Raw genomic sequence first — 70,760 nt, 5'->3', positions numbered from 1 at the left:
CAGAGGAAATTGCTTTAAGGAAATAAAGATAAGTAGGTAAGTAGGAGAAAGCAATGGCACCCCACTCCAGTACTTCTGCCTGGAAAATCCCATGGATGGAGGAGCCTGGTAGGCTGCAGTCCATCGGGTCGCTGAGAGTCGGACATGACTGAGCGACTTCACTTTCACTTTTCACTTTCATGCATTGGAGAAGGAAATGGCAACCCACTCCAGCGTTCTTGCCTGGAGAATCCCAGGGACAGGGGAGCCTGGTGGGCTGCCGTCTGTGGGGTCGCACAGAGTCGGACACGACTGAAGCGACTTAGCAGCAGCAGCAGCAGGGAAGTAGGAGAACTGGCCTCTCCATTTTGGATCCCTGTGCAGGTCCACTCTCATACGGCCTCTGAGCCATGTGTGTTCAGGTGTCTGTCAGGCTGAAGAGTCTGGGTGGGGAGTGAGGATAGCTTAGTTTCTACAGACCCCTGCGGGTTCTCTGGTCAAAAGAACTCAGAGGATACCCACCTCCTAGGGAGTGCCTGTGCAGACAAGGGCAAGAGCACAAAATGTGGCAAGACATCCCCAGATCCACATCCAAAGGTGGGCATTTTTCTTGGTGGGGCTTTGGATAGGGATGAGGGCCAAGGGGAGAGGCTTTGGAGAGAGAGACTTCTCCCCTCTGCCTGGAACTGCCCAAGAGCAGGCCAACAGGCTGCTTTGGGGCCCTCAGTCAGATCTGCGGAGCTGAAGTTGTGCTGCAGCAACCGTGATGAATAGATCTGCAGACACAGGTATGACAAGCTACTGTATCCCCACTCATTAACCCAATCACAGTCACCCCCAACACGCTAACCCTCCACTCATGCATCCTTCAGGCATCCCTTCCTCCTCCCTCCCTCAGGCATTCCTCTACTGTACTCAGTAATTTCTTTCTTTCTTTCAACAAGGGTCTGGGACACTTGTCAGGCATCTCTAGGATTTTGCCAGGATCCAAGAAGCCTTCATCATGGTGCAGAAAACATGAGACCCAAACCTTGACAGATGAGCCGGAACTTTGGCAGGAAGAAGTGGGTTAAAACAAAGAACAGTTCAGATGGAAGGGATGGTGTGAGCAAAGACAGAGAATTTGTAAAATCTGGGAGAAGGGTTAAGCAGTGATCTGTCATCCGCACTGGCAGAGCAGCATTTCCCAAGAATATTTGACCATGGAGCATCTTGTGAGATCAGTGACCTAAAGAATGCCCTTGAGGAAATTCTTTGGTATCCTGTGTTTGCATGTGTGTGTGAGAGAGAGAGAGGGAGAGAGGGAGGGCGGGCAGGAGGGAGGGAGAGAATATAGTGAGGGTGAAGGCATTTGTGCTTGCTCCTAGAGATGGGGATTCCCAGCATCTAGTCACAGAATACTAGCCCCCAGAGATGCTCTGTGGAAACACTGTCCTGCAATTAGCGTAGGAAGCTACACGTGCAGAGTCTTCCTCAGGAACCACAAGGCACAGTAGTATTTAAAGGGCACCTCACCCCCAAATCCTGCACAAAGACACTTTAACTTTGCTTAACCCTACATGGACCAAACTTATTTCACCACAAATCCATTTGTTTCTGGGGACATCTTTATTTGGGGGACTAGGGGGTTAATTTTGTTTTTTAAGTTAGTGTCTGTTTACAGTTCAAACAGAGCAATGGGGTATGCTTTGAAAAGTTCTGCTCCCACCCTTGCTCTCCTGGTGTCGCAAATTCCTCCTTCCAGAGGAAGTGCAGTGTAACTTTTCCTTGTTTTCCTAGGAATGGTTAAGAATCTTGCAGTACAATTGACACTGGTTTGATCACTGGTCTGAGAAGATCCCACATGCCTCGGGGGAACTGAGCCCATGTATCACAGCTACTGAGCCCATGTGCCCTAGAACCTGTGCTCCACAACAAGAGAAGCTTGCGCACTGCAACTAGAGGGTAGCCCCCGCTTGCCACAGCTAGAGAAAGCCTGGGTGCGGCAACAAAGACCCAGCACAGCCAAAAATAAATGAATGAGTTTTAAAAAATATTAAGGGAATTAGCATTTCGTCTGTTGGGTATGTTTTCTCCATTTGTCATTTGTCTTTTTTTGTTTTTTAATATGGAAACGCTCACTTCTCAGTAAAGTGAAGTTGCATTTGAGTGCTGGCAGCAAAAGGAGTGGGGGGTCCTAAGTCAGGTAGATAGTTCTCTTCATTGAGCCCCTACCTTGTTCCAGGCCCTGGGAATCCAGTGGTGAAGGAGACAAGCAGTGATGGCAGTGATGGGCGTTGGGCGTTAGGCAGTGTTCAGCGAGAATGTCACTGGGGCACCTCCGTGGCTCTATTTGATGAATGAGGAGGGACAACCAGGGTCCAGGCTGCAGGGGAAAAGTTCTGAGCAGTGACTCACACAAGTCTAAATCCCAAAGAGACAGGTTTCAGAGGCAGGCTCCTGGAGCCCAGTCTGTCCTTGGGTGGGTGATGAGGCACCTGGCACAGCTATGCCTGTGTGGATCTGGGAGCCAAGGAACGGCGTCCAGGGAGTCTCTTCGAGCTGCTGAGTAGACTGAAAGCTGCTCCACTAGGGCCTGCTCTAGGCAGGGGTTTCCTCTCTGTGTATAAGGGAAGAAAGTGAGTCTTGGGCCTGAAGTCATCTGGCCAGTGGAGACTCAAACCGAGGTGTGAGTGGTCAGGACTGGCCAGGGTGGTGATGAAGTGTTGCTCTCTGGTGGGAAGACAATGCTGACCTCTCCTGGAGGGAAGTCCTCTTCCTGCCTCTCCATAACCCTGTCCCTGTTCACACCTGTCCAGAGACTCAAAGACCAGGTGGTAGGCAGGTAGGGGAGGAAGGACCCTGGAGGGAGAGGGGGTTGAGACCAGAACCTTGGGCCTTGAATGTCAGGCTCAGGCGGTTAGAGATTCCTGGAGGTGAAGGGGGCCAGGGAGCCTGGGAACTGCTTCCCTGCCTCGAGCCCCACCCCAGGGCTCCTTGTAGGTGATGACAGGATGACGGCGGGGAGCTGCAGGGAGAGCCAAGAGCTCACAAAGATTCTGCTGTGCTTGGCCAGGGCCTCCGCCAGGGCCTGCTTGCTTGCTCACTTGCTCAGAGGGAAGGATATGATTTAGAAAGGTGATTGCCGGGGGCTCAAGGCCAGGCCTGCTGGCTGCCAGCCGAGCACAGCACCCCCACTCCAAGCTCCCCATCTTGGGGCCTCTTCATTTTCCTACATTTTGGTGCCCCTGGCTAGACCCAAGTAGGATTCCACAGCCTTAAGTTGGAGACTTAGGAAACACTAGGGGCCAGGGCTTACCTGTGGACCTGGGGGTGACGGCTGGGAGTTGGAGTGTAGCACCGGCCCAGGGGGCACTTCATGGAGAAAGAAATGCATGAAGGCTGCCCTTCACTGAGCACCTAGCATATGTCAAGCACTGAGCATTTATAGGTTTCACATTTAACCCTCTCAACAATCCAACAAGGTAGGTATTATTATCTACATTTAATAGGTGAGAAGAGAGTCCTAGAAAGGCTGCGTGTCTTGCCAGGGTCACATAGTGAATCGGGTAGGTAGGGCCAGAATTCTACCTCAGGTTAGTCCTGCCTGTGAATCTAATGTCTCCTTAACCTCTGCACTGCTTTGTGCAAAAAATGACCCTGTGTCTCCCATGTGTTCGGCAAAGAGTAAGGAAGGGTGTCCCACAAATGTTGACTTTGTCATGTACTCTCTCTCCTAGAGCTTGTGAAGCTCACAGCAACCCTTCAAGGTCAGTACTGTGTCTCTCAATGTAATGATGCAAGATCAGAGAAGTTGAGCAACTTGCTCAAGGTCACACAGCAGGGGTTCAGGAACTTGGGAAAAATTCAAAAGAAGGAGGGTGTAGAGTGGAGCAAGGTAGCCCAAGGAATGACAGGGGATTTTCAAGAAGCTCGGTACCAACTGGGAGTGTCTCTGGAAATTACAAATTTGAGGGTGAAGTAGTGAGGCTGTCATTCAGCCCTGACCCTCGATGGGCTCTCACCCATCAGAAAAGCGGCAGTCTAAGAGCTGGGCTCAGGACACCTGCCTGGCCCTGAGTGTTTCATGTGTGACCTTCAGCAAGGAAAGGCCTTCATCAGGCATGTTTCCTCTTTGTCATATGAGCACAGCTGGACTAGGTCTTTGATTGTCTTTTTTTAAAGCAGTGGTGACTTTCTTAAAAATAACCTTTTAAGCTAAACCTTAATATTTTTTCATCCATTCAACAAAGTATTGAGACCTTCCAGGTGCCTGGAACATATGGTTCACTGGATTTTCTTCCTGCTTTGAGGCACTCTGACATGGCAGAAAAATTAAGGGTCCCTACCTCTCTACTCAGGCCAGGAATCAGCCACCTGGGCTGCCAGGAGTCCATGTCCTCATCTGGGAGCCCACCCAACACAGAGCTGACCCGAGAGGCTCAATGTCTATGCTGAAAGGATCCTTAGAGACATTCCCATGCTCACAACTGTCCATTTCACAGATAGGTGATGAAGGCCCCAAGTGTAGAACAGGTCTCGGGTCCCTAGTCAAAGAGGCTTTGTGGAAGCAGGCGTGTCTGAGAGGAAAGAGAAGCAGGAAAAAGGCATGGCCTAAGCAAAGCCCTCGAGGAGGGAAAGAAGTTTTGCAGAGGCCAGGCCTTCCCACCCCCTTCCTTCCCCTACCTGGCAGAGCCTTTTGAACACCACCCCACCATGCTCCACCCCCCCCCCACCCCCGTAGTGGCCCCCACCATCCTCTGCCTGGAGCCAGGGTGTCAGCTTGGGTTTGGTGACAGCAGCCTCAAAGGAGGTGTTGGATCGCTGAAGCCCTCCATTGTAGAAACTCTGGCATCTTCCATGAACCCAGCCTCGCCAAGTTGTCCTCCAGCCAAGCTGGAGAGCGGCTGGCTCCTGGGGGAGACCCACTCCAAGCAGGAAACTTGATCCTCTGCAGCCCAGGACCAGCCTATCTCTGGCCACCAGAGCTGAAGCCTTGAAAAGTTTATGGCAACACGGCAAGACCTGTGAGCCCCTTTCAGAATTAGGAAAGGAGACTGCCAGGAGCCCCAGAGCCAAGAGGGGTGGGGAGAATATGGGGCTGACAGGACAGAAACCCAGGTTCTAGCCCCAAGTCTTCACTAATTTGCTGTGTGACTTTAGGTAAACCACCTCCTCTCTCTGGGCCTCAATCTAATAGAGGGGTGAAGTCCAAAAGCTTGCAGATGCACTTATTGACCAAGGTCTCCAGAAAGTCTCTGCAGCATCCCTTTAGGTGAATGTCTTACTACTATGTGCTGGGTGATCAGGGTGCCTGTTGGCTCTGAGTCCCACACCACCTGGCCACCTGCTCCCTCAAGCAGTAGAGGGAGCAGGGGCTGGTGGTTGCTGTCCTGGTCCTCAGCCTCTCTCAGCTCTAGTGGAACATTCCAAATTCAGTGGAAGTACATTCCATTTCCCTCAAGATAAACAAATGAAACAAGAACTGTGATAAAGCTTAAGTACAGCCTGGAAATAGAGTCCTAAATAGACAAAACTGATGTATGAGTAATCTTGTAAAATAAAGCTTTGTTTCATCCCTGATGAGATTTTTTTACTCTCATACATGCAAACTATGCTATTGTGAATTTACTACTAACCCTTTTTAGAAGGACTGACTGTCCTTAGATTATGCCTTTCCCATTTTATAGCATTAAAATGTCTTTTAAGATGAAATGATGGTGTGATAGTACATGATAGTTCTACGAGTGAGCTTTTTACAAATTCTAACACATAGTCACACTTACATGTGTCCAGCTTGATGCATTTCCACTAAGTGAACACACTCCATCACCACCTCCCAGATTAAGAAATAGAACGTTGTGATAATTCTTAAAAAAACTTTTTTTTTTTACCAAGAAAAATAAAAAGTTGGCAACTTTAGGCTGGTCTCCCCTCTCTTTATTTAAGATTTACTCATCTGTAAGACTTAAAATGTGGCTAGATGACCTCATGTCCTGTGCACGGTGAGCACCCTGCAGTTCAAACTGAGTCCTTGGAACTGGCATCTTCAGAGATGCACCAACCAGAGGGAAGCAGTCCTGGCTTGGGATTCCGCCGCCCAGTCCTGGGGGATAGATAGGGAGGATCTGGACAAATGTCCCTCCGGATGTGGGACGAAGCACTGCTGGCTGCTGGAAGCCAGGGCCAAGAGACAGTGAGGAGGAGTGGCTTTTGGGCAGGCGATGCCGGGGATGAATCATTGCTCCCACTGAGGCTGCTGCTAGCTGCTTTTCATTAGCTGTAACTCTTTCTTCCACCCACTCGGCCCCCAGCCCCGACACCAAGACACACAATAATCCCTGGAGGTTCTTTTGTGCACCATCATCACCACCTCCTCTCCCTGCTACTCAATTCCCAGGTCAACCCTCCTAGATGCAGAAAATCATTCTTTACCTCTTTTTTTCTCTTCATTGATATATGAGGAAATCCTGGCACCTTTCTGAAAGGTTAAGGAATTTGATAAAATCATACAGCAGGCTGGGAATCCAGGAAGCTGTATGCGCTCCACTGAGGCAATGCACATTTACCAAGGACTTGACTTGTCCCAAGGACTTGGGCAAGAGTGATTCTAGGAAAGACGATCCCTGTTCAAATAAGTATAATTGTGTTCGATAAGTATGTGCCCAGGCCTCACTAGGTGCTGACCACTCAGGCTTTCAGCAAGCTAAGTATTGAGCAGCTTCTCCATGTCACTTGGCTGAAGTCACTGTCCTTATAGAGTTCACAGCTTGGTGGGACAAACAGAATATCTCCCGTTGAAGCCAGACAACACAATAATGACAGTGGGCTAAGGGGCGAGGGGACAGGAAGTATCCACGAGGTTGCAGGAACCACAGAAAGTGGCTTCTGGAAGGCATGGTATTTGAATTTGCCCTTGACAGATGAATTGCATTCCATTTACTCAGTTCCCCAGAGTCTTCCAGGATGTTCCTCTCCTGCTAGCATTTCAGAGTTGGTCAGTGTCAGAGTAAGCCTTGGGCTGAAAACAAACTGCCCTTCTGGCACTAGTGACCTTTGCTTAGGAGCTTTTTGCCATTCACTCAGTTTTTACAGGCTTTAGTTGTCCATGTACGTAGTTTAGAAAATCTATAAGGCTGGTAATAAAAAATAGTAGTCCCCTACTCAATGCATACACACAGGCCACTTGGCACTCTGCAGAGGCAATTGCTTTCAATTCTAAATTTCTTTCTTTATGTTGCTACTTCTTGATTTATGTTGGTGTTGAGTACCTTTCTCTCCCCACCCACCCCGTCTATCCTTGCTCTCTCCACACCCACATGTCCACTTGGTGTTCCCTGTCACCCTCCCAGTATAATTACCTCACAGGTTTGGTCGGAACAGTATTCACTGTGTGCATTATTAGGCAGTATAAATGGCACTGACAAGGGAGCCATGTAATAGGCAATGATCACTTTTCCTTTCCTTTCCAGCATGACAATTACGGTTATGTAATCTCCTCTCAATATGTTTAAATGCACTGGATAGTCTACCAATTTCACCTTCTTGAAGGAATCTCTGATTTCAGAGTCTTCCATCCTGTTCCAGTCAGGATCAGCTACTTTCGACCATACAACCACTGACCTGGGCATTCCTCTGCCTCCTCCTTTGTGTTATCTTCTCCTTCAATGCCATGTCCTCCTTTCTCTTGGTTTGCTCACTCATTGCTGTTGCAGCACATCCTCCAGTAGCTTCCTGAGAAGATGCGCAAAGAGACCTTACATGACTGTTTTTAATCTTTATTATCATTTGGCTGGTATAATCTGGGGATGGAGATAATTTCCCTCAGCATTTTGAAGGGACATTTTAGTGTTAAGTACGTTTCTCTTGCCACTGTCTCTCAGTTCTCACCTTGCTATTTAGAAATCCAATGTCACTATGATTCTTTTCTTTAAAAAAATATTTATTTGGCTGCACTAGAGCAGCCATGTGGGGTGTGGATCTTATTTGCGGCATGTGGGATCTTTTCGTTGTGGCATGAGAACTTAGTTGTAGCATCTATTTCCATGACCAGGAATCACACCCTGGCCCCTTTGCATTGGGAGTGCAGAGTCTTAGCCACTGGATCACCAGGGAAGTCCCCATTGTGATACTTACGCCTTTATATGAAGCCTGCTTATTTTTTTTTTTACTGGAAGCTTTTGTGACTTCTTTGTTCTCAGGGTTCTGAAATTTTGCTGTCTTGGTGTCAATCTACTTTCATCAGTTGTGCTGAATCCTCAACTGGGCATTTGAATCTGAAATTGATGTATTTCAATTCTAGGATATTTTCTCTAATCCCTCTTTCTAGAATTCCTGTTATTCAGATGTTGAGTTCGCTTGACTAGTCCGCAAACTATCATATCTTTTCTGTTTTCCATCTCTTGGCCCTTTTGCTCTATTTTCTCAAATTTATATTCCAATCATTTTTTTAAAGTTTTTTTTTTTTTTTGCTTTTGTAGTTTTAATTTCCAAGAGTTCTGTTTTTCTTTTCTTTTTTTTTTTCCATAGCATCCTATTTTTGTTCATGGATGCAATATCTTGTCTCTTAAGACCATTAATGACAGTGTTCTCTCCTACGTCTCCTTTTTGCATACTCACTATCTTTTAAGTTCCTTTTTTTGTCCCAATATTTAACTTTACTCTTATTAGAGGCCTTCCTCAAATATTTACTCATCCTGTACTGTCTTCTTATAATGAAGAATGGGACACTGAAAGACTTGATACATGATGGTCATGACTGGGGCTGTCTACATGGATCTGTTGGGCCATTCTGTGTCTTATCTGTTGAGCTGGTCAAGAGAAAACTCTTCCAGTCTCCTGCCTGGAGGGTACTCTGCTGGCAGCCAGAGTCTGGGTAGCTGAGTGGGGAAAGAAGGCTAGAGGCCTCAATATTGCATACAAAGTGTTGGCTTTATTCCTGTTGTCAGTGTGCTCCCAGAAGAGAAATCCTCTGTTACCTCTCCTGAGAAGAGACCTTCACTTTTCAACCAGCTGGGGAGAGAGTCTGGAGTCTGACTGCTTCTTAAATAGATTTTCAAACAATTTTCCTGTTTTTAAGCCTCCCCACCCACCCAATTTCCAGAAATACCTGGGACAGCCAATTCCTGGACCATTTGGGGGTTTCACGTGTAAACTGGGCTGCTCTTCAACTTTCTTTATTGCCTGTTTAGGAGTCAGTCAGTTACCATTCTTTGTTGGCTAAATCTGGTTTCCAATATTTTGATTAAATTCCTTTACTGTTGTTTTAGTTGGTTTCAGGAAAGACCACAGTGTGTGTTCAACTTGCTATCTTTATCCCATTTCAATTTTTAAATGAACAGCGACACATTTCAGAGCTGGAATTCTCTCCTTCCAATTTACAGAAGTAAATAGAGTGTAACTAGAATATGAAGAGGGCCTGTAGGGGCACTCCCCACCAGTTCTTTACCTGTTACAGTCTCTCCTAGCTTTAAAAGCGCAGGTCAAAAGCCACCCCTTGTGATGCCTTCCTCAGTCTCCCAAGCTTATATCTTATTTTACCCAAGTTGGACTTACTGAGTGATAGACATTACAGAAACTTACAGACATCATTCCACTTAATCTTTCATAGGTTATAGCTACAGAGGCTCAGAGAGGTGGATCCACAGACCAAGATCCCACAACTAATGAGTGACAGGACTGAACTCCTGTCTCTACTATCCAGCCTCTCTGACATTATCCTTAACTCAGAGGCTCCTCAAAGCATCTCACATTCTGGTGAAAAAATGGCACATGTACTGCAGAGTCAGCCAGCCCCAGGCAGAGAAGGAGCATCGAATGCGGTGAAGAAGTCAAGTGCTGTGCAGTCCAGGGGAAGGAGGGCTTCATCCCAAGTGACTGAATCCCTGTGGGCTTTACAGAGGAGGTGGCATCTGACCTCCTCACCACCACCACTTCAGCCTGGCTTCTCTCCTTGCCTAGAGGACTGGCAGTGACAGCAAATAATAATGATGGTGGTGGGTCAGTGTGCAAAGCATTTTTACAGAGATCTCTTTGATATCATAGAACTTAGTGGGCGGAAGGTTATTTCCATTTTAGGCAAGAAAAAAATGAAGGCACAGAGAAGTTTATCACTAGCTCCTGGTAACCCAGAAGAAAATGTTGGTTTCAGACTTCAAATCCATCCTTTCTAATTCCAGGTTCCCTGCATCTCCTACCCTCTTCACTCTAGCTTTATCCTGGCCATCAGTTGAGGGGAGCCTTCCCATTCCAAAATATCTCTTCACCAATGTTTCACAATGCGTGGTGTATGGCCCGCTTGCTTATTTTATTATTACTTTTTTTTTTAGAGGGGGTTTCAACTTTTCAAATTCAGCTTTTGTGAAATATTTCCATACAATAAAATTCACAAGCTTTAAATGTACAGTTCAATGGGCTTTGACAAATGTGTATAGTTGCATTAAATCCAATAGAACTGTTTTCATATTTGACTCTTGCTTATTTAAAAAATCTGGTTATTGGCTCCCACCCTAGACCTACCTAATCAATGGGAGGAGGGACCCTAGAATCCGCATTTTAACAACTGTCCCCTTGATTCTTGTGCTCACCAAAGAATGAACCGCCCTAGGCCTGCACTGATGCCAAACGGCGCAGTGGGCAGAGCGGGGACCCTGGAGTCAGCACCGCCCTTCTTGGCTTTGTTTTGGGACCGCCTCATTTTCCTGCCTGCGAAGTGGGAGAGTCACGCGAGGATCCGAAGGCCGAAGTGCCGCGGGCACTTTCCACACCTGCCTGCCTCCCCAGGACCCTTGCCGCAGTCACCCGCCCCCGCCCGGAGATGGGAGGAAACAGCTGGGGGCTCTTTGGTTCCAGGCTGCGGTCGCCTCCCTAATAGGCTGCGGACGGGCCCTGAGGTTGGGGGCTCAGGATCCCCTTTCCGCACGCGCCGGCCCCCCGCCGGGGACCGCAGGGGACCCGAGTGCACGGCGCTCCCCGCCTGCCGGGCAGCCGAGGCCCCCGCCTCCCTCCGACCAGCCTCCAGCAGCCCATAAATATTCCCTGGGTCAGAGCGGGCGGAAACGGACTTTCCAGCGCGCCTTCCGGACCTGGACCATCTCCTCCGCGCGCGAACTGTGGAGGAGAAGCCTGGACTCGAGTCAGCGCGTTTCCGCCTGGCAAGCCTGAGGACGCATGCGCAGTCCCGGATAGGGTAAATGCTACGGCGCCCGAGCTCCAGCCCCGCGCTGCCCAAGTGCCGGGCCCTGGCAGCGGAGGCAAACAGACCCATGAGGGAAATCTGCAGGAGGGTTCTGCACTCGACCCAAGGGTCAGGGAAGGCTTCCTGGGGATCTTTAAGCTAAGCTCTGAAAGATGAACGCATCCGGACCGAAGGAACAGAATATGAAAAGGCCAAGAGGGTGGCAGTTGGGGAAATTACAGGTATTTTGTGTTAATGAAGTATTGAGTTCAAGGTGAAGTGTCACAGGATGGCTCTGGAGAAAGTGGCAAAGTGTGAAAATGTTAGCTGCTCGGTCGTTTCCAACTCATTGCGACCCCATGTATGTAGCCTCTGTCCGTGGAAGTAATTCTCCAGGCAAGAATACTGGAGTGGTAGCCATTCCCTTCTCCAGGGGATCTTCCGAACCCGGGGATGGAGCCCAGGTCTCTCACGTTGCAGGCAGATTCTTTACCATCTGAGCCATCCCCTGTGGGGCAGGCATTGTAGCCTTGTAAGCAGGACATGTGTTTTGACCAGTTTATTTGCTTTTAGGAAAGAGCACTCTGGCATGGTGTGGGAGGTGGAATAGAGGGGTGGCAGGACATGAGTGAGGAGACTGTAGACAGAGGTCATGGTGCCTGGGCCAAGGTGGCTACAGTGGGAATGCAGGAAAGGAGGTGGCCTGGAAAACTTGTGAGGGCTATGGATAGGACTCAGTGCTAGACAGGATGACGGGTGCGTGGCCCGCCCTTTCCCAAGCAGGAAGCAAGGGGGAAGATGATGCGTTCCTCCCATGATGTGCACCTCCTTTCCTAGCCATCCAGCTTAGATCTAAGGCCTTAGATCTAAGTGTGTGCCTCACCCCACCACTTCCAGGAAGCCTTCCCTGCTCCTTTATGGATTTCAGAACATCAGAACTTGTGTTTGGTTATTTGCTGTCTTGCATTGTTGTAGAATTAATTTTGCAGCAGCCTTCAAGGGAGCCCAGCTTGGTGGTTAAGATCACAGAATCCTAGCAGGCCTGCTCTGTGACCTGGAAAAGTCATTCATTCTCTCCAGCCTTGCTTTCCTCATCCATAAATGGGGATAATAATCCTCCTTTGAAGGGTTCTGTATGCCAGGCATGAGGGGTGTGCTCAATGAGTGAGCTTTCTTCCCCCCAACTAAAGTTGGTCAGCCGTGAGCCAACCAAAGGTCTCTAAGAGTGTCTCCTAAAACTTCTTTTCTGGAACTTTCAGAAGGAAGTCACAGAGTGGGTTAGCAGAATGATTTTAAGGCTGGGATTGGAAGGCACAAGGCTCTGCTTTGGACCTCCCAAAAGGCAGATCAGGGCCCTTTTGCCCACCTTGGACTACAGGGGTGGGTAACAGAGCTCCTGGAGTCCCCACTGTTGACCCTTCAGTCATCCAGTTTCCAGTGGAGTTCCATAGCTCCCAGAAAGCCCTGAGCACTGCAGGCTTAGCCGTACTCTTTCCCAGGCTGCCATGAGCTCCTCCTCCAGCTTGTGAATCTGGTTTCCGCCTATAGCCATCCTCATGGGGAAGCAAAAGTACCCCCTCCTTCAGACCTCTAGAGGCCAGACCTGGGCCTAGTCCCCCAGGAGGGCTTGGAGTCTCATGGGATTAGGCCAGGGGTTCCTTGGGAGGCAGAGGCATCTGGAGCACAAGCCCCGAGCTGCAGTTCCAAGAGGACTAACTGGCAAGGGCCTGGCTTGGAATGGCTGCAGCAGGTATCAGGGCATGGGACATGGGCATCTTGGGAACAGCAGGATGAGACATATGTTAGCAGAGCCATGGGAGAGCCCAGCCAAAGGAACCATTACTGTGGTGTTATCACACCCTTCTCTTCTCTTTGCTCCAATGAAAATTAAGCGAGCCACCCATGGTCATGCAGCAGGCTACTGGTGGGAACAAAATGGTAAAGGCTTCTTTGTTCAACACGTGTAAATTGAGTTACTGAAATGGGGTAAGGCATGGGAAAGATTCTAATCCAATGACACTGAGTAGATGATTAATAAATGCTGCTTAATTGAACACCAGACCTTTTGTGGGGAAGCAATGGTTCACACCCACACTCTCTTTCCTCAAGGAGCTCAGAGCCTGAGAAGAGCAAGAGATGAACACAGAAACATTCCTGGTTTATGCAGAAATAAAGGGCAGCCCAGGGACTGGCAGGAGTACCCAGAAGAAGATTGGCTTGAATCCCTGCAGTGGGGCAGGCTTGGGGCTCAGTGTTGAACTTCGGATATAAGGCGTGTTAAGGAAGGCTTCACCAAAGAGGTGGCATTTGCATTGGACTTTTATGTCTGTGTGGGCTTCACTGATAGCTCAGTTGATAAAGAATCTGCCTTGCAATGCAAGAGACCCTGGTTTGATCCCTGGTTGGGAAGATCCCCTGGAGAAGGGCTAGGCTACCCACTCCAGTATTCTTGGGCTTCCCTTGTGGCTCAGTGGGTAAAGAATCTATCTGCAAAGCGGGAGACCTGGGTTTGATCCCTGGGTTGGGAAGATCCCCTGGAGAAGGGAAAGGCTACCTACTGCAGTATTCTGGCCTGGAGAATTCCATGGACTGTACAGTCCATGGGGTTGAAAAGAGTTGGACACGACTGAGCGGCTTTCACCTGATGGCCATGCAGAAGTTTTCTAAGCCAAGAAGGCAGAGAAGGATATTTTCTACAAAGGCAAAGTCATGGGGGTTGGGAAAATGTGGAGGGTTTAGGGGGCTGTTGCATGCTTTGCTGTTTAGGAATTGAGGCTGGGGGCTCTGGAATGGTGTAGGGCCTTGACTGTTAAGCTGAGTGTGCATGGAACCCCAGGGCAATGGGGAGCCATGAAATATTTCTGAGCAAGAGAATGATGTGGTCAGAATCCACTAGAGAAGGAAATGTATTTGGTAAGCCACCTGGAGAGACCCAGGGGAGAGGGAACCAGGGAAGAGGGCCCAGTAGGAACCCTTGCATAGGCTTCAGTCCCTGGGGACTTGTTAAGGTTGGAGCCAGGCTCCTGGGAATGGTGACCTCTTCCCAGCTCGACAGTAGGTGGCGCTGCCTCCCTGTGCATCCAGCCCCGTGGGCAGCGCTACCTGCCCCTCACCTGGGCAGGGAGACCCCCAGTCCTGCTTGGGCCCTATCTCTGTTGATGAGGTGTGGAGAAAGGTTGGGTTGGGGTGTATGTGTGTGGGGCAGGGATAGGTGGGCTTTACTCCCCAGGGTGGGTGGGCTTTACTCCCCCTCTTCCAAGAGCAAAGAGGGCCACTTGCTTTGCTTTACAGAATTGCAGAATGTGTAAGGTAACTAAGGTCTAGAGAGGGAGCAGCTTGCTCGAGTTGCTAAGTGGGTAAGTATCTCAGGGGTGCTCCTGAGTGCCTGATGTGGGGAGACCTGCTGTCCCTTCCTCCTCCTGAGTCCCTCTTCCAGTTTGCCTCTGCCTCGCCATCCTCACTGCCTCTTTTCCGCTCAGTCCTCATCCATCTGCCTGGCCTGGACCTTCATCCCCATCTCCTCGAAGGCCCCTGCAGGGTGGTCTCTTCCATGCCTGCCTGCGCCCCTCCCCACCCCACTGCGCCCCCACTCAAGCCAAGGATTTTTCTCATATACAGATCTGACCTTCATCCTCCCTGCTGAAGCACTTCCCTGCCCCACCAACCATGGGGGATGCTCCTGAGCCTGGAATTCAGGCCTTGGAACAAGGCCCATGTCTCTCTCACAGACCTCATCTGCTCTGGGTCCATCAAGCTGATCCTTCCCTGTCCTCTGTCAGACTCCTATTCAGCCTCCGTGACCTGGTGGGGCTTCTGAGGTGTGGGAGTTTAGGTACCCCTTCCTGGGCTCCCAAGGCTGTGACTATACTGTATGACTGGGCAGCCCTGGGCTTGGCTCCTCTGTTGGGTGCCCTGGAGAGCCTCTGGGCGGGGAGTGCCAGCTGGAGCTCAGGGCTGCCTCTCTGGGTGACCGGGTGACCGACAGGAGCACTCAGGGCAGAGCGCTAACCAGGTCAGTGTGTGCTGCCGTGAGACAGGCACCGTGCTAGGCGCTTTTGCACACTCACAGCCTCTCTGATCCCAACAAAGCCTGGGCAGGTAAGAGGCTGCAGTTATTACCTTGGCTTTGCAGAACAGGAAACAGAAGTGCAGAAGGTGAGTGAGTGAGTGGAATGGAGCTCGGCTGGCTGTGGGCAGGGAGGGCAAGGTCTCAGCTGAAGGTTAGCAGGAGCCACAAGTACCCAAGGGTCTGAGTGAGGCCCGTGTGGGGCCGCCAGGGGTACCTGGGGAAGATGGCCCTTAAAAGTGAACTCCCTCCCTGTCTTGGGGCTTGGGAGGCCCTCAGTTGTTCTGAGTCAGGCAAGGCCCTGGGGCCTGAGTACCAGATGGTCACATGGCGGCTGTGAGACAGCGAGCAGCGGCCGAGGCCCGGGAAGAGGCTGACCCGGTGATCTGGGGAGGGGCAGGCCCTGCTGGGCAGGTGGGTGGCTCATGGTCTGAGATCAGAACAGGCCCAAACACCAAGACTTTCCAAGGAGCCCTGTGGTGAGTGGGCCGGATGCTGGGAACAGCCAGAGGTCAGGCTGCCCCCAGGAACCTGGCCGGTAGGAGCAGGACGTGGTAACAAGCTGCCAGTATTTGCTGCAGAGAATCCCAGGGCTGGGGATGGGTGGAAGGAGGGGCCCACAGAGTGTTTTGCACTTCTGGGTCACAGTACAATGATGAGTGTGTCCTCCGCTTGCTGTGTGACCTTGGCCTGGTCTAGGTGCCAGTGAGGAAAATTCTAGCCCATAGTCCACCTTGGGATCCCTGTGTCTGGTGCCCAGTTTTGAAGCCACGCACAAGTCAGAGATAGAAGGGCCCTTGGTGTCGAAACCTGAGCCCTGTGTTGTCTGAAGGAGAAACTGAGGCACAGAGCGGGACTGTGCCTGCCCAGTCCCACAAGCCAGGCCCAGGACCCAGGTCTCCTGACTCCCAGGCTGACTTGGTGATGACTCTAGCACGTTCCCTCCTGTTCTTCTAAGACTTGTGCTCAGATTCTTTGGGGGGAACATTCTGGGGTCACTTAGGGCTGCCCCTATAGCTGGACTTACCCTTACCCTCTAGGAGGTACTGTCCAGAGTGCTTTGCTGGCCTAAATCCACTCTGAGCAGTGCTGGAGAACTTCCTTGGGTCTACCCCTGCCCACCCTAGCTGCAACCAGGCTGCTTGGGGATGTGTGGGGACAGGGCATTGTGTGGAGTTGCTGGTGAGGAGGGGGGTGTCTGCCTAGTGGTGACGCCCAGCTCAGCCTGACGCATGCCCACCCAGTGGCATCACTCAGCTTGGTGAGGTCATCCTCTCTTGGGGAGGCCTGCTCCTGGGGCCTCCCATGGGGTCCTAGTCAGGTCTTCTCCCGGACTCAGCCGAGGGGCCCAGCCACTTCTAGCAGGCAGCTCTTTTCGTGGATCATCAGCCTCAGGATAGGGCACCTCTTCCAGCCATCTGATTCTAGATGACAGGGTTTCTGGTGGAGAATCCCTGCTGGTTTCCTGGTGGGAAAAGTCAGATCAGCCCCTGGGATGGTGCTGCCAGCTCGCCTTGGGGGACTCATGGGGAAAAGCGTCTCCCTTCCCCAAGCAGGGCAATCAGGCAAGTCTTAGCATGCTCCAGAGCCTCTGCCCCTGGCCCCCTGGCTCTTCCTCAGGCCCTGCCCCATCCCTGAAGCATCCTCTCCCTTCCTGGGGAAGGGTGCTCGCCCTGACAGTCAGGGGGAGAGGGGACAAGCCTCTTCTGAGCTCCCGCTGGCGCTTGGTGTGCCTGCCTTCCCCGGGCAGTCCTCATAGTCACTCTGAGTGGTGTGGGTGTCACTACTCCGATGGGCCGCTGAGACCCCAAATTTCCAAGCCACTCAGCAGGGGAACCAGGACTTGAATGTGAGTCTTTCTAAATCTTGCATAGCTTCAGAAGCTGTCCCAGGACTTCCCTGGTGGTCCAGTGGCTGAGACTCTACGCTCCCAGTGCGGGGCCCCCAAGTTCCATACCTGGTCGGGAAATTGGATCCTGTATGCTGCAGCTGGGGAGTCCAGTAGCACGTCACAACTAATGGATCCTGCCTGCCGCAGCTGGAACCTAGCACAGCCAAATAAATACCTTTTAAAAAAAAAAAAAATCTGTCCCCATTCATGTACAGGGAAAGACCAGGATTGCTCCTTCTTAAAATGATTGTGACTGGTGAGAATAACCATACCCTGGTGGCTCAGAAGGTAAAGAATCTGCCTGCAGTGCAGGAGACCCAGGTTCAATCCCTGGGCTGGGAAGATGCCCTGGTGAAAGAAATAGCTACCCATTCCAGTATTCTTGCTTGGAGGATTCCATGGACAGAGGGGACTAGTGGGTTATAGTCCATGGGCTTGCAGAGAGTCTGATATGACTTTTGTGACCCCATGGACCACGTAGTATGGGCCTTAGAAGTGTTTGTTGTGGGAAGGAGTGAGTGAATGAACTAAGTCTCAAGGACAGGCGGCTGGATGAGGGGACCTGCCCTTATTGGTGTTCAGTCCCAGCCCAGGGAAGGAGCTGCCCCTTGGGGCCCTGAGCGCAGAGCCACATTTGTCCCTGGCAACTGGCTGGAGTGTCATTTCCTCTCCACTTTCCCCTCATTGAGGGGTAAGCAATGCCAGTCTGAGGAGGGGGAGAGAACCAGGGTTGGGTGGGCACTGAATTAGCAGTGGGGTGTCCCCTCTGGGCTCCTGTGTCTCGTCCTCTCATGTGGCTCTCCTATCTCTGTGCTCCCCGCTCTGCTAGGAACACGCCCCGGGGGGCCCCTCTTCTCCCACAGTCTCCACGTGCTCCAGAAAGCCACTTCGTACCCCAGCCTGGACTGGGCTTCACTCCCAGCTCTCCAGCCTTGTGAGCTGTTGTCACAATTCCATGCTGTCATTGACTAGTAATGTGGTTGTTTGCCCATCAGACCAGGAGTTCCCTGAGGGCAGGGCTTGTCTGATTCCTCTCTGAGTCTGCAGCTCCCATGACACAGCCAAGAAGGAAGGTTGTTGGATGGGTGAATAAATGAATGAATGAACAAATAAATGTATGAAAGAATCAGGAAGGTCAAATATCCCCAGCTGGCAAATTTGGGACCTCGGTTCTACCAAGAGGCACCTGAAGATGTTGGGTAGAGCCCTGTTCCACTCTGGCTTTAAGTCTCCCATCTGTCCACTGAGGTGACGGGATCCTCCAGCAGCCCCTCAGAAACTGGGAGTGAGGCGTATGCCCAGCATGACGCTGGCCTCCAGCCCCTGCCCTGTTCTTGTCCCTTCAGCCCTGAGCCCCACAAGGCCAGGGTGTGAGAAGGGCCTAGCAAGTTGCTTTAACCCCACGCTGCTTCACATCATCTCATCTCAAAATTGCTCCATCTCAGCTCTGATCTTTCTGCCCTGAGCAAGCCTGCTTGGCCAGCGGATCCACTGACATCAGCCAAGGCTTTGCTGGGGACAGGTCTTAGAATTCATTCCCAGGGTTGGATGGTTCTGCAGTGCTCTGCAGGTCACCAAGCCTGCCTCCCTCCTCACAGCCCGGGGGCCAGCCTCTCAGTGAGGAATCTGGGACCTGCAGAGGGAGGGGTCACGTGGCCCCTTAGCACTGAGTGGATCAGAGACCCAGCTGTGAATCTGAAATCAAGTCCAAACTGGTTAACTTGAACTCCAAACTGGTTAACTTGAACTCCAAACTGGTTAACTTGAACCTCCAGTTCTGCCTGAAGGTGTGAATTTGGGCAAGTGGATGACTTCCTCTGGGCCTCGTTTCTTTATCTGTTTCAAGAAGATAATTATTGCCCAGTATTCCTGAAGGTGCTTGTAAAGATGGAGCGGCTGTTTGTGGGGAAAAAACTCTAGACCAGGAGCTAGGACTGGCTCTGTCTCTCTCTCGACCTCAGCAACATGTCTGTACAAACAGGACCCTGACTATGTCCTGTTCCTCCCCGTTCTCCTCTCTCTCTCTCAGCCTCACACAGAGGGTGGTGAATACAGCAGCATCCTGTGTCCTGGTCGCTTTTCAGGCCTGGGCTGGGTGGTAGGCATCACAGCCTGAGAGATCTTAAAGTTCTCCAAGGGGGAACACATATATCCATTAGTCCATCCATCCACCCAGCAAATATTTACCCAGCAGGGTCGCTGTCCCAAGCCTAGGCTATACTATGATGGCAGAGTAGACCCCCCACTGGGTCCCTGTCCTCAAAGACCCACAGTCCATCTCCCAGCTGTCCCCATATCTCTGTCACTAGCCTGGACTTTATTCTCAAGTATGGATTCTTATTCTCTCACCTGATGTGAAGAGCCAACTCATTGGAAAAGACCTTGATGCTGAGAAAGATTGAAAGTAAAAGAAAAAGAGGGCAGCAGAGAATGAGATGGTTAGACAGCATCACCAACTCAATGGACAGGAACTTGAGCAAACTCTGGGAGATAGTGGAGGACAGGAAAGCCCTGTGTGCTGCAGTCCATGGGGTTGCAAAGCATCAGACACAACTTAGCGACTGAACAATGGGTTCTTGTATCTCATAGATGCCTGAACTTCACTCCTTGGGTGCCCCCAGGCTCCTCAAATCAGACCACTTGAGCATCATTAGCTCCACACTTTTCTCTTCCAGTTTTCCCAGGTCAGTAAATGACCCCTAAAATGTCAGCATCTTTCCAGATTCCTCTCTCTCTTCCACTTGCCTCTGACACCCAACAAGCAAGCAATAAACTCTGAGGCTTGTTGTTGTTCAGTCACGTAGTCGTGTCTGACTCTTTGCAACCCCATGGACTACAGCATGCAGGCTTCCCTGTCCTTACCATCTCCTGGAGCTTGCTCAGACTCACACCCATTGAGTCAATGATGCCATCCAACCATCTCACCCTCTGTCATCCCCTTCTCCCCCTGCCTTCAATTTTTCCCAGCATCAGGATCTTTTCTAATGAGTCAGTTCTTCGCATCATGTGACCAAAGTATTGGAGCTTCAGCTTCAACGTCAGTACTTCCAATGAATATTCATGGTCAATTTCCTTTAGGATTGATTGGTTTAATTGCCTTGCTGACCAAGGAACTCTCAAGAGTCTTCTCCAACACCACAGTTCAAAAGCATCAGTTCTTCGGTGCTCAGTCTTCTTTATGGTCCAACTCTCGCATTCATACATGACTACTGGAAAAGCCATAGCTTTGACTAGATGGACGTTTGTTGACAAAGTAATGTCTCTGCTTTTTAATACACTAAGTTTGTCATAGTTTTTCTAAGGATATCACCTTCAGATATGTTTCTCCTTTTTCCCGTTTTCTCTGTCTCCACCAGCACTACCCTCTTTGAACCCTCGTCACTCAGGTCCAATTACCTGACTGGTCTCTCTCAGCCGTCTTCCACGCGGCAGTGGGATATCTTTCCACAATGCACACCTGACCTTGTCTCTCTCTGCTGAAAACTCTTCCAGGTTCCCAGTGCCTGTAGACTAAAGCCATGTTCTGTGGATCTGTGTCCAGCTGTGCCCACCTTTCCAGGCTCATCTTGTGCCCCTCAGTCATCTATGCCCAGTTTTCTTTCAACTCCCCAGACTCCTGCCTCGGTCTTTGCTTGGGCTGTCGTCTTTGTCTGGAAGAATATGTTTTTCTGCTCCCTCGATCCACCCCTCCGGGCATCCACTACTGGCCACCTTCCACCCTCCATCAGCTCTCAGTTTGAACATCGCTTTCCTGAAGCCGTCTTACCTGCCCTTTCGAGTCCAGTTGGTTTCCGTGTATACTCTCCGACTCCCTCCTCTCTTCCCTCTGTCAAGATTGTTTTACTTCTCCATTTCTTACCTCCCTTCTCTCTGGTGCTCGGTCAGTTCATTCGTGTCTGACTCTGTGACTCTATGGACTGTAGTCCGCCAGGCTCCTCTGTCCATGGAGATTCTCCGGGCAAGAATATCTAGAGTGGGTTGTCATGCCCTCCTTCAGGGGGTCTTCTCGACCCAGGGATTGAACCTGAGCTTCCTGTGTCTCCTGCACTGCAGGTGGATTCTTTAACCACTGAGCCACCTGGGAAGTCCTCCTTCTCTACCCGTCGTCATTAAGCACCTTCTGCATACGAGGCTTAGAAATACACAAGAGTAAGCGTGGTCCTTGCCCTTTTGGAGCTTAGAGTCCAGTGAGAGGCTTAATTAGACAAAGAACGCTCTGTAAATAATGACACACTGGGACAGGCATTTATCCTGTCTCAGCAGCATCTGTCATGGGTTGGCTTCCGTGAGAAGCATTCTCTGAGATGGAGACAGGCTCGCAAGGTGTTTATTAGGTGTGCTCTTGGAACCACCTGCTATGGATGGGAAGGAGGAAGCAGGGTTGGGCAGAGGGAGAAGGTGGCCGTGGCCAGATCCACGGGGAGCTCTGGAGCTGGGACTGCCTCAGACCTGGCCCAGTAGTGGTGGGGAGCTGGGCCCTCCCTCCTGCAAGTTGGTCCATCCTTGACAAAGGCTTCCCCTAGAAGGGGGAGCGATCCTTGTAAGCAGAGCCGTCCAGTCCTCGGGAAGGGCTGACACAGCATTCCCAGCACTTCATTCCATAAGAAGGTCCTGGCCGGCCCAGCACAGTACATGGGAGGTACATGTCACCATGAGTAACGCATGGGGAAAATGAGGCTTGCAGAGGTTCCAAGATTTGCTTTTGTGATTGCTCTATGATGGCATGGCTTCTCAGTCTCACCTCGTCCATCTGCCCCCAACCTTTCTTTCTGCCCTTGGCACCAGCTGTACCCTTTGGGAGCCATGGGGGCAGCAGAGTACCAGCGGGTCTGAGGGGGTGCCACATAATTCAATGATCCAGTGCAGGGGCCGTGAAAGGCTGATCTCTCTGCCAGGGGACCTCACTTGGGGCTTAGAGGGATGCTGCAGAAGCCACGTCTGGGGGACCCAAGAGGGAGGGGATGATCTCACACCTCCTGCTGGTGTTTCACAGCCTCAGGAGTGTCCTCACTTGGCCCTTGGTTCCATCTCTGGTCCCCCAATGCCCTTCAGAGGCACAGCCTGGGTACCGGCAGAGAGCCAGCAGGTGATGTAAGTCGTGTGTTTTAGTGGAAAGACAGGTGAGGCAGAGCTGGGCCCTGCCATTCCCAGGATCATGGGTTAGACAGGATAAACAACAAAGCGAAACAAGCAAAGCAAAACGCCCAACTCCCCAGCCATCCGGAAGTGCTTGTGAGTGCTTTTCCTGCACTCTGTGTCTCTGCGGCAGTTCTCACAATGCTGTGAAGATGTGCAATGTATTATCCCATTTGAAAGATGGAGAAACTGAGGCTTGGGGAGCTGCAATGACTTGCACGGTGGTATCCAATTAATAAATGGTGGACAGAAGGAACATAGATGAGAGGAGGAGAATTCAGAATGGAGAGTCAGGGGGAGCCACCACACTTTCCTGGAGCTCTGGCAGCCTCCCAGGAGGGTGGAGCGGAAGCCCCTCCAAGCACAGGCCTGGCCAGTTCCTCTTGAGTCCATGCCTGGAGGTGAGTTGAAGTGGGACAGGTTCAAGCTGCCTCAGCCACAGAGCCCTGGATGAATCTTGTCTGAATCTTCCTTCTGCTTCTGCTGAGCCCTGGAAAGAAGGAAGAGAATAAATGGGAGTAGACGCCCTCCCCTGACAACACAGTCATTAGCCACAGAACAAGAGAAGTTCCATCCTGGGTGAGGAGGCTGGGGGCCTGACTTCCTACCTTCCAACCCCTTGTAGAGATTCTCCAGCTAAGGCTAGATGTAGGGGTCAAGGATTTACTATCAAGAAGCCTGTTCTTGGGATTTCCCTGGTGGTGTGGTGGATAAGAATCCGCCTGCTGATGCAGGAGACATGGGTTTGATCCCTGGTCTGGGAAGATGCCACAAGCTGTGCAGAGACTAAACCTGTGTGCTACAACTACTGAGCCTGCGCACCTAGAGCCTGTGGTCCACAAGAGACGCCAACACGATGAGCAGCCATGCGCTGCAACAAAGAGCAGTCCTTGCTCTCTCCAGGGAGAGTAAGCCCACGAAAAGCACTGAAGACCCAGTGCAGTAAAAAAGAATAAATAAATAAGACTTGCCAGAGCAATTTGACTGTGGTCCTCTCTTGGCAGCTCTAGGACTGTGTTCACATCTGCTTTATCTTGTGTGCACTTGATGTGTGCATGCCCCTGTGAAGGCTTATAATCAGTGGTCTCACCCAATCCAAACCGGGGCCCAATGGGAGAGAGCTGATCACTCCCATTGCTCTGCTGGGGAGACTGAGGTCCAAAGACATGCAGGGCCTTACCCAGATCTCCTAAAGTTCTCTCGACTTTTCCTAATTACTGCCCCAAACCATAACTCCCACCTCATATAATCCCCAAATTAGGAAGCAAATATCAGTGGGAAAGAACCTCTGGTTTGACTTTATTTTTATTGGGGAGAGATTTTGGCTGGATCTGCCAACCCTCACTTTTCCTATCTGTAAATCAGTGTTAATACTAGGAGTAGTGCTGATATTGGAGAAGGCAATGGCACCCCAGTCCAGTACTCTTGCCTGGAAAATCCCATGGATGGAGGAGCCTGGTAGGCTGCAGTCCATGAGGTCGCTAACAGTCAGATACGACTGAGCGACTTCACTTTCACTTTTCACTTTCATGCATTGGAGAAGGAAATGGCAACCCACTCCAGTATTCTTGCCTGGAGAATCCCAGGGACAGGGGAGCCTGGTGGGCTGTCATCTATGGGGTCGCACAGAGTCAGACACGACTGAAGCAACTTAGCAGCAGCAGCAGTGCTAATATACAGACTCTGCTTTTCTGGACGCTGTGTGGCTCAGGGGTTAGCATAGGCTGAGGGCTTGGTGCACAGGGGCTGGGGTTGGGGGATGGCTGTGGAGGGAGTCCTGTGCCCCAGGTTGGTTGGTATTTCAAGGTGGGCAAGAGAAGGAGCAGGCAGACAGGACATCCCACCCCTTTTAGGGCCTGTGCCCCTTGCCTCTTCACGAGAGGGTCCTTGGCAGGGCCTGGGTCCCCTGTGGGTGTGTGGTATGCACACTTGCATTCACATGTGGGCGTGCTGCTTCTTCCCGCAGACCAGGGCCCCCAGGCCATGTCTCTCCTTCAGATTGGGGCCCAACCCAGGTAGGTTCTGTTCATGGTGCCTGATTGCTTAATGAGCTTGGCATCAGGGTATGAATAATTGCACCATAAAGTATGCAAATCTAAGCATAACAATACCACGCTGCAAAACTCACATTCTCTCAGCTCTCCGGTGCCCTGCTCCCGGGACAAAACTTCCGTGGGAACCACTCCATACAGCTTCCTCCTACTTTTCTGAAGTTATAACTACAATGTGTACCTTGGCCTCACCGATTACAGTAGCGTGAAGGGTTCTCTGCCCCCATCCCATCCGAGTCTCACAACCATAATGGGAGAACACCTGTGGAGCACTAAGTATGCCAGGCAGGGTTCTAATCATTTCACAGATATATACATTTCATCACCCTAATGACCCCATGGGATAAACATTGGATCTCACAGATGAAGAAGCTGAGTTCAGAGGGATTTCATAACTTCCCTAAGGTCACACAGCTGCTAAAGTGAGAGTTCAGGAAACTTGGCAGGATGGGAAACTGAGGCACAGAAGGGCAAGAAAGACTCGTCCAACCTCTTGTTGTCATTTGGGGTGTACTGAGGTCTCCGGGGAACTCTTCAGCCAACTTTGGGTTCTGCGAGGGCCCAAGTGTCACCAGGCGTGTGCCTTTGTGGCCGAGCATGTGCGTACTGGAGGTGTGGACCGGGGCCTCATTCTGGGAAAGTCAGGGGACGCAGCCAAAGCAAAGAACTATTTTAAGGCCTCCCCTGCCCGCCCTGCTCCTCACACAGCCCCTCTGCTGAGCCAGGCTGCAGCGGCCTGGGGCCCAGGCCAAACGTGGAGAGTTCTGTTCCGAGAGCAGAGGGAAGTCTTGGCTCCAGACCATTCACACTCAATGAATTACTTCAACGCTAGATTAGACTTGCAGGCTTGGAGCAAAGCGATAATAGGGCCCAATTAAATTAATTTATATGGACTCTATGCTTCGGGCCCCTCCCTCGATGGTGGGGCAGGCCTGACCCATCACGCCTTGACCCCTGGGAGTTCTGAAAGGCAGCAGTGAGCTGGGTGTGGGGCTTCCTCCTTCCTTGGTGGGAAAGCAGAGCTGCAGAGGGAGAGGTCAGGATTGTTGTTTTGTTTTCAGCCTGATGTGCAAGCTGGGAGAAAATGACCCTCATTAAACAAAGACTCTAGGAAGCAAATTCCTGGTTAGGGATGGTAAGGACTGGCAGATCTAGCTAAGGCCCGATTCCCAAGGTCTGGGTGGGTGCGGGGCTTGAAGGGATCACTTGGGGAGGTCCTCACCCATGGCCAAACCTCTGTCCCTCACGATCCCAGGCAAGGGGACATGTGGGTCTTTGTGGTGAGTGGGTGGGTGCAAGAGAGAGCTGGGTATCTGGGCCGCTGTCTGGGCTCTGCCTGCAGCTTGCTGTGTGAAGGATGTATTTGAACCCCTCTGGGCTGACAGTGAAGCCCATTTCCTTAACAGGCTCCTAGAGCCCTCCCCCGATCCAGCCCCTGCCCTGTCCCCCTCCTTCTGTCCCACCTACTCCCACCAGACACTGGAGATGCTCTGTATCTGCCTATGGTTCTCTGACTGGCGAGCTTTGCCTGCACCCCGTTCCCATCTCCCTGGGCCTTTGCCCTTGTGATTTCCTGGTTCAGGCTGTCCTTCTCCCCTAGTTTCCCTACAGAGCACCTGATCCTTGCCTCATCCCTGCCTTTAACACCCTAAGTGCAATCCCCTGTCTCTCCAGGAAATGGGGCACAGGGCAGATCCGACTTCCCCCACCTTCCTATGCCCCCAGGGCCAGGACAGAACCTGGTGCTGAGGCAGTGCCAAAGAAGTTTCTATTGTGTCGAGTGTCTCCCACAGCGCTAATACTGTGACCCTGTCAAGGCCCCAGCCCAGGCCCGGGTGATCATTCAGCTGCACAGGCCACACTTGGTGAAGAACCAGGTGCCTCGTTCATGACTCAGCTCAGCCGCTGACCTGAGACCAGTTACTTCCTTCCCTTTGGTTTCCTATTCTGCAGAGTGTGGCACTCGGTGCCCTGTACCTGGGGAAACTGCTCGGGGATTCCAGCAGTTTCTGGTGTAGGTCTGGCTGCAGAGAGTAGAGGCCGGTGCTGATGCTATGTGGTGAGGGGTGGCAGAGGTGGGCCCTGGGGCTCAGCCCCAGCCTGCAGACTGCGTGAGGGGTTTCCCAGGAACTGGGCCTCTTTGCTGCCTTCTCCTGGGCAGGCAGGGCTCTTTCTACAGATCTTTATCAAATGCTCAGTGTGCTGGGTCCCTGCTGCCACTTCTGCCAGGGGTACTTCACTTTGGGGTCCTGGCTGCCCTCTGCAGGGCTGGGAACTTCAGGCAGGCCCGCATGGCTCTGAGCCCCAGAGAGACCCCTGAAGAGTCTAGGGGTATGGAGTCAACTTCCCCCTCTCCCTCAATTTGACCCTCTGTTTTTTGAATCCAGATAAGGAAGCATGAACATCACCTAAGAAACGTGGGAGTCCCTGCAAGACAGGAAATGGCCTGGTCAGATTGGGGCTCAGGCAATAAACTTGCCTAAAGATTCCTATACGTGGGGTCCCTTTGGGTAGGCCCTGCCTCCGCCACCCCCCAGCCCCGTGTGGAAAGTATACTTTATCTCCATCAGACTTTCCAACAAGCCGTTGACTCTGTAGGGCCATGGGGCCAACCACTGAAAAACTCACCCTCCCCACCTCCGTCCAAAAACACTGGACCTTTTCGGGGTTATAAATTTATGGCAGAAGAGGAGGGCCAGCGCTTGCTACAGGCAGCCTTTGAATCTCAGCCCCACACTCAGAGCCCACCAGGGTCCTTTCCTCCAGCCAGCGGGAGCAGGCGCTTGGCTGGGAAAACGAAAGGCATCCGTGAGGAGGCAGGAGCCTTTGTAACCCCCCTGACCCCCGGCTCACCCCTCCAAGGCCCCAGAGGCAGGCCTTGCTGGCTGAGCTGCAGGAAAGGCTGACTTGCAGGAAGCCTGGGGCCAGCTCTGGCCCTGTGCTGCCACAGGCCTCCTCTTCACATTTCTCTGATCAGGACTGCCTTTTCTGGGCCTCAGTTTCTTTTTCTGTAGCAATCAGAGGTTGGATAAAGCCATCTACAAGTTTTATTAGGGGTCTCATTTTCCACTGCAACTCACATTCCTTTCTGAGCTCGTTCTTCTGCCAGTGCTGGGGTCTAGAGAGTTGCTGGGGGCCTGTTGGTATGCGTGTGGGAGGGTGGGGACAGGGAAGCGCACTGGGGGGGGGCCCAAAACCAGGTCACTCAGCTGGGGACAAAAGGCAGGAAAGAGTTTTCACAGTGAGGGAGAGTTTTGTTGAGGATGGAATTGCTGATGCATTTATATATTGATTAGGTAAACATGGAGTGAGTACCTACTTTATGTCCGAAAACATACTAGATGAAGATGATGATGCTGTGTGTAAAACAGAGACGAAGAAAGACAACCCTGAGAAAAGAAGTCTTCAAACTGGTGTGGAGGGAAGGCATTCCCGGCAGAAGAAGCTCTAGGCAAGGCAGTGACTCATGAAAGGGCATCGTGGGTTTGGACAGGAGTGCAAAGTTCTATGTTGCTGAATCAAGAAAGTGGTGACTGCTTCCTGATGTAAATGGTTCTGGAACCAAAGAGACCCAAGATCAAATCCTAGCACTGCTCTTCCTAGCTGTAGGACTCTGAGGGTTGCTGGGTTGTCTGCACCTCAGAGTTTGTAGAGAATGGGATATAATTCTAACATCTGGGAACTGTGAGAATTAAATAAAAGAAGGTCAGTAAACACCCCACCTGGGTTCTGGCAGAGGTTGGCACAGAGGTACCCAGTGGGGGCACCACCAATAACATAGCTTTCTATTTGCCAAAGTCTTCTTACTATGGGAGCAGATGCCAGGTAGGGGTTTATCAGTCAAGGAGGCTGTGGGAAGAGAGCTTGAACCAGACATCTCTGCTGTCTTCTAGTTCTCGGGTCTGTTATTCCACCAAACACACAGGGCCACCTAACCCAGCATCCTTGTAGAGGTTTGGAACAGGCATCTCTATCCCCCAAGTCTGCTCTTCTCCAGCTTCCAGAGTTCTCACCTCCCTAGTCACCTCCTCTGGTCACACAGTTCCACACTGATCACTGCTCTCTAGGAATCGTGTCAGTGTGGATTAGGTTGAGAAAATCACCTCCTTGGACTCGGACACAATCTCTATTGATATGGCCAAAGAAGTCAATGGCTGGCCACTTGCCTTTTACTCAGCGGCAGCAGGGAGACCCACCCACTTAGGCTAGATGCTCTCAGACATTCTCAAGATTTGTAGAAGCACAGAGCATTCCAGGAAGTGATAAATCCTTGTGGGATGAATGAATGAAGTGTCTGACTTTGGGCTCAGGCCAGCCCCGAGGAGGGAAATCCAGAGAATTTAGGGGGGCACAGAAGGATCCCTGCAGCTGGGGGCTGTGTTGCAGTCTTTCCCTGGGAGCTCAAAATGCTTCCTGTCTCCTCATTCATCATCACTCCACCCTGCTGGTCGCTGTCTTCACAATACCCCTCTTTGGGGGATGGAATGGCAGGCTAATAGACTCATAGACTCACAGACTGTCAGCACTGAGGGGCCTCTACAGAGGGTCCAGTCCAGCCTTCTCATCATACAGATGGTAAAACCGAGGCTGGATAGGGAGAGGCTGTCAAGGTTTCCTATAGTCACTTGGTGAGTTGCTGATGGAAGGCGATTCTGCCAGTGGTGAGGACCACGGTGATGTAAGTGCAGGTGGCCCCTGACCTAGGGGAGACAGCTGGCTCACCCTGTTTGCAAGGCTTCTGGGTTAACCCTGTTCACCACCACTACCCAAGAGCCATGCAGAAACTCAAAAAACCATTCGGCTCCATGACCCTGGCAGATTCCCAGAGCCCACTGGAGGACTCTGATAAGGGACCATGGGAAAGCATCCATCCTGGGGTGTGATCACAATGCTGATACTGGGATATGGCCTCTGGCTCAGGTTCTGGTTCTGGCTTTGTTTCTGCTTTCTGTGTGACCTGGGGCAGGACCCACCCCACCTCTGAACCTCAGTTTCCCCATCTGTGAAATGACAGTGCCAAACTGGACCCAGAGGCCTCTGAGCTCTCGCCCACTGTTTATCTGAATGCTTTAGCAGGGAGGAATCTGCACACACCTTCAGCATTTCCTGCCTTGGCACACGCCGAGCCCCCTATCTAATCCTGGGGTCCCAGGCCTGCCCTCTGGGGAGAGATTGCTATGATTTAAGGTTCCAGATTTCCTGAACCATTAGTATCATGATACTTTATATCTGGGCCTCGATTGCTTTTTAATTAAAACCGAATCCATCCAATCCCTGGTTTTACGTGCATCTCCGGGAGCCCACGGAGGCCCTGCTCTGCCTGATGCTTTGTGTAGCCCTGCTTCTGCTTTTCTGTTTCCTTCCCTGAATCCCTAACTCCTCTTGGTTTAGGAAGAGAAGGGCCTGGAATTCTTTATGGACACCTTCTTTGACTTGGATGCTGAGGCCCTAAATTGCATACCACGGGTACCCAGAACCCCACATTTAAAAGCATCTGTGCAGGACAGGATAAAAGAATGACCTCAGACCAGTTCTGTGTCTGACCCTCACTTCCAGCCCAAGGAGGAGTTGTAAGGATAGGCTTGATGTGCAAGGACTGTACCCTCCTCTTGTTGGTCCTGGAGTTTGGGGGCAGAGGGCTATATGTCTGATTCTCTCCTGAAACAGCATCTGAAGCCTTGAGACTGGAGAGAGAAGAGAGCGGGCTGCAGGGTCCAACCCTTCCCTGCTAGGCTTTGCAGACAAAGAACACAAGATTTCTGTGGGCCAAGTGGGGGCTCTGGAATGGAGCGAGGCACGAATCATATAGCAAGGACCAGTCAAGGGTCTGCTGTCTGCCAGGATCAGGTGACCCAACCCAAAAGTGTCTGCCTGGCATCGAAGAGCGAGTGGACATCAACTGGAAGAGGGGGCATCTCCTATGTCAAGACAATTTTCTTAGCAAGGAGTGAGAGTCATTGAAAAATCCACAATACAGCCAAAGAGAGAAAGCTGGCCTGGGACACTGCTCCCGCAAAGGGACTCCCCCCACAACCCCAAGCCAGATTCCAGCACCCCTTAGGCAAGCCTGGCTGTTGTCATTTTAGGTCTGCCCCCCTTTAAGCCCCCCTTTACTCTGTCGCCCGATCCATACCTGACTCTGAAAGCAGTGAGTGACGCAGAGTGGAGGGAAGTGAGGAAATAGAAGCCCCTAAGCTCCTTTCCCCCTCCCAGTGGCTAAATCTGGAAATGGGCCTGAGTAGGGGGAGAAGGAACTTTATATCGTGCGTGAGTGACCTTCTGAGGTCAAACTGAGTGCACCCATTTCCACCTAAAAATGAGACTGTCACTTTATACCTAACCTGGAACAGGAGTGCTGGGGTCCAGCCTAGGTCCTTGTTAGGGCTGGAGAGGGAGAGACCTTAAGGCAGGTTTGAGCGACAGTGATGAAAAAATTCAGTTTTTTTAATCTTTTGCACACTATAGAATGTAGCCTGTTCCACATGCCAGTTACATAACCATTATTCCAAGGAATCTTACACCATTCCTGAAGTCAATTTTATCATCATCGCTTAATTATAGATGAAAAAAAATAGATTCAGAGAAACTCAATGGCTTGCCCAGGGGCCCTTGAATCAGGATTTGAATGGACTTAAGCATCTGGGCAGAACTTTCTACTATAGCACTTCTTTTTTTGGCCTTCAAGCTCAACTCCTCAAAACTCTGATTCAGATCAGGAGTGGGGGCAAGGCCTCTGCATTTCCACGAGCTCCTGTGAAAAGCTCCAGTTCAGATAGGTGGTCCAGAGAGCATGTCCCAGAAACACCACCTCACTTTGCTGTCTGTGTGGTGAGAATAGCACTGCAGGTGACGGGGCAGCCCCAGGTGCCAAGGCCAGACATCGCCCCTCCTCCACGTGCTCTCCACACCCTCCAGCTCCCGCTCAGGTCTCGTGAGTGAACATACAGTGTGTGCCAAGTGCGGGCATCCTGGGGCTCTGGAGCTAGGCTGCGTAAGCTCGAAACGCAGCTCTGCTGCCTTTCATTTGCCTTTGGGCAGGTTACTTCTCTCTCGGCCTCAGTGTCCTCATCTGAAATGTGGGATAATATGGGTACCTATCCCATAAGGTGGTTGTGAGGATTAATTGAGTTTGTTTGTGTAACTCAATGACGTATCGCATGCGATACATGGTGAGTGAGCACGCCATTGTTGTTGTTTAGTTGCCTAGTCGTGTCCAACTCTTTTGTGACCCCGTGGACTGTAGCCCCCCAGGCTCCTCTGTCCATGGGATTTTCCAAGGCAAGAATACTGGAGTGGGTTACCATTTCCTTCTCCGGGGGATATTCCTGACTCAGGGATCAAACCCACGTCTCCTGCATTGCAGGCGGATTCTTTACCACTGAGCCACCTGGGAAGGAAGCCTGAGCACTCCATAAACGCTAGTCATTGTTAGTAGTAGTAATAACATTACCTGTGTGAGTGAAGCACGTTGGGTCCTTCGGGTTGGGGGAGCCAGAGGGCAATAATAGGTCTACGTGGGCTGGGTGGAGGAGGGCACCCTGAAAATCAGGTTAGAGAGTTTGAGGGGGGCTACTGGGTGTGGATAGTGGACACTTGAGCCGAGATCTCTGTTGGAAGATCTTGGCAATCCTGGAATAAGAAGACCGAGTCAAGTGGAGTGGGGTAAATCCCTGAGAGAAACAACTGTGATGAGAGCAAAATGTGCCCATCCACTGAGTCAGGGGTTGACACCAAAGCTGGGATGAGATAATAGCACCTGTTGGGCACATTTATCTTGTTTGACTCCCAAAACAACCGCGTGAGGTAGAAACAGCTGCTCTTACTCTCACTGAAGAGGTGAGAAAGTGCAGAGCTGGCTTGCTGGTGCTGTGCTTAAGGCCACAGGGTTAATGGCAGAAGCAGGATCAATCCCGGGGCTGACTGCAAAGCCTGCGCCTTTGACCAGGGCCCCGCGGGATGGAAGCAGAAGAGCAGCCTCTCTGGCTCCCTTCCTAATACTGCTCTCCAGGAGCCACACAGGCTCAGCCTGGGTTTGGGGACGAGTCCATCCTCAGCTCACCCAGTGCACAGGGGAGTAGTCTCGCAGTGCCTTCTCAGTTGGGTCTGGCTGGCTGAGATGCAGTCCCAAGTCTGTCAGGCCACAGGAGCAGTGAGGCAGGCGGGGGATTCACTTTGGTGGTCCAGTCCCTCAGCCCTGGAGGCCCGTCCTTGGGTTTTGAGGCCCCATCGCTCCCCAGTGAGCTCAGGGCTCCCTGGGTCAGGTGATTCCGGTAGGTCTCGGGGCTTGTAAGCCATCTGAAGTGACTTTATGGGGCTGCCGTGTTCTTGGAGCTCATAAAACACATGGAGTCTGAGGCCCTCAGAGTTTCCATGTCTTCCCGGCTTGGGGCCAAAGTGAGAGGAGCGAGCAGCTTCAGAAGCAGCACGTGGTAGGGCTGCTCCACACGCTGGCCTACTCTCCATGCTGGCACCTGACCTGGGGGCCAACGGGGGCATCCGTGGGAGCCGGGCCCAGGGTGGGCATCTTCTAGGCATCACATCTGCCATTGAAGTCCTGGGGTCAGATAAGAGCCATCCCTTTCTTAAGAACTTTTTCTTTTTTTAGTTTGTTTTGATTTTGTAAAACAGTCTTATACCCTCATTTTAAGGAATATTAAAATGAGGTTTGGAGAGCCAAAGGGACTTGAAGAATGAGGTGGCTCTGGGGAAGATGAGAATGAGAGCGGGCCTGTTCTGGGGGCCATCTCACAGCCCTCCGCCTCCAACTATGGTAAGAAATTCTTGCATCTAAGACATGCATCCAAACTTGAGTTGTGTTGTTTTTTTTCCCCACTGTATATAAGTGGAATAATGTAACTGTGTCTTTAGTTTGCAAACTGTGTGGGAGGATAGGATTTTTTTTTTTTTTTTTTTTGCCTTAGAACAACCCTGAGAGCAGACAGAGCGGGTAAGGGCACTGAGGGGGCCAGACTTACAGGAAGCTGGTGAGCTGGTGGCAGGCTGGCCTGGGCCGTTTAGACCAGGAGGCTGTCTGATGTGGAGGCCTCAAGTCCTCTGCAGGCCCCCGCCTCCTCCAGATCTTCAGAGGGGTCACCTTTCAGCCTGATGGATGTCCAGTCTGCAGGAACTTTCATCTTCCCTGACATGATCAGCTGTGGTCCCCAGCAGCTCCGTGCAAAGAATCTCAGAGACACCAGATCTTCAGGAGCCAGAACTCTGGGTCTAGCAATCCCGACCCGGGGTCCTGCACAGAGTGACCTGTCCAAACCTCTCCCTTCCTGTGCTGCCTTCCTATTGGTCCTCACTTTGCCCAGGGGGACCCAACTCACTCACTTACTCACTTGTTCATTTGTTCAGCAAATACTTGTGAGCCTAGTGTGGCAGTGCCTAGGTCTGCCATCCCTTCTGCCCAGCTGGATGCCTGTGAGGCATGGGAGGCAGAGACATACCACTGCTTTTCCATCCCGTTTCTCGCATTACAACATATTTCCAGAGGAACTCATAAGCAGAACCCCAGTGAATACATCCACCAAAGAGAAAGTGCTCTGGATTGAGGGAGGGGAGGGGGGCCTCAGAAACCCAACCTCTCAGCCTTCCCTCCGCCCTCTTGGCTGCTCCCGGGCCCCTCTGAGGGTCCTGAGGTCTCAGTTTAACACCACCAAACTATACTCTTCTTGGTCCATTGGACGAAAAGTGAAGGAACTAGTGCCAGCTGTGGCTGGCACTGAGCCCGAGACAGATCGCTTCAAGGGTTTGCGGGCCTCACCCACACCAGGCTCGTGTTAGGGACTGGGGACCCAAAGAAGTCAGACACACCTCTGCCTCGGAGCCTTCCTTCTGGTGGGATGGACAGATGTGTGACAGAGACACTGGCTGGCTGAGCCAGCGTTGACCTTGCATCTGCCCTGCTATCTGCTGCCATGTATCTGCCGATAACTGCAACATGGGTGGGGGGCTTTGGGTTCTATGGTGGGAGGAGAGGGAAGGCCTTGATGGGCATCCTGGCTAGAGCAAAAGGACCAACTCAGAAGTTTCCGGCACTACTGAGCATTTACTATGTACTAGGTGGGGCCTGATCCAGTTTTGAGGGACTCGAAAACTACACAGTTCTGGGAGCAATCTTCGAGAGGAAAATACACACAAAAATCTATAAAACCAAGTACAAAAGTAAATAATCAGAATGAGAAAAGAGGTCACAACTAATTACAAATTTTAAGAAGTGGATGAATACCACAAACACCAAAAATTTCAGAAAAATATAATCTTTTAAAAAATTGTCACAAATACCTTTATAACACTTTTTTTCCATGTAATTTTGGGTTACATGCTCTTTCTTTGCCTTCTCATAATAACTTTCGTAATATCGTCTGTAGAAAGATATTTCAGTCTTTCCTCTTGTCTGATCAGTTAAAACTAGTTTACTGTCGGTTGGGATACATGCAATATGCCCCCTGCGACTGAGAGCTACTTACCATTTGTGTACAGCTACAAATGGTGCCCTACAAACACAGAACTTCAGATCAGTTCTATTCCCCATGATTCCCAGCAAGACAAAAAGCTGTATTTATAATTTCTAATTATACAGACTTTGTTATCAGTGCCATTATTGACAGGAGAGAGTTTCTATTTTGATAAGGCCCAAATTCTTTGCCTGTGGTTTGGCACAACTGATGCTTGAAAGAATATTCCACAGACTAACTTCCAGGTGCATTCATTTCAAGACTTGTTTTTCTCCCACTGATACTTCCCGGGGCTGCATGCTGTTTCAAGGCTAAAAGGAGTTGGCGCAGTGGGCGGCAGGGGTCTCCATGCTGGAAACTCTTTCTACTCCAGGACAGCTAACAATATTTGTACCCATAGGTGACTACAAAGGGTATACACACACATCACTAATCCCCCAATGCTGTAGATGTATCCTCAGCTTAACTTCCCTTTAGCCTTTGGGGAAAGTGCCTCAGCCACTCAACACCATTCAATAGGAAAGGAAGATGGAGGGAATTCAGGGAGAAAAAGTGCTACCTTTGTGGCCAAAATAACTTATTTTTTACAAAAGCTTTAAAAAATATGTGGCTGTGAGAACACGTTTTGAGAGTATCTTCCAGAGGACTCATTACCTGCCAGCTGAGTCTGCCTTGGTGCCAGGCACTATTCCCATCAGTTTGCCTGTCTTGTCTCAGGGAATCTCATAACTACCCAGCAAGGCAGGTTTTTTAACTGAGGCCCAGAGAGAGATGGAGAGAGAAGCCAAGGGTCATGCAATATAGGACAGTTCTGACCTTGAAATCATGTGACGCCAAAGCTTTCACTTATAGCTTTGCTTCCCAGAACCTGATGGGACTATTGTCAAGAGATGGATGGAAGGATGGATGGGTAGATGGAGGGATGGACAGTAGGTGGTTAGTTGGATGGATGGATGGATGGATTCCTGACTTACCGTCTGGTGCATTGGGTATCCAGCTATTTTTCCTGCTAGACATAAATGACCCAAAGGAAAGACTGAATCTGATGCTTCTCTGGCTCCAAGAGCTCAGCACAGGGCAGGGCACAAAGGAGGAACTTAGAAGGGCCAGAAGGGGGACAGAAGGGTGAGGAGACTCAAATCCCTGCCCTCAGGAGTGCAGAATCAATATAGGGAAAGAAATCAGACTGGGCAGAGGTGACGTGTCAGAGAGCCATGCCTCCTAGGTACCAGTGCAGGGTTCTGCTGAGAGGTAGCATGCAGGACAAGCTCAAGTCCTCCTCTTAGGCCATTATGCAGCCTGCAGGGGATCCTTACCTGGGACTGGGGGCTGGACAAATTGACCCCTCAGGTCCCCAAGTCTTACAAACCCAACTTTGTCCACTCCTCTGCTCCGAGGCCTTGCCAGGCTTCCCTCTGGAGTTTCCCAAGGTGTCTAGGAATGAGATGCCTATCCAGGTGGTCCATTCCAAGGTTCAAGAGCTGGAACGGACAATGCCAGATCACTAAGCCAAGCACAGTTCCGCTTGAGGCATTTTATGGGCCCGGCCTGGGTAAACACAAGTCCCATTAATGCGCCGGGGGCTCCACCTCTGCTGCTGTTGGTCTCACCTCCCAGAGCCATAGGCACCAGAGCGTGAAACCCAAGGGCAACTTGGAGAAGACACAGCGAGGGCCGAGATGGCTGCCTGCAAGGACCCTCAAGCACTTTCCAGTTTCCAATCACAGAGTGGGGACTGAAATTTGGGGAGCAGAGGGAACAAGGACCCACTGAGGCAGAGTCACAGCTCAAACCCCAACTCAGGCCTCACAGCCCACTACGTACCCCACCCCACCTCCCAGGCCCTGCGCCTGCACAGAGGTGCTTTCTGCCCAGACTGTGCTTTCTGAAACATCAGTAGAGACACATGGTCTGCATGTCTGCTGATAGCTGAGCTCTTACCAGGGCAACTGGAAAGAAACTGTGAAATCACAATCTCCTGGAAAACTCCAGGACTCCGCTCCTTTGGCTCATTTATCACCCCTTTCCTCCACTTACTCCATACGCTTTTTTGGCAGTGTCAAGTGGCATGTGGGATCTTAGTTTCCCCATCAGGTATCGAACTCATGCACCCTGCGGTGGAAGTGCTGAGTCCTAACCACTGGACGGCCAGGGAAGTCCCTCCACACACCTTTCCTGATGCTGGCTCCACTCCAGGCACCAAGCTGGGGCTGGGGACCCCGAGGTGAATCAGACCTGGCCTTTGTCCAGGTTGAGGTCACAGTCTGGAGGGGAGACAGGTGTGAACACGGGCAATGACAATGTCAAACCAGTTGCTCAGTGCTAGGACACAGGGAAGCTCAGGGGCTGCAGGAGACCTGTGGGGAGGCCCCCAACACAGCCGGGGTCAGGGGGTTCCCTGGGAGGGTGGGGATAGGAAGCCTGGCCTGAAATTTGAAGATGAGTTCATCAGGCTGCGAAGCTACGGGAAGGTCCCTGCCTCAGAGGGAAGGTGCAGAATAACAGCCCTTTGGAGAGTGGGGGCAGAGGGCCTGGCACGCGGTCAGCCCTCAGGCACTAGCTTTTGAATGAATGTGAAGAAGCTTGGGGGTATTGTCATTAAAAACTCTACATTGCATATGTGAAAGTTGCTAAGAATAAATCATAAAAGTTCTCATCACAGGGCTTCTCTGCTGGCTGAGTGGGAAAGAATTCACCTGCCAACACAGGAGATGTGGGTTTGATTCCCTGATCTGGGAAGATCCCACAATGAGCATAACTATGGAGCCTGTGCTCTAGAGCCTGGGAGCCGTAATTGCTGAGCCTACACGCTGCAACTGCTGAAGCCTGGGTGCCCTAGAGCCTGTTCTCTGCAACGAGATAAGCCACTGCAGTGAGAAGTCCGCACACGGCAGCTAGAGAGTAGCCCCTGCTCCCCGCAGCTAGAGGAAAGACCATGAAGCAATGAAGACACATCACAGCCAAAAGTAAATAAATTTATTTTATAAAAAGTTCACATCATAAGAAGAAGAATTTTGTACTGATATGTGGTGCCAATGTTAACTAGACTTATTGTGGTGAGAATTTTGCAATATATACAAATATTGAATCGTTATGTGGTACACTTGAAACTACTATTGTATGCCAATTGTGTCTCAGTATAAAAAAGGGGGAAAGTGGATAAAAGCTGTGTCCACTGATATGCCTTGAGAACAAAGAAAAAGAAGTTTGGTAGAGCTAGCGTATGGGTGGTCTGGGGCAGTCAAGAAGGTTGGGTGTTGGTTTGTCTCTCCTTATTGAAGTATACCACAATACAGGAAAGCACACAGATTGTAAACACAGGGCTCAGTAAATTAGCAAAAGTGGACACACCTGGGTAACGGCTTAGCAGGAATAGAGAGAGGACAGCGCTCCGGGCTCTGTCCAGGCAGGACCTCGCCCAGGCTGACAGGGACAGCCTGACCTCTGTCACTGCAGGCTTATTTGCCGGCTCTGGGGCTTCGTAGGGCAGCGGGTCCCCACTTGTGTCCAGCTGCTGTCGCTCAACACAGAACACGTGAAGGTCACCCTTGGGGCTGCTTGGAGCCTCAGCAGCTTGTCCTCTCGCGTAGCCGCATGATGCTTCGCTGTGTGAACAGACCAGAGCTTGCTCGCTGTTTCTGCTGTGGTCGGCATGTGGCAGCATCTAGTTTGGCGCTGTTAGGAACAGAGCTGCTGTGAATATTCTCGTCCTTTGTGTGGGATGTATCTAGCAGTGCCACACTAGGGCCCATGGCGTGCCTCTCTTCCCAACTCTGCATTCTGTGCCATGGCCTGGGTACATAGTTCAAAACTATGGACCCTGGCAGGCAGCTGCACCATAGGCATTGCCAAGTGCTACGAATCGGGGCTTTTTAAAAAGAGCTGGTGGTCTGCCGGGGGCCAGCGTGAGGAACTCCGCCCATGGCAAAGGTCATGAGGAAGGAGGCTTGATGGCAGCGGTCGATTTACCATCACATCACCGGGGCCATTCCTAGCACTGGTTCACGGTAGCTGTAGTGCATATATTCAGCTTGAACCGCAGCACCATCTTCCAAAGTACTTGTGTCGGTCCGCGCTCCTTCAGAAGCGCACGAGAGTTATAGGAGCTCACACCTTCACCATGGAAAGGTTTTCATAAGGCCGGGTTGCCAGGCCTTGTCAGAGGCTCACTGTGGGGAGGAGGAAGAGGCGGGATATTCCAGGAATCGCTGAGCTCTGGCTCGGCTTAGGAGGGTAGGAGCACTCCCGCTGAGAAAGAGAATGCGGGAAGAGCTGGGGTAAGGATGGCTGCCGAGGTTTTGGACAGGTGGGGTCTGCAGGGCATGAGGGATGTCCAGGTGCTGTTAAACTCTTTATCAGTGCCCCGGACTCAACATCTGTGCTCTCCCCTGCCACCGATTCCTCTGCAGACCACATCCCTTCTTTCACATCCTCCTCTTCCCCTTCATTTAGGGTGTGGGGACCCCACAGTGAACCTGGGTTCAGGGCCGCTCCGAGCTACACTCCACAGAGATAAGGTCCTGCTCCTCTCTGGACCTCAGTGTCCCCTTCTGTCCAATGGGAGGCCTGGGCTGGAGGCCCTTCTGGAGGTAGTGAGAGGCAGGCTCCTGGCTCCCACCTCTGGGGGCTCCAGGCAATCTCACCCACTTGAGAATCTCTTCAGCACTTTCAGAGTGAATTGTCCCCTCTGCCCTGAATATCTGTTGCCTTATGGCTGGCTTATAACTAAGGACAGTCCAGGGTTGCCCAGGAGACAGCCCCTCTGGGAACATCTCATGGCATCTGCTCACCACCTCTGGGCCTTTGCACAACCTGTGCCATCTGCACTCAGGGACGAGGTTCTAGGGTTTCCCCTGGTCACACAGCTTTGTGAATGGCCAAGTCAGGATGCAAACTCAGATGTGGGCTTACAGGATCTGGCTTTTCTCCATACCTAGGTCTCCTTATCCAGATGGTCAAGACCAGGGCATGCCCTCCTGTCCTCCCAGTGCCCAATCCAGGCTCTGGCAAGGAAAAGATGCTTGGTGGGAGTCTACTGAATTAAAGAACACTCTGCACCTGCCCCAGTCCTCTGTGCAGGGCTTGGGGTCGAGACTGTGGGTGGGCTGAGCATGTGTGTCTGTGGGGATATATATGAACTGGGATTGGGGATGGGGACGGGGGACATATCCTTGACCAGCTGAGTGGTAGACAGGGGTGTCCAGACTATCCTGAAACCATGGCCCATTTCACCAGGGCAGTTCTCTGTGAAGCCAGGAAGTGGTTTGTATTTTTAGAAGGAAATGAGTGGATTTTGATCATGGGGAGCAGACAGCTCTGGGAAATGGCTCCAAGGGAAACAGGGCAGGGAGGGGCCAGGGCCAGCCCATCTCCCACAAAGCAAGCAGGTGTCGACCAGTGAGCTGACAAATGGGCTGACCAAGCTGACCGTGGCCCTTCCCTGATGCCGATGAGAGATGCCTCCTCTGAGGGAGTTCTCAGCTTCAGAGCCTCCAAGAGGTGCTTGAAGGCCAAGCAGGAAGGGGAAGGGGGCCCAGACCCCTTTCACCACCTCAGGGATCCCGCAAATCAAGACCAGCAAGGGCAGGGTGAGGCCCACTGCTGCCTGGCCTGGGAGGCCCCAGCAGGGATGCCAAAGGGGCTGGGAGGACTGGCTGGCTGGAGGCCTTTTGGAGATGGGTGTGTTCCTTCAGTCACTTCATTCATCTGTCCTCCTCTCCCCGTCCACTCATCAGTCAACACCAAACGCGACGGAGGTCCGCCTGTCTGGGAGTGGGGAACTCAGAGATGGAGGCAGGCTCAGATCTTGCTTTCAGTGGACTCCAGGCCTGGTGTGCAGAGGGGAGACTGACTGGTAGACAGCTAATGAATAACGCAGGGGTGCCCTGAGGCTGGGGTGACCAAGCCTGCCCTGAGGTCAGCAGCAGCTTCAGGGAGAGCTAACATCTGAGTCGAGTCTTGGTGGGAATAGGACGATGTGGGACGGTGTGGTGGAAAGTCTCAGGCCTCAGGGGGCACTAGGAATAGGTGAGGGGCAGGAAAGTGGCCGAATGGCCCTGGGCTGGCCTGAGTTCAGTCCTTTCTCTGTTCAGCTATCCGTGTGAGACCCACCAGAAGGGGGGTCTCACAGCCCCCGTCCAGTCTCTCGGAGGCGGAAAAGGGCTCTGGAAACAGCCCTGAGTGAGGGTCAAGGAGTGTGAGGCTCGCTCTGTGACCCAAGCCACACAGCTCTCTGCCCTGTGGGACTTACACCCTGGAGGGACACCATCATCTAACCTCTCAAGTGGCCACGATGGAGATGACTCTGCCGGGAAAGACGGCAGGAAGGGTGGAAGGCAGCTAGCTCAGTCAGGGTCAGAAAGGACTGTTCTGGGGAAGGGATGGTCTTAGGTGAGAGAAGGGTGGTCCTGGTGGCAGAAAGAGCTTGTGGAGGCTGAGCCGGAAGGAGCAGGCAGTGCGTGTTCAAGGTCAAGCAGCCGGAGAGCGGAGCCTGGGGAGAGGGCCCAACGTGAGGCTGCCATCCTAGGTAGGGTCACAATCCCTGGAGGATTTCCATGACTGAGCATCTTCACTGCCCAAGCCTAGATGGGCACTGGAGTGACAGGTCCATGCGTGTGCCCTGGCCCTGCCCAAAGGAACACCGAGTCTTGGAAAAGAGGCATAAAAAGCCCACCTGGACATCTGAGCATCCTGCAGGGGCAGAGGAACCAGCGAGGGGGCTGTTTTGGGTCCAGGTGAGGGTGGGGAATGAGATTGCTCAGGAAGAGAAGTGCCGAAGAGCATGAAAGAGGCTCAGTCCAGAGCCTGAGAAGCTCCCATGAATTCTTATTCTCTCCCTTGTTTAAGCTCCCTCATTCCCTCCACACCCCTGGGTGGCTGTGTGGTGTGTATGGTGCTAGGCCCACGGTTGGGGCTCGATGAAGAGATGGGATGGTCAACATGGCAAGAGGCACGGGGCAGGACTGCATGGAGAGCCTGTGATGGGGAGCAAAGAGCGGCAGGAGGTGATGCAGGGGAGGGGCACGTTTGGAAGGCCCCTTAGGGATGGCCGTTCCCCTTTGTGCTCATGTGGCCAGGCCCTGAGCTGGGTGGGGGGCGGGAAGGTGTCTATATCGCTCATCTAAACCACACAGTCCCCTGTGAGCTAGGTGCTGGTACTATTGCCATTTGATGGAGGAGAAAACTGAGGCATACAGAGATCTCACGGCCTGTGCAGATCAAAGGCAGGACCAGGGCCTAGAAATCTGAGTCCAAAACTCAAGCATAGGACGACCGAACCCTGTGTCTCTGACCAGCTGTACCTCTGTAGCTCTCAGGGAAACTGAGGTCCCAGGAGGACAGTGGCTTCACCGGGGCCTCCCTGAATTTGGATCTAGGTTGAACTCCTCCATCCCAGCCGGGCCTCCCTAGCTGTACGCTCCACGGCATGAGCCCTTCCTCAGCACCCCTGGAAGAACTTCAGAAGCAGTTAAGCAGTAAAGCCTGAGGGGCCTGGGAGGGGCACACTGCCTGGCACCTCTGTGAAGAGGACCCTAGTTCCAGCGGCCTCTTTGAAGGAGGCTGAGAGCAGAGGTGGGGGCTGTGGAATCCTTGGAATGCATGCTTTCTCCAGAGCTCCAGACTGGGCGCAGAATCTCAGGAGGAAGGACTCTGGGAACAATGAGGGTCTGGGTGGGGGACGGCTTCTGGGACAGACAGGGCAGGGTGGAGCAGGGCCCTTGAGGTGCAGGTGGCTCAGATGAAACCACAGACCAGACAGGGAGCAGCCTCCTCTCTTCTGTCCCAGCGGGTGCCAGGCACAAGTAGCACCTGCATCCCAGAGGATGCTCAGTGATGACACACGGCTCCTTGAGACGGATGCCTAGAACATCTAGAGATACTCTTACCTACACAACTCCACAGGCCCTTGGCTACTTGCAGGATGGCCTGGTGGTGATCATCAGACTTCACAGGCTAAGAAACTAAGGCTCAGGAGGCATGGATTACCCACAGTCATTCAGCATCTTGGGGACACACACCTCTGATTGGGTTACATCCGGGAGTCCCAGACTTCAGACTGATCCTGGGAGCAACAGGCAAAAGACGCAGACTCAGATGTTGCCAACACATCGTGTCGGGCTGGGAAGCCCAGGAATCCCAGGAACCCAGAGTAGGGAAGGCTCAGGGAGACTGCCAGGAAGAGGTATCCTGACCCCAGCCTTGAAGCACAGAGAAACGCTCTGGGGAAATCAGAGGAGGAGGCGCTGGTGGGCAGGAGGCCCTGGGTGTCAGAAGAGAGGTGGGGCAGGGGCTGTGTCCACCTCCAGATGAGGCTGGGGTGGGGTGCTAGATGGGAGCGCCAGCTCCCCAACCCTACACTGGTCAAGTTTGTCTTGGGGCAGGTGGTGACTGCCCTTGTCCCAGGCCTGCCCAGATGGACTGTCCTAGACTAAGGGTCTGCCCCCCACCACCCTGAGGCTGCACTGGGCTCCTGGCACTGTGGCTATTGAATGCTGTGCCACCCCCCTCCCCACTCCCTGCCTCTGCCCTGTGCTGGGAGACCCAGCCCCAGCAAGGTTCCCATCCAGAGAGCTGGGCACCTTCCCCTGTGACCATCCTGGCGCTTCTGCCAAGGCTCTGGAATCTTTCCCAGCCCCACCACACTCTCCAGGCCCACTGTCCCACTATCTTCCTACTTTCTCGGCTCTCTTCATACTGTGAACACAGGGCTCCTTCCTGGAGAAAAAGTGTCCTGTGTGGGGGCCTCTCCAACCCCTCAACCAGCATTCAAGGCCCTCTCAGTCTACCCTCAGTTTGCTCTTCAGGCCCTTCTCCTGCCGCTGCTGTCTCCACCCCTTCTTGGTCCCTGAGCCACACCAGGACATGCCAGGGCCCCAGTGGGCCAGGTCCCCTCCAGCTCTGAGCATTTCTGGTCCGGTTCTCCGTGCCAGGAGATGGTCCTTCAGCAGACATCTCCACGTGCCTCTTCTGTGCCAGGCACTTGCCAGAGACCTGCCTTGAGGAGCCCTTTATGTTGGGTGGGGGTGATGTCTGTGCACCCTGGAGGAGGCGAGGCAGGCGCAGGGAGGCAGGGAGCCTGGGGGACATGTGACGAAGTCCAGATGAGGGATGTGAAGGAACAGGCCACAGATGCAGGGCCAGAGTGATCTGCAGAGGCATGAACGAGTGGCCCTAGCTCTCCCCTTCGGCTTGTTCCCAGCACAGGGCCCTCCAAGCATCAACCCGCAGCCTCTGTCAGGATCACCTGTCTTGGAGAAGTCAAGTCAGAAAGAAATCCCTCCTCTACAGATGGAAACTGTAATGTCCAGAGTGGGCCAGGGACCCCCAAGTTCCCTTGAAAGACAGGGATCTTCCTAGTTCAGCCCAGCTCCATCTAGCCCCCTCCGATGCCCTGGTGCCCATCCTTGGGGGAGGCTGCAGGCACAGTGAGCTGAGACCAGCCCTGGGCTGGGGCGTTCCCCCTGGATATCCACATAGTGAATAGGCGGGCTCAAGGGTAACTGGCCTAACAACACCTCCACCCCCCAGCCTCTCCCCACCATGCCATGCGGCCCCACCCTGCTCTTTCCCATCTGTGATTCTGGCAGCAGGAAGGAGCAGCCGTACTATGATTTTCCTGGCTCCCCTGACTGTTATGATGGCCTCTATTATCACACAGCGGTGCCCCTGCCATCCGGCTCGGGAGCCCGGGGACCCCTTATCTGAGCAGACCATACCTCTGCCCCCCACCTGGAACCCTGCTGGGACAGACACACAGGTGCCCTGAGGGTGCATATCAACAACAATGACAGCTGCCCCCCTGCCCAAGGATGTTCACATGCCCTGTCTCCCTGGACACTTCTGCCCATCAGTCAACAGGGGGAAACTGAGGCCCTGAGATGCTATGGGGCTTGCCAAGGCTGCCTCAGAGATCCCAGGGTCCCAGGCCAGTACGTGACACCTTTTCCTCTGCGCTCGCCCAAGACAGTGAGCAAGGCAGGTTCCAATGCAGGGGCCTCGGCCCCACAGCTGAAGACCTGGCTGGCCTGTCTCCCTGCCTCTCCTTCCCCAGGCGTGGGCAGAAGCTAGCTGTCGGCAAGAGGCCACGTCCTTCTCCAGCCCCCGGACATGGCAAGCTGCGTAAGTTCCTGAATCTTGGACTCTCTGCTGCTCTGAGGACCCCTCCCTAGCCATGGCCTGCCACACTCAGGCCCTCATCTCTCCACCGGGGCATGAGGCTGCCCAGTCTCTTCCAATGGGAGAGACTGTGTTGAGAGAGGGAGACCAGGAGGTAGCAGATAGCATTCCTGCCCACAGGACTGGGGGAAACCCAGGATCCCTCCTGTAAACTGTTCTAAGGTGGTAGGTGGTTCTGGGTCAGACGAGTGACCAGGTGACAAGTTGCAGGGTCGGGGGAACTGCCATAGGATGGACAAGGTCCTGCAGCCTGGCATCAAAGCCCCAAAGTCCCTTGAGGGCCTCATGTTTCTGAGGCTGGCTTTGTACCTTGGGAAGTCCTTCCAGCTCCTAGCCTCAGGATCCTTGTCTCTAAAGGGATGATGGTGGCAGCGTCTACTTCATGACCTTGCCTTGAGGATCCATTGCAAGGGCTTGTAAAGCACGGAACAAGAGCTGGTACTTAGCAGACGCTTAATAAGATGTGGCTACTTATATTCACCACTTATATTATGGACAGTTTTAAACTAGTGGTGAACAGACCAGCTTCACCCAGGTGCAGCCGTGGAGCTGAAGTCTGGGCCTGATTTAGAGACAGGGGTGAGTACCCCTCTACTGAACACCCGCTGCACGGCCATCATCACTTCTGAGGCAATGACCTTGTGGAGGAGGGGCATCTCAGAGAAGAGGAGTGTCCTTGCTGAGGCTGCACAGATTTGGGGGGTGGAGCAGATTCTATGGGACCCTTTGTCCAGAAGGCTCACAGCCACAGCCCTTGCCCAGGCGGACCCTGATAATCCCCCTCCCTCCAGTCCCTCATGCTCAGCAGCCTTGGTGGGTCTCTGGATGTCCGGGCTTTTCCAGGAGCAGCTAGTGCCCTCCCCTCTGTCTTCTCATGCCCAGCTCTTTCCTGCTCAGACCTGTCATCCTGGCCTTCGAGGACATCTTTACATGTACCTGGTTGTTTGAAGGTTTCAGCTGGTCCTGATCTTCTCCCTTAGTCTTTGAACTTGACTGGGGTTGGGGCTGGGTCACACACTGTCTGGGCCTCCCCACAGGTGCGAGGTTTGGGGCAATTGCTTCCCCAGCCACTGCCCCCTGTTTCACCTCCTGCACATGCAGACACCTGCTGAGTGGCTTCAGTGACAATGCATTCCCTCAGTCAGCAAATATTTGCCACCTGTGGCTCAGTGCACCTGCAAGGCCACCCAGGAGGGGTGAAGAGAGGAGGGTGGTCACGAGCCAACAGTGTGAGGCTGAGAGGCTGCCAGTGTCATCTCTGGCTGCATCACCAAGAGGCACAGGGCCAGGACCACAGAGGGGGTGTCCTGCTTTGGAGAACGGTCCCCTCTGGGCCCCACGGATAGACTGGAGCTTTCTCAGGGGAGAAAGAACGTTGGATAGTTCCTCAAGCATGTCCTGTGAAGTGTGGCTGAGATAGCAGTGGTGCCCACCTGGAGAAGGGCAGGCTTGGAGGTGAGGGTGGGAGTCCAGAAGGCCATCCTTGCCAGCTCTCTTTCTCTGGATGAACTGGAATTCACTAGCATGTCATGTCACAGCTCCATGTGATAAATGACGTTCTCCTGGATGGAGCCAGCCCACAGGGGCTGTCCTGGGAGGCCGAGCTCCATGGAAGCAATCCAAAGCGATGGATGTAAATTCCTTCCTCGGGGTATTGAATCTTCATGGTTGGTGAGTCCCAGGGGCAGCTGTTTGTAGGGAAGGCACTGGAAGGGAACCTAACACATGGCCTCCATGTCTGGTGCCATCATGAACAGGGGGATCTGACATAGGTCCCCTGTCCTGCTGAGCCTCAGTTTCCTGATGTATGACGTGTGTATGTGTCTATTCACCTCTCATGGCCATGGGCAGAGGAGAGATGAGGCCCCCCCACACAGCAGTCTACCCCATACAACAGCTGGCACAGGAAAACGTCATCATTCCTGCTTTATCAAACGCTTAGGTGTGGTGATCTGTTCTCAGATGCCCAATGACTGGGCCAGGCTGTCCTCCAGGGAACATTGCTGCTGGTGCTTCTTGGCTGAGGGACATGGGTGCTGTGTACTGCAGTCCAGCGGGGCCTCCCTGGGGATGGGCAGCAATCCTGCACTGGGAGTGCCTGGAAGCTTAAGCTTAGTCTCTCTTCCATGCATTGGAAAAATACATTCTTTTTTTTCTTTGAGGGAGTAGGCTTGTACTGGAGAAGGCAATGGGAACCCACTCCAGTACTCTTGCCTGGAAAATCCCATGGACAGAGGAGACTGGTAGGCTGCAGTCCATGGGGTCGCTAAGAGTTCGGCACTACTGAGCAACTTCACTTTCACTTTTCACTTTCAAGCAGTGGAGAAGGAAATGGCAACCCACTCCAGTATTCTTGCCTGGAGAATCCCAGGGACGGGGGAGCCTAGTGGGCTGCCGTCTATGGGGTCGCACAGAGTTGGACCCGACTGAAGTGACCTAGCAGCAGCATCCTAGCAGCAGTCTTGTACCAGGTGGCTTGCAGAATCTTAGTTCCCCGACTAGGGATTGAAACTTCACCCCCTGCATTGGAAGTGCGGAGTTGTAAACACTGGACCGCCAGGTTTAAACACTGGACCGTGAAGCTTAATCTCTCCTCAGAAGCAAGTTGCAAACTGTCAGCTGAATGCAGAGCAGGTGGTGGATGAGCACCCCTTCCCCACACCTCTTCCCTGATTCCCCACCCCTGCCCTGGCTAATACCCATCTCCCCACTGCTGCCTGTTCCAGAGCCTTCTGTGGCTCCCCAGTGCCCACCGCATTCTTCTAAGCCTATAGAATGCAATTGCCTCCTGGGCCGGCCTGCCTCTCCAGCCTCACACCTACTGCCCGCTGGCCACACCCTGCTCCGTCTGGGCAGGGCCCCTCCCCATCCGGGCTCTCGCTGCTCCGTTAACTTGCCAGGCCCTTTGCACCACATCTCACCCTTTAAAACTCCCATCGCCAGAGACTGAAGAAGGCTTGAAATAGGTGCTATGGGTAGAGGGGAAAGGAGTTAACTAGGCCAGTGCATTTGGAGTTCGAGTCGGTGCTGACTGTTTATAGAGTGCGGTATGGAACTAGTGAAAACAGTTCCTGCTGATCTGTGGTTTCTCTCTTCAGTGGCACTTGGCTGCTTGGGTCAACGCATTAAAAACAGGACTGTTGGGTTCATCCACTGTTGGAGTCTTTTTAGATTTCATGCAAAGAGAAAAGGCAACAGGGCTGGAGGACTAGCAAGAGTGTTATTGATACAATGGACTGTGGGTCAGGAGGGAAAAAAGAAAGGAGAAAGTTTACAGACAGGGAGGAAGTGGAGAGATCAACTCCCGGGAAGAGCCCAGTGAGATCAGAGAACTATCTACTAGGGGACTGATCACACAGACAAAAGGAAAGGTTAGTTGCCTGAGAGTAGTTGGCTGAGAGTTCGGGTTTAATCAGTGCTTTGAAAAGTGGAGCCATAGTGGGTGGTGGCAAGGTCCAAGGTGAGACTGTGGTAGTGAAGGCTGGAGGTGGTGGAGAAAGGGAGTGGAGACAGTGCTGGAAGGACTGAGGGGCCAGGTAGTGGAACGTCATCTTCATGGTCCTAGAAACCACCCAGGATCACCCTAGGGCTAGAAAGCACGATTGCAATCCTGAGAGCAGAGCTGTCCATGAATAATGGAGGATGGATGGGTAGGAGATTAGGACAAGGGTTGGCAAACTTTTGCGTAAAGGGCAGATATAAGCATTTTGGGGTTTGTAGCCCCGGATCCTTTAGCATCTCTATAGCAACTACTGAACTCTGCCTGAAGGGCAAAAGCAGCCACGGGCATAATGTAAATGAATCTGCTGGTTGTGTTCCAATAAAACTTTATTTATAAAAATAGGCAGCAAGCTAGAACTTGGCTTATGGACCATGGACTGATAAGCCCTGGATTTGAGGGTAATAGCAGTGAACTGGGAGAGAGAGATTTGTCAAGTTTTTCTTGAAGACTGTTATGTATAGCTAGTGGTACTTAAGATGATTTTAGGTGATTAGTGAAAAAGCTTTACAAACTTAAACTGTGTAAAATTTAAAATATTTACACAATTAGATAGAATAGGATAATGAACTTCTATGTACTGATCACTCAACTTCAACAATTATGAATAGACATCCAGTCACCTCCACCTCCAACAGAAAGCCTTCAGTCATCCCAAAATTTTGGTCACAGCGTTGGGCTCCCCAGGGATCTTTGAGTTCCTGGAAAGCAGAGACTGGGGCTGGTCCATGTGGGTGCCCAGTTACACCCAGGCCTAGCTCATTTTAAGGGTCATCAAGGTGGTTGGACCGAATCAGTGAGAGGAGGGAAATCAACCATTGTCTTCTGAGCACCAGCTCTGGTCCGAGAGCCGCCCCATGCATCATGTCCCTCTGAGCATGGGGATACTATTCTCATTTTACGGACAAGGAAATGGACACACAGAGAGGCTGGGTATCTTACCCAAAGTCACAAAGCATTAAGTGGAAGAAGTAGGCTGGGAACGTACATTTGTCTTGCCCCCAGACACATTGTGGTCTTTGTCAACCCCTGCCCAGAGAAGACCCGGTCAAACTTTTGTTTTTGAAAGGCAAGTAGCAGACCTGGGGGCTTCCCCGGTAGCTCAGCGGTAAAGAATCTGCCGATAAGGCAGGAGGTGCAGGAGACACAGGTGCAATCCCTGAGTCAGGAAGATCCCCTGGAGGAGGGCAAGGCAACCCTCTCCAGTATTCTTGCCTGCAGAATCCCATGGACAGAGGAGTCTAGCGGGCTGCAGTCCATAGGGTCGCAAAGAGTCAGACACGACTGAAGCAACGTAGCACACACACACACAGTAGTCCAGGCCCTGACTTTCAGGTTGTGATAGTTAGGAGTAAACTGTCATAACAGCTTTATGAGGTAAACAACGATAACACCTCTCAAGATATTGTGTATCAGCTGAAACACAGAGAGGTGAAGCGGCTTGCCCAAGGTCACACAGAGATGGCTGAGATTTTTAACGCGGGAATGTGGCTGGAAACCCCCCGGGGTTTAGCTATTCTGTTCCCACTAGCTGGAACCCACTCTGGGTTTGCCTGCTGGTGGGGAAAGTTGCCCTGGGCCTGAGGTGTTCCTGGTCCTCTCCAGTCCACCTCCCCAACCCCCTGCCCTGCCTACCACCCTTCCAGCTGCCTCAGCAAAGGAGGTTTTGATGGTTTATTTACTGCCACTCCTCCCCCAGCAGGAGCAGGGAAGCAGGAGGGCTTGGGCGGTGCTGCCGACTCCCCAGCTCTGCTGAGAGCCCCCCAACCAACCCAGGATGAGAGCCCCTGGCCCAGGCCTGCCTAGCCCCAGGTGGGCCTCCCCAGTGCATCCTGCTCACAAAGGCAACAGACCGTGGCCTCTACAGACCGTGACCTTCTCCCAGCAGACGGCAGCTCCGTCATCATCGCCAGCTCCTACGCCTCAGTGCGCTTGGTGGGACCCAGCCCCAGGGCTCAGCCCCCGCCTCCCTGAGCCCACCCATGTGGGCCGGAGAGGGACTGCGGGTGGTGGAGGAGGCCTGGGACAGAGGCAGGTTGGTGTTCCTGACTCAGCTGGGCTGCTGCATGGCTGTGTAACCTTGAGCAAGTTATCTGAGCTCTCTGAGCCTCTGTCCCCTCACCCATTCTTTTGTAGGTTCAGTGAACTAAGGTGTGAAAATAGGCTTTGCAAAGGCTGTGTGGGTGGAAGGGGCTCCCATTATGCTCGCTCACTCTCCCATGACCCATTTCTCCCGCCCTTTCCAAGCAACCCCTGTGGTCACGTCACATTGAAGAGGAATGCTTTTGAGTACTTCAAGGACCATTGCCCTGGCTTGAGGACCAGGGCTGCACACTCTCCCATGCAGAGAATGCAGACCATCTCAGGCAGGCAGGGACCTTAGGGATCCCTCAACCAGCCCCTCCCTGGGCATTGGAGGTACAGGAGGCTGGTCAGGAAGCTACCAGTCTAGGCAAGGAGAAGCACGTGAAGGAAATATATGCGTGGCAGAGAGGGAAGCCGGGCCCATATTGTCAGCAAGCATAGCTTTGGAGTCAGACAGACCTTGAGTCAGATTTTGGCTTGGAGTTGGGGGGCATAGGAGAACCGTCCAGCTATGTAGGCTGGTTCTGTACCATTCTAATAATGCAAAGGGCCACTTTTTGCATTATTGTCATCTTGGATTTGTGTTTTTATTAATATGGTTTTCTGCTTTGAGGAAAAGTTGCCCTTTACATATGTGTGAAGGTACTAGTTCTCCTTTTGTCGTTTATCTCCTCTGGGGGCAGGAACTGGATCTAATCATCTCTGTTCAGAGCCTAGTACAGAAAGGAACCTTGCCAAGCATTTGCCAGTGACTGACAACCCCATCCCCTCCATGCCCCTACTGTGTGCCCTGCAGCTGAGGGCCCTTGTTAGGGCATGAACTCAAAGCCCCAGATAGATGGGAGGACATCAGAAATGGCTGGGTAGGAGAGTGCATTTGGTCAAGAAGAGCACTGCCCCCAGACAAAAGCATACAGCATGAGACACCCTGCAAAGGGCTGCGTACAGTTGTTCAGGTTGTGCACTGAACAAAGAACTAACTGAGGGGCTGGGGGCTACAGTCTATACCATGCTAGTGTGAGGTTCCACTGCCAGGAGAAAGAGCAGATTGTTCTAATTTGCACTGTGGCACCACGTGGCACAGCTGCCGCCCTGCCCTTGTCCTTTGTCCAGACTCAGGCCTCTCTCCGGAGCCTCCCAGGTCTCCCAGTCTCTCTCTTGAGTGACTGTGACATGAATATGTGACATGGCAAGAGTAGTGACCGTGGCCTCTGTTGTCGGACAGATCCAGTTCAAGGCCCGCCTAGCTTTGCCCTCACCAGCTGAACGATCTTGAGAAAGTCACTTAACTTCTATGAGCTTCAGTTTATTCTTTTTTTTAAATATATATATCATCACAGCATTTTAAAGTGAAGTGTAATTAAAGGATAAAGTACACCAATTTTAAGTGTACATTTCAACAACTCCAGATGTATACACCTGTGTAGCAACCATGTGAATTGATACTGATTTTTGATCCCTAGAAAGTTTCCTTGTTGGGTCTCAGTTTCTTTATCTGTAAAAATGGGGAAATAATAGGTCCACAGAATGTTACAAAGACAAAACGAGATGCAACTTGCCAGGCATTTAGCACGGTGCTTGGTACACAGAATGTGCTCAGGCCATGGCAAGCTGTTATTATTTCGCCCAGGCACTTAGCAATTTCTGCCTCATTTGAGCTTCCCCACAGGCCTATGCTTTACCTCTGGGGAAACTGAGGCTCGATGAGGCACTAGCCCTGGCTTTGCTACATGACTTTAGGAAAATCACCTCCCTTCTTTGGGCCAATGGAGAAATCAAATTAGAAACTCCCTGGGTCTCATCTGATCTTTCGCTGGAGTCTGTGTTTAGGTTCTGCGGTCTGAAGCCGGGGGCCCTTGCATGTTTCCACTCAGTCGGGGTGGGAGCATGGGTCTGGGCCTCTGTGTGGGTTGTGTGTGTTGGGGTGGGGAGGGCAACTGGGTTTTGGCTGGCAGTCAGTTGGGCCAGGCCTTGGGGATGCACCCATGGAGCTGTATATCTGCGTGAACTTTCAGCCCCAAATTGCACACAAAGCACTTTAGGAATCTGTTTACATCCCCTGTGGGCCCCGACCCATTTCACATTTGTCAGGGAGAAATTGGAGGAGTCAGAGTTGCCCTTCCTCACCTCAGCTACTCCTGGGACATTCCTGGGTCAGAGCAGAGTGAAGGTGACAGCCGAGAGAAGAATAAATCCTGAAAGACAGAGCCGCACGTTTCCTCCATTTGATACGAACTGGTGCATTCCAGGCCCTTCTCCGCACAGCAGAGGGGAGGAGAGCAGAAATCTAGATCTGGATAAAAAGAACCTGCTCCCCCCGGAAGGGAAAGCTCAGCTTCAGTCCAGCTATCCAGGCAACTCCATCCTGGATTTATTGCCCACTGGCTGGCCCGGAGTCTGGCATTCTAGCCGCCATCCTCCGGGCTGTCTCATACATCAGGACCAGGCAGGGAGTGAAGCCAGGAAGGAGTCAGGAGGCCTGGGGTAGGAAGGCAGCTTTGCGGGGTGTGAGCCCCCATCATGGGAGGGTTCAGGCAGAGATGAGAGGCTCACTGGACAAAGAAGTTTTATGGGGACCCAGTTCGGCTTGAGGCCAGACAGACAAGAGTTTGAATTTTGGCTCCCTTCTATTAGTTGGTTGATTCTGAACAAGTGGGCAGTTGCCAGAGTGTCAGCTTCCTCAACTGTGGTATAAGGATGATCTCGGCTTCTTTCAGGATGACTGCTGCTGCTGCTGCTAAGTCGCTTCAGTCGTGTCCGACTCTGCGCGACCCCATGGACTGCAGCCTTCCAGGCTCCTCTGTCCCTGGGATTCTCCAGGCAAGAACACTGGAGTGAGTTGCCATTTCCTTCTCCAATGCGTGAAAGTGAAGTCGCTCAGTTGTGTCTGACCCTCAGCGACCCCATGGACTGCAGCCTTCCAGGCTCCTCTGTCCCTGGGATTTTCCAGGCAAGAGTACTGGACTGGGGTGCCATTGCCTTCTCCATCAAGATGGCTAGGGGAGCAAAAGTGGCAGTGTCTGTTAAATGCCCAGCCAGAGGCATGAAATAGGATCCAAAGGCTCACTGGGGTAGTGGGATTTGTTGTTTTGCTCCTGTAACAAGATAGCTCAAATTTAGTTGCTTAGAACAATACAATTTTATCTTGCAATGCTGCAGCCCAGATGGCCAAAATGGGTCTTACTGGGGTACAAGCAAGGTGTCCTCAGGGCTGTGTTCCTTTCTGGAGGCTCTAGGGAAAACACCCTCCAGCTTGTAGATGCCGCCTGCATTCCTTGGCTCAGGGCACCTTCTCTCTTCAAAGCCAAGCTGTGACCAATTGTATTTCCTCCTGTTCCCTTGCTCTGACGTCAATTCTCCTTCTGCCTCTTCCACTGTTAGGGACCTTTGTGATTACAGTGGGCTCATCCAGGTAATCCAAGTAACCCAGGATAACCTCCTTGTTTTAAGGTCAACTGATTCACAACCCTAATTCCATCCACAGTCTTTTTGAAAAGTATTTATTATCTGGCTGCGTTAGGTCTTGGCTGTGGCAGGCAGGATCCTTGTGGCACAGACTGTCTAGTCGTAGCATGCAGACTTAGTTGCTTCTTGGCCGTGTGGGATCTTAGTTCCTTGACCAGGATCGAACCTGTATCACCTGCATTGCAAGGTGGTTTCTTAACCTGCCTGCAATGCAGGAGACCCGAGTTCAATCCCTGGGTGGGAAAGATCCCTTGACAAAGGGGATGGCAACCCACTCCAATATTCCTGCCTATAGAATTCCATGGACAGTCCACGAGGTCACAAAGAGTCAGACACAACTGAGCAACTAACACTTTCACTTTTCTTAACCCTTGGTCCAAGGGTCACCAGGGAAGTCTCTCCATCTACATTCTTAGTTCCTGTTTGTCATGTAATATAATTAATATAACATATTCACAGGTTCTGAGGGTTAGGATGTGGACTCCTTTCGGGGAGGAGTATTCTGCCTGTTGCTCCATCCAAGTAACTGGTTGCTCTGTCAAGGCAGAGTTTACTACTTCTGCTCATCAGGAACTGATTGATGCTGTGGACCAGAGGCCCTGTGTGCTGCTGCTTTTCTTTCTTCTTTCAAATAGGAGTTGTGATTGCAATTACTTTATTCTCTCTTGGCCATTGCGAAGTAATAGCAGGTTGGGGTGGTTATCATTCAGGCCACAGATGATAAGACCTTAAGAATACATCTGACTCTGAAGGGAAAGAATGTCTGTCACCTGGAGATTCAGAAATCAGTAATTACAAGTCTTTGGTTTGAGTCTGCCTGCAATGCAGGAGACCCAGGTTTGATCCCTGGTTTGGGACAATCCCCTGGAGAAATGGCTATTCACTCCAGTATTCTTGCCTGGGAAACCCCTGGACAGAAGAGCCTGACATTATACAGCAATGAATTAGACACGACTGAGCGACTTTCACTTTTAAAAGCACATCTGACTCTGAAGGGAAAGAATGTGAGTCACCGAGAGATTTGGACTCAATAATTACATGAGTCTTTGGTTTGCCTTCCATGCGGGGGAGAGGAGGAGATGGGAGGGTATTATTTTGTATGTGAATAGGGATATGTGTGAATGTTAGTGCAGCAAAGGGGTGGGCTCTGTGGGGCAATTATTCTTTTTTCCAGTAACACCCTTTCCCCTTTCCTTCTGGCCACAACACTCTGATTTTTCTTTAGGGCAATCATTCCTCTCACTCTCCTCCTTTAACAACTCCAGAGACATAGGCCTAGCCTATCAGAGACACATCCCTGACCACAGGGGTTTGTTCAGGGATGGACACGTGACATCAGAACCAACAAGGTGAAATATTGGAATACTTGCTGGGAATATTGAGAAAGGGATACTCCCAGCTGGTTCTGAACCTGGAAGATAACTTCACAGTTATTTTTCCACCATGCAGAGCCTAAGAATGAAGCCAAAATGGAAACCAGGAGACTCTAGAGATGGGGCAAACAGGTCTGAAGGACAGAATTTTAACCTTTGAAAAAAGCCATTCCTGAAATTCTCATACTCTTGGATTTTTAGTTACACGAGTCAGTACTTTTAAAAGATTTATTTAGTTAACTCTTTCGCTGCACTAGGTCTTCCTTGTGGTGCACGGCTTTCTCTAGTTGCAGCAGGTGGGGGCCCCTCTTCCTTGCGGTGCATGGGCTTCCTCTAGTTGCAGCAGGTGGGGGCTCCTCTTCCTTGTGGTGCACGGGCTTTCTCTAGTTGCAGCAGGTGGGGGCCCCTCTTCATTGCAGGACACGGGCTTTCTCTAGTTGCAGTGGCTTCTCTCGTTGCAGAGCGCAGGCTCTGGGTGCATGGGCTTCGGTAGTTGAGGCACATGAGCTTAGTTACCCTGAAGCAGACACATGGGCTATTCCTGGACCAGGGATCGAACCTGTGTCTCTTGCATTGGCAAGAGTGTATTCTTAACCACTGGACCACCAGGAAGATCCAATACTTTAAAAAAAAAATGTTTGCTTAAGCCAATTTTGGGGCATTAGGATTGTTATATGGCAATGGGTTTGTGATTGTAAATAATATCCTTATAGTACTCTCCCATTTACACAGAACTTTTATTTCCATGTAATAATCACAGTAAGCTTGCAAAGTAAGGGTTGTGTGCCCTGCTTTATGGGTAAGAAAACTGAGCCTGATTTGATTCGTTCATGGATGCATGTTAGTTACATGCCAGGACCAGATTTCCCAAGATGAAAACTTAACGCTTTTTCTCCCCTCTTGTGTCACCATCCCAGAAAGTGAGGAGTCAGGAAAATTTCTGGAATAAAGTGGAATTTGAGCTGGGCCTTGCAGAATGGGTAAGATCCCAATAGAGAAAGTGGGAAGACATCTTTGAAGGGGAGAAATATGTGAGAAAAAGCCTGGAGATGGAAGGGGCAGGTGTGATGGAGAGTGACAGTTGACTTAGGGCCCACTAAGGTCAGGTGCACAGGTAGGGGCAGAGTTGAAATTAGTCCCCCTGGAGTCTGAGAAAATGGTCTTTGGAAGAGGCAGGAGGGTCTATCTTGAGTCCCACAGACCACACCCTGGACTGAGGCTACTTTGCTCAGGTTGCAGAGGTGACCCCTCTGTTTCAGATCTAGGAAGGGCTCTGCTGTCATCTTATTTCAAAGTTGACAGCCCTGGGCTTCCACGTTGGCCCTTCTGCTTCTAAAATATGTGACATTGGGCAACTCATTTTACCTTCCTCCTTGTTATCCCAACTGTAAGTTACAGAGTGTGACGAGGATTCGCAATAATGAGAGTAAAGAATGAAGCTTGCCTCTGAGCAGGTGCCCTAAGCATGGTCCTTAGTGTAAGCACTGATCCAATACGACCGGCCAGCCAGTGCGTACTCAGTCATGTAGGACTCTCTGCAACCCCGTGGACTGTAACTCCCGTTAGGCTCCTCTGTCTGTGGAATTTTCCAGGCTAGAATACTGGAGTGGGTTGCCATTTCTTACTGCAGGGGATCTTCCCAACCCAGGGATCAAACCTGCATCTCAACTGCGCCTTTCCTTCCTAAGGATGGTAACTATTATGATTATTATCCTCAACATCTTTATGAACATTGTTATTATACATCTGAGCCCATTCTTCCTTCCATTCTTTCTCCTCATGCAGACAATAGACCTTGATTCCTCTCCCTGGTGCCTTTGGGCCTGGATTTCTGTTTCCCTACAGGGTTGAGCTTGCCTGATTCTCAGTTCTTTGATTCAGGGACATTGTAACTCTTACCGCAACTGTGATTCATTACATATCCTTCTGTGTTTGTCTCTCTGGTTCTGCTCGTTCCTCATGGGGTGGGCCTGTGTCTGTCTTGGTCAGCGTCTTGGTTAGTGCCTAGTGTATGTAAGAATTCCCTAAATATTTGCTGAAAGAAACACTGAATGAGTGACCGGTGATTGAACTCTCGGAGTGAACAGACAGCAGTACTCAGGGTCATAGGCAAGGCCCCCAGCCTCTGAGTTCCCTAGGAAGCACCATTGACTACTTGTAAAGGGATGGTAGAGGTGGGCAGCTCCTGGCAGCAATCTGAGGTAGGCAGGATTTAGCCCCATTTTAGAGTTGAATAAACTGAGGTTTACAGAGGCTTGCTCAAGATGAGCCTTCCTGTAAGTGGGGGGCTGAGCTTGACACAAGATCTGTGGCTGGTGCCTCAAAGCCTGTCTAATGCTAATTTCAGTGCCCACAGATCTGCAAGCTATTTTCATCTGAATGTTTTATTTATTTCACTGATGATTTCTGTTTGCAATAGAGCTTTCTCCAAAATGATATTGGGCAAACCTAGAAAAAGGGACAATCATTCCTAAACCATTTTCCAGAGCCAATGCTGGAAAATAGAGGATGATTTGGGGTGTCAGCTCCTGCTATGGTTCTCCGAGACTCTAATGGCAGTCATTACACGAGCAAGCTGCTAACCTGTAAGCAAATGTGTCAACTTAATGAACAATCAAGCAATTCCCGATCTGTGTTGGATATTAGCCGAATGCTGGATATTGGCCAGCAGAGTGAGTTGCACAATGCTCTCCCTGGAGGGGAATTGTTGGATGGGGGGGATTTTTCAGCTCGTGACTTGGATGAACCTAGAGCTATTTCCCTCTTGAGGAGCCCCAGCCTGAGAGGCACCAGCAGCCTCTGATGAGGGTGGCTGTGGGACAGAGCGGGGAGTGGGCCTGGCTCCGTCTTTTCAGGCCTGGCCTGGTGGGGTGGCCCTCAGAAATCTTAGTAGGATTTAGGTCTGCACAGCAGCCCAGGAGAGCCCCTTGGAAACCTAGCAGCTGTGGTTGGTAGGGAGCTGGTTTCCAGGTAAACAGCACCCAGCAGAAAGAGGGGGCTGGAGCCTGAAGAGAGGCCAGAGCAGCAAGGCAGGAGACCCCAACCCTAGGAGCAGAAGGGCCCGGGGCGGGGGAGGGGGACGTGGTGCGGAAAGAGGGCAGGAGGGGGATTTGGCACAGGCTTCGGCTGCCTGGTCTCAATTTACTTGTAAGGAGCCTCCTAATAGCCGGGTGAGAGCCGTGCACGCTTTCCTGAGAGCCTGCTAAGTGTTTATGGAATGATTTGTGAGGAGAAGTTTCTTTGGAAGCAGCTTGGGGAAGGTATGTTATTAAGAGCTTTCTCTCCAAGCTCCCCTTGGCCCGCTTCCCCCCAGGCCCCTGGGGTCTGGGCAGCCCATGGTCACAGCAGCTGTTTGCTATTTTGTAGGCCACGGGGCCGGGGAGTGTCCTGGGGCTGGGGGAAGACAGAGAACTGGGGCAATTTCCTCTTCCCCGAGGTGGCGTCGTGCAGCAGAGGAGGGCTAGGGGCTGGAGCCGGGAGCCCGCCTCTGAGGAAGGGACCCTGGGCTCAGGAAAGCGTGAGGCCTGTTACAGGGGCCAAGGAGGAGGAAGATCTCAGGCTCAGAGGCAGCCGAGAGGTCATGGACGATGGGGACTGAAGCATGGCTGTTAGCCACCAATGACATGGAAGGCACTGGGGAGTGACATAGACCAGCCAAAAAGATGGGGAGTGGCCAGTGACTCAGTGATGTGTTTGCCTTCCCCACAGAATGGGGCGGGGGCAGGGCGCCCCTGGCATTCAGACTGTCTGGTTCTTCTTTCTTTTTTAAAAAATAATTTTTGTTTATTTGTTTATCTGTTTTGGACCATGCTGGGTCCTTGTTGCTGTGCTCAGGCTTTCTCTAGTCGCAGCAAGCAGGGGCTGCTCTGCACTGTGGCGCGCAGGCGTCTCATTGCAGAGTATAGGCTCTCGGCGTGCGGGCTTCAGTAGCTGCAGGGCGTGGGCTCAGCTGCTCTGCAGCATGTGGAATCTTCCCAGACCAGGAACAGAAGCCACGTCCCCTGCACTGGCAGGCAGATTCTCATCACTGTACCAACAGGGAAGTCCTGTCTAAGTCCTCTTGATCTCTGCATGGTCGGTGAACATCAGGACTGGCCCAGAGTCTGGGTTCAGCTGAGTGAGTGATGGACGCTCACTTAGCCAAAACCATCTCCATCAGACAAGGGCCCAATGAGGGCCCTGGGCCAACCCTGGATGTTAAGTTCACTGTGACTCTCGGTCTGGGAAGCCCAGGACTATCTCCTCACTGTCCCATTAGTGGAAATCCCCCCAGTCTGGTCTCCACAGAGCAGCTTCTTTACCCTCTGGAGTTGGCAGCCAGCTTACACTGGTCTAGGAAAGACCAGTAACTGGTCATTGCTGATTCTGTGAGGCCCCTGCCAGGGCACGCAGGCCCATCATGGGCTTTATCCCAGTTTATCTGCACAGCAACTCTGGGGAAGTGGGAGAGAAAAATTAACTTTTTACCTTCCCAATTTAATTGCTGAAAAAACTGAAGCCCAAAGACTATGGTTGCACTGCAGAGGTCATACAGTGAGTACCTGCCCAGGTGGGGCTCGTATGCAGGAGTTAAGACCGAAGCTAGTGCTTTGGCCTGTGAACTACACCTGCTGAAAGGCCCTCGCCTCTGTCGTCTCACGTGGCACACTGTACAGTCACTGTCTGTGATGTCTCTCTCTTACCTGGGAGATCCCTGAGGAGAGGGGTCAGGTTGCCTTCATCCTGGTCTCAGTACTGGGCCTGGCATGGAGGAGTTGGACGGAAGGATGGATGGATGGTTGGATAAACTCTAGGCCACAATTTGGAAGATAACACATGAGCAAATTAACAAAACTAGCATGGCAGGAGTCTTGGGGTGAAGGGGTATGTGTTTGGGGTAGTGGTATCTACAGATGCCAAATACCAAACCAAGGATCTGGACTGGAAATCTGTGGGAGTCAGTTTTTTTTTATGTCACGGTGATTGGGGACCTCCACTGACATTTTGCAAATGAGCATCCTGGAAAGTCTTGTGGGATATCTGTGCAAATGAAAAGCCTGTTTGTAGCCACCTGTGCCTTGACCCTAACTCTATTTTATGTGTGAACACAAAGTATTTTTTACACAATTCTAATACACCCTGAATTTTCCAGGAACACAATTACTTTGTAAATTAAGGGAAGATTGTCCTTTGTTCAGAACATCATTAAGACTGGTTCATCATTTCAGAAATATTACGTCACTGATGACAATACTTCTCATGGTGTTTGAGTGACTTGGCCCAGTTGTAGGCACAACAATGAGCCCTCAGATAGATCCTCCCATTATGTCTTCTTAGGGAAGCCAACCCTGGGCGTGAAAATATTGAAATATGTATTTTTGGTATAAATGACTTTCCATTTATTTCATTTCAGTTTTATCCAGTGGTGTGCTGGAGCTAAGTCACACAGAACAGATGGGGTGTGTGTTTCTTCCTAACCCTCCATTCAGTGTCATCATGCTGGTAGCTTAAAATCTGCCATTGTGGAAATATTCCCACCATGGAAATTGTCCAAAAATGCAAGCCTACCTTGTGAGTTTGGTTTCAGGCCACCACAATAAAGCAAATATCACAATAAATCAAGTCACATGAATTTTTTGGTTTCTGATGCATATAAAAATTATGTTTACACTATAGTCTGTTAAGTGTACAATAGCATTATATCTAAAAAACAATGTGCAGACCTTAATTAACAATTATTTTATTGCTAAAAATGCTAACCATCATTTGAGCCTTCATGGAGTCATTATCTCTTTTCTGGTGGAGGGTTTGAAATATCGTGAGAATTACCAAAATATGATGTAGAGACATGAAGTGAACAAAGGCTGTTGCAAAAATGGTGCCAATAGACTTGTTTCACACAGGTTTGCCACAAACCTTCAATTTATAAAGAACGCAGTATCTGCGAAGCATAATAAAACAAGGCATGCTTTATAAACAAAGTTTTATTTTTTCCTTCAGAGATCTGATTGTTAAACATTTATCAGCCCACCACTGGTTGCACTGGGTTTTTCATTGTGTGTGTAGGCAGGCTGTATTATCAATGAAGATAGTTTCATGATACAATTTTAGCACAATAGAGGGAGCATTGGGCCTCATTGGATGGAGACCCACAGAAGAAGGGAACTGGGCTTGAGGGCAGAATCTCCTGCTCAGGACAAGTGAGAAGCAGGCTCCTGAAGAAGCTGGGAAGCTTTGAATATTTGTGAGGAGGCCTTGAGGGGGTGTCAGGCAAATCACAGAAGGTTCTACTCTCCCTACCACCAGCTTCCAGGGAGGCAGCAGGCCGCCCAGAGGCAGCCTCCACTTCCTCCCTCTGAAGTAAGTAAGGGTGTGTTAGTCACTCAGTTGTGCCCAACTCATTTCGACCCCATGGACTGCAGCCCACCAGGCTCCTCTGTCCATGAGATTTTCCAGGCAAGTATACTGGAGCGGGTTGCCATTTCCTTCTCCAGGGGATCTTCCTGACCCAGGGATTGAACCCGGGTCTCCTGCACTGCAGGAAGATTCTTTACCAACTGAGCTATACGAGAAGCAGGAGGCTCACTAGAGGCAGCCGCCACATCCTTACTCTTCCCTCTGGAGAATTTAGCAATTTGGCATGACAGATGCTGGGGCTGCTGTGTTGTGCTGGGCTATTTTATCTGTTGCAGTTTTGACAAATAGAACTGGTTGAAAAAGGAGAGGCCAGGTGACCTTGACAGTGACCAGCCCTTGACTTGTCCTCCTAGGGGTTTGGGCCCTCCATCAGGTCCCCCTTGCGGTTGGCCCTCGCCCTCCTCATCCTGTCATGCAAAAGCCCACTACCCAGATCTCTACATTTACCTAGTGGTAACAATGCCCAGCTTGTGAACTCCTGTATGCAAGCCCTGTGCTAAGCGCTTCTCGTGCATGACTTCCTGGTACTCTGCCCTCTTCACCTCCCATGAGATGTCATCCTTTTTTCTCCATTTTTCAGCTCAGGGAGAAGAAAGGACTTGCCCAAAGTCACCCAGTCAGCAAGTGGTGGAGCCACGACCACAAGCCAGGCTGTCTGCCCCTCAGCCGGACTCTTAACCCCACACTCAAACTTTCAAAGGGAAGATGATATCTGTTCAACTCCTCTCTTTGATGAGGTCCAATGTGTAGGTCAGAGCTGGAAGGGACCAGAGAAATGACCTAATCCTATGATTCTCAACACTTCATAAATCCATGCCCCCCTACCACCGCTGACATATATAAACTTCTCTATCAAAGAACATGCTCCCACCATGAGAGAAGCAGAGGCCCTCTTTTTCTATAAAGGATGTTTCTGCTGGTCTGTTTATCGTGTAGGTAGGGTCAGGCTGAATAATGGTGATTTCAGCGGTATCACTGAGAGCCAATGTTATTGCTATGGCTTTAAAACACAAACAGAAAAAGAATCTATTAGTCACTGAGGAGTGTAATAAGCCTGTTGAGTAATCAGCCTGCCGGCCATGGTACCTGCAAACCACAAGGATAATAAATGAAATACCACAGCCAAAGTCTTGGACACTCGAGGGTGGGTGTGGGGCTTGTGAGCAGGGAGGTCACAAGCCTTGTTCTGGAAACTCTGTTTCCTACCAGTGGGCTGAGGAACCCCTGCTCAATTTCAACTTTCCATTTCATAGGTGGGGAAACTAGAAAGGCCTAGAAAGGAGAAATTATTATTATTTATTTTTTTTCACCCAAGGTGCTCAAGACAGTTAGGAGTGGGAGCCAGTTCTTTCTGGCTGTCCACAGTCTGAGAGGACAGCAAGTGTCTGTGAGCATGGCTTGGGTCACGTGGAGTGTTCTTTATCCCTTTCTGACCTGTTTTTCTCCCCCCCGCCCTCCCCCCCTGACATGCCCTGGCTGTTTTCAGAATCCTTCCCCCTCCTCTTTGCAGATAAGGTTGCCAAGGCTTCCAGAGGGACTTGGGGACAGGGTGTGGCTTCCGAAATGTCCAGTCTCGGGGATGATCTGGAGAGAGACCAGGATTTGTGTCTCCTTTCCCTTTCCCCAGGCCTGTCCATTTGCAGCTATGTGGGTGGATCTAGACACTCTAGGATTTGCCAAATGGGCAGAGACACCTAAGGTTTTCCCCAAATCCAATCGGAAAGGGCCTTCTTGGAGGGAATTAAAAACTAGGAAGGAAGTGGCCAGAGCTTTGACTTCAGAGCACTGTAGATGCTCGCCACTGGAGTGAGCCAGTCACCTCCCTTGTCCAGACCTCAGTTTTCCTCTTCTGTAACATGGGAAGAGTGAGGGATGTTCATCTGGTCAACGAAACTTTACTGAGCGCCCATCATCAAAGTTCACGCTTCAGTGCTTACGACGTTCCAGGTGCTGAGCTAATGATTATCCACACTTCTTGCTTTCAAACCACCTTCAAGCTAGGTTTTATGTCTCCTGTTTTAATGACAAGGTAACCGGGGCTCAGAGAGTTTTAACAGTTTGTCCAAGATTCTGCAACATATCCAGGACACATACTCAGGGGCTCATGGGAGTAGCCCAGGCAGCCCATACCTGCCACATTTTGAAGGTACTTAATGTATATATATATATTTTATTTTTGACTGTGCTGGGTCTTCACTGCTGCGTGGACTTGTCTCTTGCTGCGGCAAGTGGGGGCTACTCTTCGTTGCAGTGCACAGGCCTCTCACTGCGGTGGCTTCTCTTGTTGCAGAGCTCAGGTTCTAGGCTGCATGAGCTCAGTAGTTGCAGTTTCTGGGCTCTAGAGAGTTGCAGTTTTCAGGTTCTAGAACACAGGCTCCATAATTACAGCACACAGGCTCAGTTGCTCCGTGGCGTGTGGGATCTTCCCAGACCTGGGATCTAACCTGTGTCTCCTGCATTGGCAGGCGGATTCTTTACCACTGAGCCATGGGAGAAGCCCTTGAAGATATATTAAATGGGAGTATAGTGTCAGATGGAGCAGGAAGGAATCTTCCATCTAACTGCGGAAATATCAAGTCAGTCCTCAGAGGATACGGCTTCACCCTGGGCACAGAACCCAGTCCTGGGGCCCACCACTCTGAGTTTGAGAGGAGGGCATCTGACTGCCTCCATCATGACATCACTGGTAGGCTGCTGGGGGCCCACCAGTAGAGCTGGAGAGGCAGAGGGCTATTTCACTCCCATCCTCTCTGAGTGGCTCCTGGAGTGGTAAGGATGGCTGCTATGAGGGGAACTGAGTTCTAAGAACAACTCCAGTTTCACGGCCAGCACCAGGAAATGAGGCAGGTATTTTACAGATACTTGCTGATTTGATCCCTCAACAATCCCGGGAAGTAGGGATTATTAGCCTCATATATTGAATGCAGAGACAGATCCAGAGGTTGGAAGTGACTAGTTGAAAGTCATCCAGGACTATGATTTTGACCAGAGTCTGTCTACCCACAAGCCATGGTTTTTCACTGTCCTCAGCCCGTCTATGGTTGTTGTGGGATGTTGTACAAGTCACTACACTTCCCTGGATCAGGGGTTCCATGAGATGAGAAAATTCAGTCTTACCCTTGTTAAAAAGTAGTGAAAGATTTCAATGATATCGTAGATGGAGATGTGCTTTGAAGTTCTGCCTGTAACGGACATTCTGCTATTATGTGATTTCAGGGGTATTGGTGACTCTATAGCTTAAAAGTATCATCTCCTCTGGCCTGTCAGACCCTAAAATTCTACCCTGAGAGCTGCTTCCTCAGGGTACGACTTTGTCTCCAGTAAGTCCTCTGGAAGAGCAGATTAGTGGGGGCAGGATTACCCATTATCAGACACTAGGGCCTTTACAACATTGCTGTATGGTTGGGTCAAGTCCCGTGATTTCCAGGTAGGCAGATGGCCTGGGAGAGATGAATTGTTCTTCAGACCTGGGTGAAAAGTCCTGTCTTATAAGCTCAGTCCCATCTTCTTGTGGGCAAATACACTACCTCCCATGGAGAGCAAACATAGCCAATAACTCTGGTCACAACGGCTTTGGGCCCCGACAGTTCTCATGACCAAGATCTGGGAGTCAGAGACGTGGGCTCTGAGAGGCCTAGCTGTGTGGAATCTAGGCAGACACGAAGCATGTACAGCAGACTTGGGGGCCCAGAAGCTGCCTGGAGCGGATATGACCAGTATAGAGATCAGAAGCCAGTGCAGATCAACCCAGAATGGACAGGCAGAGCCAGGTTAGAAGCAGATACGAGTGGCAGGATATCGTAATCATTACCTCCAGAATTTTAATTTACAAAGGTGGCTGAGTTTCTGAGGTGTTATCATCTCCAGCAGTAAGCTTCTGGGCCAGGGCAATGTCATCTGGGATGAGGGACTGGGGATTCCTTTCCAAGTGGGAGCCCACTAGCTCATGTGGGCCTTAACACTGCCATGTTTGGTTGAAATTATGACTTATTTCAAGGGTTTAGGCCTCTGGATTATAAATCAATGAACACACTCAGAACAACAGCAAGAAGATCACAGTCACCAGAATGGTGGTCAGCTATGCCTGACAGATTTTTGTTTTCAGTGGAAATTTAGGTTCAAATGAGTCCCATATCAGATGAGTAGTCGCCTGGCCTGTGGGACAATCTGTAGTTAAAGGGCCCCAGGGTAGTATTGGAGAAGGCAATGGCAACCCACTCCAGTACTCTTGCCTGGAAAATCCCATGGACAGAGGAGCCCCTTAGGCTGCAGTCCATGAGGTTGGGAAGAGTTGGACACAACTGAGCGACTTCACTTTCACTCTTCACTTTCATGCATTGGAGAAGGAAATGGCAACCCACTCCAGTATTCTTGCCTGGAGAATCCCAGGGACGGGGGAGCCTGGTGGGCTGCCGTCTATGGGGTCGCACAGAATCAGACATGACTGAAACGACTTAGCAGCAGCAGCAGCAGGGTGGTATGACCTTTGGTTTAGCCTCCAGCCAGGATGGGGATGAGGTAAAAAATTCATAAAGATAATTAAGACCTGGGGCAAGACAGGCTCATCGGGGATTTTTTTTTTTTTTTTTGCTAGATTGGAAAAGAAGCTCTTTGGAGACCACTGTGCCTCTCAGTTAAGCCAGCTATCTGGGACCTTTCAAGGACACAAGAGTTCTCGTGAATGCCTTTTCCAAGGCCCCAGCATTGTGTATTTTGAGAAGTGAAAACATGTACCTTGGCTATTACCAGTAAGCCTGGAACCTGAATGAGAATATGGAGAGGCCTAACAAGGTCTCATATTGTCACCTAAGTACACATGGAGACCTGTGTGACTTGGATTTATATTGTATCTGTGAGGCAAGAGATTCCTTGAGTTCTCTATCTTGAACCAGACAGCTTCCAGGTAACAGCCCAAGAGTTTATAATAAATGGAAGGTGGGACCATTTGTTAGCCAGAGCATCTGGTGCTAAGACCACTGACCGCCTGAAATTTGGCCTGGTGTATAGTTTACTGGGATCTATCCTTTATTAAGGACATTCAAGGGCTTTCCAGGTGGCTCTAGTGGTAAAGAACCTGCCTGCCAAAGCTGGAGACGTAAGAGACTGGTTCAGTCCCTGGGTTGGGAAGATCCCCTGGAGAAGGACATGACAAGCCACTCCAGTATTCTTGCCTGGAGAATCCCATAGACAAAGGAGCCTACAGTCCATAGGGTTGCACAGAGTTGGACATGACTGAAGCAAGTTAGCATGCACGCACACAAGAGGTGCACAGCAGCAGGACCCCACTGGGCTCTGTCACATATGGGGGCTCACTGTGCCCTTCCTCTCTTGCTGGTCCCTCAATTCATCCCAAGGGTCTTGCCAGGGCTTCTGATGTGACCTCCTCCAGCACTATAACATCTGGCAAGGGACTGAAGACAGGGAAAGTCACCTCTTCCTGCACGTGGAATATGCCAAAGGACCCAGGTTTGACTCCATCTTGTTCTAAGAAGGGCTTGTAGCTGTGCTAAGCTTGCAGGGTGGTTTCCACGACCCAAAGTATAATGGGCAGCTGGGTGTGGAGAGCCACAGGCTCAGGGTCCGAGAGAGCGTCTCTTGCCAGGAGAGCTGGATGGAGGAAGGAATGTGCAACATGAGGAGACCATGAGGGGCAGCCAGGTATCCAGAAGTGTGGACCATGGTGTGAGGCAGAATGCGCAGATGGCTGGACAGTTGAAGCTGCCGCCTGCCTCTCAGTTTGCTCCAGGAACTGTTTCTCTACAGTCCGCTGGGAAGGAGGACCAGCTTCGGGGAAATTCTCTCCTGACAAGACGACCACATCATGGTCACAGGCTTGCTTTGAGATCACTGACACAGCTTGCTGCAGCAGCATGGCAACCTCTGCGCAAGGGCTGGCTTCTTCAGTCCTTTCACTCCCAAGTGGGTTGGAGAGTAAGAAGGGGTGTCTGTTGTGGCATTACCATGAAAAAGACTACATATTCCATGGCTGAGCCCCAGCACATTGCATATCTCAATAGTGCAGAACAATCCTTCACGTGCTCCTTTCCCCCAGCTCTGGGTCGTCTTTCTAGACAGAGTCCCCCTCGGAGTGGACGCCAGCACTTTTCTCCTCTCTCCTCTACCTCTGCCCCCAGTGTCTACTCTGAGTGTTTTTTTAATTTAAAATTTTTTATTTTGAAATACTTACAGATTCACAGGAAATTAAACAATTTTGAAAAATGAGTAATAAAACCAGAGGGTGACCTACCTGATTTCAGACAGATAGCTACAGTAATCAAGACTATGTGTTATAACAGGGACCTACTGTAGAGCACATGGAACTCTGTTCAATGTTATGTGGCAGCCTGGGAGGGGGGTTTGGGGAGAATGGATACATGCATATGTATGGCTGAGTTCCTTTGCTGTTCGCCCGAAACTATCACAACATTGTTAATTGGCTATGCTCCAATTCAGTTCAGTTCAGTCACTCAGTCATGTCCCACTCTTTGCGACCTCATGGACTGCAGCACGCCAGGCCTCCCTGTCCATCACCAACTCCTGGAGCTTGCTCAAACTCACGTCCATCGTGAGTTGGTGATGCCATCCAACCATCTCATCCTCTGTCGTCCCCTTCTCCTTCCACCTTCAATCTTTCCCAGCATCAGAGTCTTTTCCAATGAGTTGGTTCTTTGCATCCAAAGTATTGGAGTTTCAGCTTCAGCATCAGTCCTTCCAATGAATATTCAGAACTGATTTCCTTTAGGATGGACTGGTTGGATCTCCTTGCAGTCCAAGGGATTCTTGAGTCTTCGCCAACACCACAGTTCAAAAGCATCAATTCTTCAGCGCTCAGCTTTCTTTATAGTCCAACTCTCACATCCATACTTGAGTACTGCAAAATAAAAAAATTTTTTAAAAAGACTGTGTGTTACTAACAGAAGGATAGATCTGTAGATCAGTGGGGCCGAATAGAGTCCGCAAAGAGATTCTCGCAAATATGGCTGTTTCAGTCTTTAAAAAGGAAAACTATTTTGAAATAATTGTAGATTCACAGGAAGTTCTAAAGATAGAAAGGGCAGATCCTGTGTACCCTTCACCCCATTTCCACCAGTGGTTCCGCCTTAGACCTTTGTAAGACCACAACACACACGTGTGTTGATATAATGCATGTGTGTAGCTCTGTGTCATCTCATTCCACGTGAAGATTCACGCCAGCTTCACCACGATCAAGCTACTGAACTGCCCATCACCACACAGCCCTCACTCGCGCTGCACTTTAGTCACACCCGCCCTCCCCACACACTTCTTCGGCACTTGCTGCCACACTCTTTGCCACCCCTTAATCCCCTCACAGTCCCCACCCTTCTGGGCACCTGGCTGCCCCTCCTGTCCCACTCATATTGCCAGATTCCTTCCACCCAGCCACACCATTCCTAACGCGTGGCAACCACTCTTCTCCATCCTGTTATTTTATCACTTCAAGAGTTTTATGTAAACAGAATCAAACACACGGGACCTTTTGAGGCTGGTTTTTCGCGCTCGTCGCAGTGCCCTGTGACCCATCAGGTTCCAGGCACGTCACCAGTTCCTCCCTTTATTCTGAGAGGTGCCCCATGGTCTTTTCCGTATTCAGTCCTCTCTCCTTCAAGATCTTTTCTTCTTTTCTTTGCCTCTGAGCCAGCGGTCTCACCTGTTACCTCATTGCTGGAGCTGTGAGTAGGGAGGGGTCTCTGTTCTTTGGACTGTAGGAACCTGGCAGGGATGAGGGCCACTGCGTCTTTTTCCTTTAGCCTCGGGGTGAAGCATGCTCAGGCCGCACAAAGCTGCCTGTGGCTGTCTTCACTGCTTGTGGTTTGATTTCCATGTTGCTGTGATATTAGACTGCTCTTTCTCTCCTTTACTCGAGACTGTTCAGAGTGTGCCCATCTGTCGTCCTAGCCTGGTGTGCCTGGGGCCTCAGTGGTGATGGTGTAAGTCCTCCACTGAGGGCTCAGACTGGGGAGTCCTGCCCCACCATCTGAGTCATTCTATACCTGATCTCACCAGGTGCGAGGTCAGAAGCCACTCACAGGGATCCTACTGTCTGGGGACAGGATCTGGGATCTGGGCTTGCCAGGGGTGCTAAGGAGAGGCAGATTTCAGGGGGAGTCTCCCTGTTTGGCCAGGGCCACCTGTGCCAGAATCTACCAATGGAGGGGGTGGGCTGGGAGGTCTCCCTTGCTCTGCGCCAGCATGCCAGGGGACTGTGCACCCTTCTGCTCTCTGGGTCTCACCTCCGCAAAAGTGCAGTTAGACATGGACCCCATGATCTTAGGCCCCTCATCTGTGACATGCTCAGGGTGCCCGGTGACTGCCTTCCGCCAACAAGAAAGGCCTGATTCCCTACTGGCCTCAGAGTGGAGTTCAAGGTTATTAAAGCAGTCAAAGCTCTGCATGGACTGAGATACCTGGTGACTCTGTGACCCCAGCTCTCACTACTTCCTGCCTTCTCCTTTTAGGCTCCAGCTTCATGGAACCAGCCATCACTCCCCAGACCCTCAGGCTTGCTTCTCTTGCTGATCTACTGCCTTGGACTCCTAGTGCACATACTACCTCCTCTTGGAAGCCCTCCCTAACTGCCTTCAACCCCCCTGCTCCTGTTCCTATCTGTTCTTGTCTGCTATGTCTGTCCCTGCTCTTGACTGGCTATGCCTGGCTTGGCCAATGAGGCTGAGAGAAGGGTGATACAGGGTCCTGGTGTCCAGCACAGTGCCAGACACAACTCAGACCCTCACTGAAGGGGATGGAACCCCGGCTACCTCCAGTTCGGTGAGACGATGCTGCCTCTTCCTCCTCCCTCCATCTTCCACCCTTCCCTCTCTATCCTCCCTTTCTCCTCCTTCTCCTCTGGCTCCGTGGGCTGTCCTGCCTGGGGCGGGTGAACTCACACTCTGATGTGGCTTGGCCAAGCTTTCCTTTGAATGCAATGAAAACCAAACAACTCATTGCTCATAGTTGTTAGAAAAAGTCCATAGGATGGAAAAGCTGCCTGTTTACCCACCCTGGTACT

The 70,760-nt window shown here is 51.4% G+C and overlaps 2 long non-coding RNA genes across 3 annotated transcripts in view; both read left to right on the top strand.

Annotated features, from left to right (window-relative positions):
• LOC138420539 (uncharacterized) overlaps nt 1-2,029 on the top strand; it is a 12,590-nt gene extending 10,561 nt beyond the window's left edge. Inside the window, exons 4-5 of one of the 2 annotated variants that reach the window (XR_011249241.1) lie at nt 924-1,043; nt 1,759-2,024. This is a non-coding gene — a long non-coding RNA (uncharacterized lncRNA). Of the gene's footprint in view, nt 1-923; nt 1,044-1,758 lie in introns of both variants that reach the window. The other variant, XR_011249240.1, reaches the window with a different exon arrangement.
• Nucleotides 2,030-10,672: 8,643 nt separating this feature from the next.
• Nucleotides 10,673-37,728, top strand: LOC138420365 (uncharacterized). The gene is made up of 2 exons (XR_011249226.1): nt 10,673-11,376; nt 37,401-37,728. It is a non-coding gene; the product is annotated as an uncharacterized lncRNA (long non-coding RNA).
• The last annotated feature ends 33,032 nt before the right edge of the window (nt 37,729-70,760 follow it).

This window comes from Ovis canadensis, chromosome 15 (genome assembly GCF_042477335.2).
Source record: "Ovis canadensis isolate MfBH-ARS-UI-01 breed Bighorn chromosome 15, ARS-UI_OviCan_v2, whole genome shotgun sequence".
NCBI classification, from domain to species: Eukaryota; Metazoa; Chordata; class Mammalia; order Artiodactyla; family Bovidae; genus Ovis; species Ovis canadensis.
The sequence above is the reverse complement of the archived record's forward strand: the minus strand, read 5'-3'. Positions and strand labels throughout refer to the sequence as shown.